We start from the raw sequence: 70,712 nt of genomic DNA on the forward strand, positions 1-70,712 counted from the left end.
CTTTTTGCTCAAGATTGCTTTGGCTACTCATGGTCTTCTGTGGTTTCATATGAATTTTAGGATTTAAAAGAAGTATTTCTGTGAAAAAAGCCACTGGAATTCTGAAAGGGGTTGCAGTGAATCTATAGCTGCTTCGGGGCGTGTGGACAGTGCCACCACATTCACTCTTCAGTCCACAGCGAGGGGTCGTGCTCCATCGCCTGAGCCTTCCTTGCGCTCATCGCTGTTCCGCAGTCTTCAGTCTGCAGATCTGTCCCCTTTGGTTAAACGTGTCCCTAAGGTTCCTCTGTTAACGCCTTGGTGAGTGTAAGTGGGGTTTTCCTTAATTGCTTGTCCGTGTGGTCCATCGCTAGTGCGTAAACACAGATCTTCTGTGTTCATCTCGGGTCCTGCGGACTAGTTCTGTCGGTTCTGGTGGTCAGGTCGGGGTCAGGGCGCAGGTGACCCGGTGCCGGCGGGACCGCAGGTGGCAGCCGGGGGCCGGCTCCCGCTCCACGCGCCCCGCCCCGCCCCGCCCCGCCCCGCCCCGCCCCGCCCCGCCCCGCGAGCACTCGCGCGAGGATGCGGGTCCCTCCTCCCCCTCCCCCTCCCCCTCCCCCGCCCCCCTCCCCCGCCGCCGGGAGCGCGCAGAGCGCGGGGCGCAGAGCGGAGCGGGCGGAGAGCCGCAGCCCAGGGGCCCGCCCGCCGCCCGCGATGAGCGCCGCCCCGGCCGCCGGCCATGGCGAGGCTCCGGCGCGCGCCCTGCGCGCTGCTCCTGGGCCTGGCGCTGCTGCTGCTGCGGGCGCGCCCGGTCCCCGCCGCCCAGCCCGGCCGCTCGGACCTCAGCCTCATCCAGCAGCGCCCGCGGCCGCGGGACCGGGCCGCGCAGGACCCGCCCGAGGGGCCCGGGGCCTCCGCCTCCCCGGCGCCAGGTAGGTCCCTCCATCCCGGCTCCCCGCCCTCCCCGCGCGCGGCTCCGCGGCCTCTCCCTCCCCAGCCGGACCCTCTGGGCACCCGGCCTCCCTGCCCAGCCCAGACCCCCTGCCCACCGGGCCTCCCTGGGCACCCGGACCCCTGGGCATCTGGCCTCCCTGGGCACCCGGACCCCCTGGGCACCTGGCCTCCCTGGACACCCTGGGCTCCCTGTTCGGCCTCCTTGCCCCTGGGCACCCTGGTCCCCTGCCCAGCCGGACCCCCTGGGCTCCCAGCCTCCCTGCCCAGCCCAGGCCCCCTGCCCACCGGGCCTCCCTGGTCCCCTGCCCACCGGGCCTCCCTGGGCACCCGGACCCCTGGGCACCTGGCCTCCCTGGGCACCCGGACCCCCTGGGCACCTGGCCTCCCTGGGCTCCCGGCCTCCCTGCCCAGCCCAGACCCCCTGCCCACCGGCCTCCCTGCCAGGACTGGGCTGCGTGGGTGGGAGTCAGCCTGGGGGCAGGAGCTTTCTGGGAAGCCCGGGCTCTGCAGTGGGTGCGGAGGGGGCGGAGGGGGCGGGAGGGGGAGCCGGAGCTGCCTCCATGGATCTTTCCTCCCTCCCTCCCTGTTCCTGAAGGATCCCCTGCGGGGCTGTGCACACACCACACACACACACATACATGCGCGCACACTCACACTCACACACGCGCGCGCACACACACTCACACACACTCATACACACTCACAGACACACACACTCACACACGGTGCTCACACACATACGCACACACTCTTACACACTCACACTCCAACAGACACACACACACTCACACACAGTGCTCAAACACATACACACACACTCTTACACACTCACACTCCAACAGACACACACACTCGCACACACATTCACAGACACACACTCACATACACACACAGACACACACACAGACACACACTCACACACACACAGACACACACACAGACACACACTCACACACACACAGACACACACACTCTCACACACAGACACACACACACAGACACACACACACACAGACACACACTCACACACACACAGACACACACACACAGACACACACACACACAGACACACACACTCTCACACACAGACACACGCACACACACAGACACACACGCACAGACACACACTCACACACACACAGGCACACACACACACAGGCACACACTCACACACAGACACACACTCACACACACACAGGCACACACACACACAGACACACACTCACACACCCAAATTCACACACACACACACACACACTCACACCCCCCACACTCACACTCCAACAGACACCCACACTCAACACAGGCTCTCACATCCCTTCAGCACCCTGTTCTGTATCCGTTTCTGTCCTGCTCCCATCTCCCCGCCCGCCCGCCCGCTGTATTTAAATGCAGACATTGGAGGAAAAAGTCTTGATTGATTTTCATGTATTTCTCTCTCTTATTCCGGGAAGGAAGGGTGTAAGGTAGTTTGCAAGAATCCCTTCAGGATGTCACACACCTGAGGGGAGTTTGTGATGGAGGGGGGAGGAGGGGGAGAGGATGGAGCCCTGGTGACCCCACACAGCAAGGCCCCCCCGCCCCCCCCCAGGGAACTCCTGACCTGTGGGTGGAACTCCCAGGCAGGTGCCCAGCGCCCTCCAGCCAGGGACTGTGGCCCTCAGTCCCTGCTCCTTCCCCCCCACGAGCCCGCTCGGAGGGAGCTGGACTCCATTTCACTGCCTCTCCCCACCCCCACCCCATATGCCTGCCCTCCTGCTCTTTGGAAAGAAAAAAAAAGCCATCGATTTGTTGGCGAATGGGCTGAGGTTTTTGTGAAACCAGAGCGAATGACAGCATTTGTTTGTGTTTGAATGCTGCCCAGTAATGCTCCCCGAGAGCCGGGAAGGAGACTTTTACGAATGGAGCCAGCGTCGCACTTGGTGCTCGAGCCTCGTCCACGAGAGCGACTCCCGGGCACCCGGCGGACTGGGCCACCCCGGTGCTCTCCCTGTCGGTGCCCTGAGCGAGCAGGGGCTGGCCTCTCAGCAGGCAGGGTGCTCCCACGTGGTCCCACCCTGGACGCGGCTTCCCCAGGGGTTTCTGCACGGGGAGCTGAGGCTGAGCTTACGGAAGTGACAGGCAGGAGTGCGGGGGCTTCAGCTCCTGCAGGAGACGAGGGGTGGCCGGTTCAGGCTCGCCGTGCATCTCATTCGGTCTATCGTGGGGAATAGTGAGCGGTGTGACCGGGCGGTGCAGTGCGTGAGGAGGTGTGCGGGGCGCACGCTGTGACATCCTCGCACACGGACATCGCACTGACACTTCCTGTGTCCGAGGGGCGTAGTTTAGAGGAGGGTGGATGGCGGGAAGCTCGCAGGCTCTTCCTTTCTCCGCGTGCGATGAGTGAGATGAAGGAGCCACGGCCCAGCCCGTGGATGAGCCCGAGCCCTTGGCTTTCCCTCGGGAACTCGGGCTCCCAGCCGGCGCCCAGCAGGATAGCAGCAGCTGGAGGCGGCTTTCCTTGTTGGGGTGTCAGCGTGCGGGAGACAGGGCTACGCAGTGAAGGTCCAGTATCCCCGGGGACCGAGTGAAGGTCCAGTATCCCCGGGGACCGAGGTTTCTGGGGTGACCTGGCGGCCGGCTCTGGCCCGTGTTCCTCTCCTCACACCACCAGTGGCCTTTAAAAACATTCAATAGGATCCTTTCTGCCCACAGTCCTCCAGGGGCTGCCCACCGCCCTCAGACTGGACGCCGGGCCCTGGGAATGGCCTGCAGAGCCTCCACCCCGGCCCGAGCCTCCCCCACCCCCCACCTCCCACAGCCCTGACCCTCGCTCCCTCCGCAGCAGCCACCCTGCCTCTCTTCCTCCCTTTGGAAGTGGCTGGGGCATGGGGGCCTTTGCATTTGCCTTTTTTGCCTGGAATCCTGGAACTTCGGATCCCTTGGGTTTGCTCAGGTGTCACTATAACAGGGAAGCCCTTTTTATTTATTTTATTTTTTAATATTTTGGGAGAGAGAGAGAAAGAGAGATAGATAGATAGGCTTTCTCTGTGTGTCTCCCACTGGGGGCCCAGCCTGCAGCTGAGCCTGTGCCCTGACCAGAGCCGACCCAGCAGCCTTTCGGTGCTTGGATGACACCCAGCAACCGAGCCATGCGCCAGGGCGGGGAGCTTTCCCGACCAGTGTAGGAAACCACCATCTGTAGTGATTCTCCACGGCAGGCAGTGTCCTCGGCTCCTAAAGCCCATCTCCCTTCCTGGATCGTAAGCTCTGTGGCAGCATCGCCTTTGTTCCGTTCACTGTGGTATTAAACCAGAGGCCGGTGCACGACATTCGTGCTCAGGTGGGGTCCCTAGGTCTGGCCGGCGATCAGGGCGATTGGGGCCTGCTGGTTGCCGGCTGCCGGCTGGGGCCTTCCTTCCTTCGTTCTGTGCCACCCCCTGGTGGTCAGCGCACGTCATAGCGAGCAATCGAAGTCCCGAGGGGACACTGCATAGTAGCCTTTTATATATATACTAGAGGCCTGGTGCACGAATTCGTGCACTAGTGGATTCCTTGGCCTGGTCTGTGGGATCGGGCTGAAACCAGCTCTCCAACATCCCCCGAGGGGTCCCAGATTGCAAGAGGGGCAGGGGAGAGACTGTGGGAGCGCTCCAGGGTGTGTCTGGCCCATCTCGCTGAGTCCCAATTGGCTGGACCCCAGCAGTAACCTAAGCTATCAGTCGGAGCATCTGCCCTCTGGTGGTCAGTGCACGTCATAGTGAGTGGTTGAGCGGCCTTAACATATCATTAGCATATTATGCTTTGATTGGTTGAATGGACGACTGACACATAGCATATTAGGCTTTTATTATATAGACTAGAGGCCCGGTGCACAAAAATTTGTGCACTCGGGAGGGGAGGGTCCCCCGGGAGGGTCCCCTAGCCCGGCCTGTGCCCTCTCACAGTCTGGGACCCCTCGGGAGATAACGACTTGCTGGCTTAGGCCTGCTCCAGGGTGGCAGAGGGCAGGCCCAATCCCTAAGTGCAGCCCCTGGTCAGGCTCAGAGCAGGGCCGATTGGGGAGTTGGGGCGCCGCCCCATCATGCACAGAGCAGGGCGGATCGGGAGGTTGCAATGCCACCCTCAGTCACTTTCAGGGTAGACTGTTTGGGGGGTTGGGGCACCGCCCCCTGTTACACTCAAGGCAGGGTCGATGGGGAGGTTGCGGCGCCACCCTGTCACGCACAGAGCAGGGCCGATCAGGGGGTTGGTGCGCTGCACCCTGTCACACACAGAGCCACAGGGCGATCAGGGGATTGGGGAGCTCCCCCCTATCAGGCACAGAGCAGGGTGGATAGGGAGGTTGTGGCCCCACCCCCTGTCACACACAGAGCCGCAGGGCGATCAGGGGGTTTGGGCGCTGCCCCCTGTCACGCTGACCCCGGTGCCAGGAGGCATATTGCCCTTTTACTATATAGGATAGAGGCCTGGTGCACAGCTTGGGGCCGGCTGGGTTGCCCTGAAGGGTGTCCTGGATCAGGGTGGGGGTCCCCACTGGGGTGCCTGGCCAGGCTGGCTGAGGGGCTGAGGGCTGTTTTCCCGCTGGCAGTTGACTAAAAGCTCCCAATCGCTCCTTGCTTTTTTTTTTTTTTTTTTTTTATTCTGGGCCAGGTTTAGCTCTGAGGCCTCGCTGCTGAAAACATGGATACAATGTTGTGGTCCCGGGCTGACTGAAAGCCGGTTTTGTTTAGCTTCTTATTTGCAACATAGTAATAGTTGCTTAGAGTTGCAGTTGAGAGTCCGGCAGTGAGGCGGGGAACGTTGGAGTCTGCAGTTCCTGGAGGAAGCAAGCCTCCCTGCTTGCTTCAGTGCCTGGCTGCCGGCCGCCATCTTGGCTGACAGTTAATTTGCATAAGGATACGCTGATTAGCCAATGGGAAGGGTAGCGGTCGTACGCCAGTTACCATGTTTCTCTTTTATTAGTGTAGATAGGTTGTTCTGCATGTCTCTAATACCTAAAAGAGCACCTGCTGTGCCTAGGCCAGCATGGGTTTGTTGAATGAATGGATGGATGAGTAGATGAACAAAAATGCTGGCATCAGGCCCAACCAGCGTGGCTCAGTGGTTGAGCTTCGACCTATGAACCAGGAGGTCATGGTTCAATCCCCGGTCAGGGCACATGCCCGGGTTGCGGGTTTGATCGCCACTGTGGGGCGTGCAAGAGGAAGCCAATCAATGATTTTCTCTCATCACTGATGTTTCTCTCTCCCTCTCTCTCTCCCTTCCTCTCTGAAATCAATAAAAATATATTTTAAAAAATGCTGGCATCAGGATCCCTTTCGCTGATGTAACCTCTCGTGAAACTCTTCTTGGAATTCAGCAGGCGATATATGCAAGGTAAAGAAACGTTAGGTAGAAGTATTTGTGGTAGAGGTTATAAGTATATATAAATTTTGGATTTTTAATATTAGCTGATTTCAGTGTTTGTCTTATGCTGACCATAGCCGACTGATTGATGCCAGAGTCCAGTTACTGGGTTCTGTCCAGGAAATTCTGTCGCCGTGTGCACCGGCAATCCTCTTACGGCCTCGCAGGCATTAGCGTGTCTTTAAATAGCTGTGGCTGAGCAGCGGTTCTTCTTTGCCTCTGTATGGTGTTCTCATTCTCAGGACGTGGTCTGTGGAAAAGGAACGGACTTTTCTCAGGAAAAATCTAGAAAATGATGAAGACACATGCAGTGCGTGGTGTGTGCTGAGCAGATAGCAGAGAAACTAGCCATGGGCCTTGGTTCGTGCTCTCTGGGTTTTATGATTCAGAGACTGTACGTCTCTCTGTTTGCGAGAAAGGAGCATGAGGGTTAAAAAGGGGTGAGTGTGTCCCGGCCAGTGCGGCCCCTCGTTTGGCATTGTCCTCTGCGCCAAAAGGTCGCTGGTTCGGTTCCCAGTTGGGGCGCGTATGGGAGGCAGTGAATGGACGTTTCTCTCTCACATCGATATGTCTCCTTCCCTCCCTCCCACTCCCTTCCTCTCTCTCTGAAATCAATGCAATTGGGTGAGGATTAAAATAAAGTAAAAAAGTAAAAAGTAAAAGTTGAATATGAGGTTTAGAAAAATCAGGATTTAAAAACAGTAAATTTACATATTCTCATCTATACTAATAAAAGGGTAATATGCTAATTAGACCGGACGTCTTCCCGATGACCTTCTGGATGTCCTTCCTGACAAAGCCAGGCCCGAGATAAGCCTCCTGCCCTGCAGTCCCGGGCGCCAGTGGCTGCGGCTCGGGAAAGGGACAAGCCACCCGCCCACAGTCCCCTGTGGCTGCGGCCAGCCTGGGCGAAGCCAGCCCGAGTCCTGGGTGCCTGCAGCTGGCCAGAGGGAAGGAAGCCCGGGTCCTGGGTGCCTGTGGCCGGCCAGAGGAGGGAATCCTGGGTCCTGGGTGCAGGGACAAGGCAGAGGTGGTTAGGAGCGATCAGGCTGACAGGTGAGCGGTTAGGGGCGATCAGGCAGGCAGGCAGGCGAGTGGTTAGGAGCCAGCAGTCCCAGATTGCGAGAGGCATATCTGACTGCTGGTTGTGGGGTCAGGCCTAAACCAGCAGTCGGACATCCCCTGAGGGGCCCTGGATTGGAGAAGGTGCAGGCTGGGCTGAGGGACCCCCACCCCTGTGTACGAATTTTGTGCACCGGGCCTCTAGTTAACTTATCAAGTTGCCCTCCTTAGAGAGCAGTGAGAGGAAAGGCGGAGGCTGAGAACTGTCAGTCAGTGGTTTTCTCCAGAGGATGCAGCCGCTCCGGGTTCTCCAGATGAACCAGGGTCAGTTATTCATACATATTTGAGGGCCCGGGAAGGATGAACCCAGGAGCTGGTGGTGGCTGAGACAAGCGCATCATATTCACTCTGACGGACCGGCAGATGGATGGGGGCGGGGGAGCGGAGGAAATAATGAGCTCCATCTCAGATCCTCCCAGTGATCGGGTGGCGCAGGGATCTCCCGGGTGGTAATGAATGCCCTCGCATATGGGAAAGCGTATTTTTATGGTATAAACGTTTTGATTGTACATTTCACCGATATGTATTTTTAAAATTTTTATGTTGGAAAATGTCAAAAATACAGGAAGCAAATAAAATAGTATCTAAAAGGAGATTAACCAGAGAACTTGTATGCATATATGCATAACCATGGACACAGCCGATAGTGGGATGGAGGCCTGGGGAGGGGACGGGAGCGGGTGGAGGGGGCAATGGGTGGGGGGTAAAGGGGACATCTTTCAACAATGAAGATAAATAAATAAAAAACCCATACGCATCACAGCCTGGACGAAGGTCACCTTCAGTGGTGAATTCTGTGCCCACACCTCCCCCCGTTCCCCCATCGCCGGTTCTTCTTTCCCTTTGAGGTAAAATACACGGACATGCGCACCCCTCGGCGTGCTGTCTGACCGATGGGTGTCCGCCGTGGCCACCCCGTTGGAGACACAGAGCCTGCACATCCCCTCGCCGTCCCCGCGGGGCCCCTTCCCAGGCAGGGCCTCCTCGTTCCCGGGGCCCACCCCTCCGACGGTTTTCCCGATAGGTGAGCGTTGAATTTCCGCTCCTCCCGTGGAGTCTGTAGCACGGACTCTCTGTGTGTGTAGCTTCTCCCGCTCAGTCTGCTTTCCGTGGGTTCCCCCTGCTGTGGCTTGTTCAGTAGTTTTTCTTTTTCCTGCTGAATCGTATTTCATTATAGGAATGACCACGCTTGGTTGGTCACTGCTTCTGGGGATGGATATGTGGGCTGCTTCCCATTTTAGGTATTGCACATGGAGCTTCTACATTCCTGTACAGATCTTTGTGTTGACATATCTTCTTTAATATATATATATTATTGATTTCAGAGAGGAAGAGAGAGGGGGAGAGAGAGAGATAAACATCAATGATGAGAGAGAATCATTCATGGGCTGCCTCCTGCATGCCCCACACTGGGGGTTGAGTCTACAACCCAGGCATGTGGTCTGACTAGAATCGAACCCTGACCTCCTGGCTCATGGGTGGATGCTCAACCATTGAGCCACACAGGCCGGGCTGCACACATGTTCTCGAGTGCAATTGGAAGCGATTTTGGAGGAGCGGAATTGTTGGGCCAAGTGGTACACCTTTGAAGTTAAAAAATTTTTTTTTCATATTCTAAATACCTGAAACCGACCTCACCCAATTTAGTTTCAAATAATGATATTTGATATATATTATTACTGCCTACTTTTTATGGAATTCAAGTAATTTGATTTACACAAACCTGATTGAAATCTCCCATCCATGAAAGCGTTTATTTGCTTTCTTGCTGTTGTTGTTGAAGGAATTCGAGAATCAATAGGAGAAGTGGGGTTAGAGATCGATGGTCCTATCTGACATGCTCGTGTTGTAAAGGCCCTCTTCCCAGACGGGGTGGTTATGATTTCTTTCCGGGGTTTTCATAACCAGGGGGACCTGTTTCTTGGTGTTGCTCACAGGGTGACAGACACACACACACACACACACACACACCCCATTGTGAGGACTTCCGGTCCCGCGTGTTTGAGTGGCGGGTTCTCCGTGTGCTCAGTGTGACTGAACAGAAACTGACAGATGCTTTCCTGACACAAGCTCTTCCCCCACACTCGCCGCTGTCTGACTGGGTTCGCTGCAGGACTGTCGTCGTCCATCCTCTTGGCTGAGTGTAACGTGTCTTAACATTTCCTTTGTCCACACCGTCTGAGGGGGGAGATGGATATCAGCTTTTCCGTCTGCTGTTGGTAACAAGTGTGCTTTGGCCCAGCCGGCTGGCTCAGGGGTTGAGATTTGAACTACGAACCAGGAGGTCACGGTTCGATTCCCGGTCAGGGCACAGGCCCGGGTTGCGGCTCCATCTCCAGTGTGGGGCGTGCAGGAGGCGGCCGGTCCGCGATTCTCTCTCATCATGGATGTTTCTCTCTCCCTCTCCCTTCCTCTCTGACATCAATACAAACATGTGTTTAAAGTGGGCTTTGCCGTATGTGCCTGGGAAATGGTGGCTGGAAGGGCCAGGATGAGGTGCATCGTCCGCGTCAGGAAGGAGCTCCTGGCTGCTTGGGGGAGTCTGTTTGGAGGCGTCTAACGGCCGTTAGTGGAGGCGGAGCCTGTGGGTCCACGACAGCAGGTTCTGGGCCCACGGGTGGTGTCTCTGGTGACGGGGGTCCGGGGAGCAGGCAGTTCTTCAGTACCTGCCGACGGCGTCTGAGCCCAGGCCCGCTCGCCCGGGCCTGAGGGAGCGCGGGGCTCCGAGTGCGTGCGGGGCGGACGAGGCTGCGAGGGAACGGTGCCCTCCGGGACCTGCAGGGCTGCCTGGAGACTGGCTGCTGGCACCTGAGCGAGGGGGGGGGGGGGGGTGCTGCGGGGCCTCCTGTGGGTTCTGTGTCTTTCCCAGGAGCGAAGACTTCATGCTCATCTCATTTACACGCGATCGAGAGCGAAGGCCCCGCTCCCTGTGCTTTTTCCTCCAGGACGTTTCTAGAGCAGAGCAATTTGGGGAATAATTGAAGATTAAACGTGGGCCGGTGTTAGCAGTTCTCATACTTAGTTTTTTTTCAGTAAAGAAATATTATTCCTAAGCTGTATCGTTTCAGTTCACTTGTTAGCTTTGCTGGAAGTTAGAGCCTTTAGAAACGTGAGCCGATAGCAGTTTCTGTGTGTGGCCCTGCCCGCCTGCCGGCCTTCGCTGACAGCGGGAAGCTGGGAGAAACGCCCGGCCTCCACCCTGGGCTTCCGCTCTGAGCCCTGGCTTATCTCTGGGGTGAGTGCCCCAGGGATGTTTTATTGTATTTATTTAAAAATATGTATTTTTATTGATTTCAGAGAAAAAGGGAGAGGGAGAGAGAAACATCCATGATGAGAGAGAATCATGGATCGGCTGCCTCCTGCACGCCCCACACTGGGGATCGAGCCCACAACCCGGGCCTGTGCCCTGAGCGGAAATCGAACCTGGGACCCGTCATCCTCAGGCCACCACTCTATCCACTGAGCCACACCAGCCAGGGCTGTTTTTGTGTTTTCTTTGAGTGTGAGGCGTTCCTGCTACTGTGCCCGAGTGATGTGAAATCGGCAAGCGTGGCGTGAGCATGACCTCTCCTGCCAGGGCAGCCCCTGAACGGACTGGTGGCCTGACGGGCGCCTGGGTCAGTCCCTCCAGCCTTCGGCTCTTTCACGGCCTCTGCAGAATGGCCCTCGAGGCACAGCCAGTGTCTGGTGTCTGTTGATGCACCGAGGCCTTTGCCTGGGGTCATGTTCAGGTTTCCTGATGTCTGACCTGGAGGTACCTGACACCTGAAGGACCCTCTGTTCAGAGCTGTTGGCACCGAGCTGGGAACTCTGCACCTGGGCTCGCTGGTCCCTGAGAACAGGGCTGCGGACGGAGATGAAGCCAATAACTGTCATGAGCGCTCGTGACTGTGAGGCACGTGGACCCCAGCCAGGCCTGAGGACAAACCGCAGGCACCTCAGCAGGTGAGGCCTCCCTGGCGGTTCCTAACTTCCAAGGAGCCATGTGAACACCTGCGCCCCCCCCCCCCCCACCACCTGCTGAGTGAAGCCAGGCTGAACCTTTCCCTAAACGATTTTGGGGTCAAAAGAGAACTTTCAGACGACAGCAGCTGAAATCTGCCCTTTAACCCCTAGGGTGCCGGGGAGCACGATCACGCTCCTCCTGTCTTTCACCAAAAGTGCCGGGAGCGCTATCAAAGCTTCGAAATGGCGTCCAGTTCTAAGTCTGCTTTTATTAGTGATGACGGTATTGCTAAATATGTCAATGTAGTAAAGGTTTCCTTAAGTTTTTGGTTATGTAACTTCATTTACTTGCGATTCATAATTTTTTCCTAAACTGCTGTAAAATGAGCAAAAAAGCCTTGGCGACTTTAGCAGAGTTCCTAGGATATTGGTTGGCACTCAAAGGGTTAATTGTTACTTTCATCACCAGGACTGCGCCAGGCTTTCGGGATTAATGGTATCATCTCTCCACTCGGTGAAACCATATTTCCCGGCCTTTTTAAAAAATGTATTTTTATTGATTTCAGAGAGGAAGAGAGAGAGAGAGAAACATCAGTGATGAGAGAGAATCACGGATCGGCTGCCTCCTGCACACCCCACACTGGGGTTTGAGCCCACAACCTGGGCCTGTGCCCTGACCAGGAATCGAACCGGGACCTCCTGGTTCATAGGTTGATGCTCAACCACTGAGCCACACCAGCCGGGCCATTTATTTTTTTTAAAACAAAACTCGATCACCGATGGCAGAGAACACCCCGAGTGGACAAGGCAAGGAGACCACAGGTGGTAACGGTGTGTGTTCGAGGGGCGTGCGGGGTGCTGTGCGAACACAGCTGTGGAAGGAGCCATGATGTGAATATGCCCGCGTGCAGTTCTCACCCCTGAGCACCGTGAGCCTCGTTTTCTCTCCCTTTTCTGCTTCTTTCCCTGCCTGCCTCTATTTTTGTCTCCCATTAGCACTTGGCTCTCTCACTTCCTGGGCCAGGACCATGATCTCCTGCCTCTCACCCTCCCTCCCCCTCTCACCTCCTTTCCTGCCACTTCACAGTGAATTTAGAGTCCTTACCCCAAACAGGACCCTTTTTCTCCTCAAAGCACTGCCCCAAGGCCTCTGACTTTTAAAAACAAGTTTTAAATCTACAAGGCAAACAAGGGCACTTAATTAACCATCCTCAGTAATTACCAAGGAGCAGTTCTCTTTGCCCTAAAAAGGGGGCAGTCAGACACTTGTAGGCGCTTTGAAAGCTGGGTGACTCCTGAGCCGGCTGTGGCCTCCGCTCAAGGCAACAAAGTTTCAATTATAGAAGATAAACAAATGCCAGATACCTGCTTCCAGCCACCTCCACTGGGAGCTTGGGTGGTTGGGGGATTGTGGCCAGCCTGCAAACAGCCATCGGCCCCTCACCCAGGCTGGCCACACCCTCATGGGGTGAGGGTCCCCGCTGGGGGGCTTGGCCAGCCTGCAAACACACATCAGCCCCTCACCCAGACTGGCCAGGTACCCCAACAGGACCCCCCCCCCCCCCCCCGAAGGGGCTGTGGCCAGTCTGAAAACAGCCCTCAGCCCTTCACCCAGGCTGGCCAGGCACTCCTATATAATAAAAGGGTAATATGCAAATTGACCCTAACAGCAGAACGACTGGGAATGACTAGTCACTATGACACACACTGACCACCAAGGGGCAGACGCTCAATGCAGGAGCTGCCCCCTGGTGGTCAGTGCGCTCCCACAGGGGGAGCTCTGCTCAGCCACAAGCCAGGCTAATGGCTGCCAGCACAGCGGTGGTGGTGGGAGCCTCTCCTGCCTCCTCAGCAGCACTAAGGATGTCCGACTGCAGTTTAGGTCTGCTCCCTGTTGGCAAGTGGACATCCCCCGAGGGCTGCCAGGCTGCCAGAGGGATGTCTCACTGCCAGCTTGGGCCCGATCCCCCGGGGTGGTCATCCCTCGAGGGGTCCCAGACTGCGAGAGGGCACAAGCCGGGCTGAGGGACCCCCCCCAAGTGCACAAATTTTTGTGCACCGGGCCTCTAGTATGTGTATGTATGTGTGTGTACATGCATATATATATATATATATATATATATATATATATCAGAAAGGAAGGGAGAGAGAGAGAGCAACATCCATGATGAGAGGGAGTCATTGATCAGCTGCCTCCTGCACAGCCCCTACTGGGGACCGAGGTGCAACCCGGGCCTGTGCTCTGACCGGGAATTGCACTGTGGCCTCCTGGTTCAGAGACCAACACTCAGTCACTGAGCCAGGCGGCCGGGCCCCCGTCTCTTCCTATGTGAGCTGTGGGCGTGCCGATGAGACTTGCTCTGAGAGAGAGGAGACTCCGGCAAGTAATGGGGGTGATGTTTGTGTAACATCTAGAACTCACCAGCTCCATTGCTGTTACCGTCAGAGACCACATGTAGGAAGCTAAATATTTCAGAAGCTCAGCATTCTGTCTGGACGTATCGTCCGTACCAGGTTAGTCAGGGTTGAGTGTAGACAGAGGAGGTGACACCCAGTGTCACAGCTTTCTGGTCAAGGGGGCGGGGCTTGTGTTTCCTGTCATTGACGGTAAAAGTACACAGAAACTTCTGTAGTGAGACTATGAAGGCATCTTCTGGAGTGAAATTAGTTTTTCTTTTAGAACAACCTAGAGTCAGGGTTGTCCGTGGAACGTTATCTAAGCAAGGGGCAGGCCCCGTGGCAGGGGCTGCAGGTCTCTCACCGCATCAGCCCTTTTGTTTTGCTGAGAAGACAGACGGGCGCTTACGAGAGACTGAACTGAAACGGTTTTTCTTCTTGTTTTGTGTCCAGGAAACCTGAACACGGACCAGAACCTTCTCAGCATATGAATAAGCCGGCGAAGGCTGGCGGGCCCCGGGGGAGCTGTATTGGAAGGACAGGGTTTCTTCTCTCTGGAAAGGACAGGGCTGCTGGCAGCTCTCCCCTCTGCTGGCCGTGCGTCCTGCTGACGCGTGTTTGTCTGTTCAAATGGCATCTTCAGCAAGCACTCTTCTTAGGAATGAATTCTGCTGCAAAGCAGGTGAAATCCTGTTTATTTTTACATCCGAGAGGAGTGAATGGTTTCTCTCTAGTGCTGCGGTCACTCCACCCCTAATGGAGGCCAATGATTGATGGGCATATCGATCAGGTCTAGGGCATTGTGTTCCGTGGAAATGCAGGCCGTGGATTCCAGTTGGCCTGGCCTGTTGCCTCCAACCAGCTTCAGATTTTCTAATGTGACGGCATTTACAACTAAAGTAACACGTGACGGAGCTCTGATGGGAAGATGGGGTGAAAGAACGGAATGGAACAGAGGAGAGATTTTCACTTTGATCTCTCTAAGGAGGAGGCAGGAGAGATTGGGAGTTGTGGGCCACATGGACCCATCAGGAGCTGACGGAAACTTTCTCATGATGTAGTTTCCGTCCAAATTAAAGTTAAAGGACAGACAGACAGGAAGGTGTGGAGATGGGACAGAAACACGTCGCAGCACGTGGTGGGAATGCTCTCCGGGCCCTGGGACTGACCGTGACCGGGAGCCAAGGGCTCAGCCGGCTTCCCAGGCTTTTGGGTGGGGGGGGTGGCGGGGCGGAGGTAGCCTGGCCTGGACTTGTGCTGGGACCACTGATGACAGCTCCTGAGTGAGGTCCGGGGGCGGGTGTTCACCTCTGGATTGGTCAGTGGCCCTGATGGGCACGGGTGGCCGCGTGACTGTGACCTCTGACCTCTGTCACGAGCCGGTGCCTTCGGGCTCCGCAGCAGAGGAGGAGCCGGGGCTGCGCTGGGCCGAGGCGGCTTAGCCTGTGCGGCCACGACGTGCCCCGCAGCGTCCTGAGGGCGAGGCTGGGAGACGCTCCCTCATCAGCGAGGGGGTGCGTGCCGTGCACGCAAGACAAGGTGTCAGTCCTTCTGAGCCATAATAGACGTACGTACACGTTACACTGACCTTTCTGGGATTTGATGTTATTTTCTTGACTCAGCGTCATGCTGGGGAACTTTCCTTGTTGATACACTCACGTCTCAGTAACAGCCACGCCAGACGGGGCGCAGCCGGGGGTCTTCAGGGTTTGCTGTTATGCCGTGTGCAGTGACCCACCCGGCAGGGTCTCCTTCGACGCCTGGGCAACCCTTCAAAGCCTGTGTATACTCACCTGCTTTTAGTTCTCAACCTCAGCGGGAGGGCAGGGTGGGTGGGTGGGTGGGAAGTCAGACAAAGCACTTGTGTGCATCTGGGCATCTAAACCCAGGGACACAGACTGCAGGGTGAGGAAGGCCTGGGTGGGGGAGGCCTGGGTGGGGGAGGCCTGGGTGGGGGAGGCCTGGGTGGGGGAGGCCTGGGTGGGGAAGGCCTGGGTGGGGGAGGCCTGAGGGGGAAGGCCTGGGGGTAGACTAGAAGGGGTCAGTGGGGGGAAAGAGTTTGCAGCGTTCATGCAGGGACATGGGGTCTCTGAGTTCCATATGGCGTCTGCATTTTCAGTGTCCCCAGGCCTGTACAAACCTCCATCACAAGTGGCTGCACCATTTGAATTTCCTGGTTGTAGATAAGTGCGGAGGGGGAGCCGAGTGTGCCCCTCAAAGCCTGCCGCTTGGGGTGTGATTATGTTAAGGTGGCCACTCTGAGAAAGGGGAGCTCAGGAGCAACCTTTGACCTTCCCTGAAGGGCGCAAAAGAAGTTGGTTAGAGGCCCTGCTACAGGAAGGGCTATCGTCAGAGACAACTGGTTTCATGGAGCTGGGGTGATCTGGGGGGGGGCGGGGGAGCGGGGCCATGTGGTCCACGTCCTCCGTGGCCCCCCCCCCCCCCCCACTCCCCAGGTCAGGGTGGCCCAGCCAACAGCTGTTCACTCACCAGGGACGCTTCCTCTGCTTGTCCATTGCTTCTCATCAGAATGCGTACCCCTCGGCATGGCCTTTTGAATTTAATGCTGACAAAGCTTATATCTGAAATGTTTGATGTTATTGTGCATCAAGCTTTATTTATTTATTTGTTTATTTGTTTATTTAAGAAACAAGAAGCCGCCTTTGTGTTTCTTCGTTAGGTTAGCACTTGTGTATGTTTAACAAACGTATCTTATTGTGGAAAGGGTTACAGACGCCCCTTCTTCCCCAGGGAGCCCCCCCCCCCCCCCCCCCCCGCTCCCCAACGCCCCCGCCACCCCCAGGCCTTCACTAGGATGCGCTGAGCATCGTCTTTGTGGAGAGGAGCGTGTTGTGTGGGAAATGAGACGAGTGTAGGTGCTTGGAGTGCAGGGGGAGAGGAGGCTGGTTTCTGTAGAGAAATCGGAAGGAAGCCGGTTTCTCCGCGGGCGCCGTTGGCACCGCACAGCGTGGCTGCAGAGGAGAGGAGGCCGTGCCGGTGACAGGACGCGGGGTTGCGTGTGTCAGCCCCGAGGTCTCCGGGTGCACAGTCGGCCGTGCCTTTAACCCTCCGCACACGCGACCTGCCTGGACCCTACGGCACAGCTGGCGCCGTGTTGGTGCTGATGGGCTTCCCAAGGACCCTCGGCACCCCCCCCCACCCCCTCACCCCCCCGGAAGTTTTGATTATTGATGATAGGTTAACAGACTCATTAACTCCCGCCTCCTGCCCATTTAGATGAGTGATAACCATTAGCTTAGATTTGTCTGAAAAAGAGGAAACAGCCCCGAGGGCCTGCGAGGGTCTGAAGGAGGTGACTGATCCCTTCGGACCCTTTGGAATTCTGCTTTGGTGTCTCCCAGGCGAGGTCAGAATGGCAAGAGCTGGGGGGCCGACCTCCTCTGCCGGTCGGAACGGATCGGGATCGGGAAGTCCGGGGTCTCGGTGAACTCGCTGCTTCCGCGAGGGGCACTCCATTGGCACCCCTCCTTCCTGTGACCCTTTGAATCTTAGTGATTCTCGAGACTTGGGTTACGTGCTGAACACTCAGTCTCTCCCAGCAGCTCAGGCCGCGCTCGGGGGTGTGCATTTTATTTTTACTTTCTCCCCCCATGTAGGTGATCTGTTTTCAAAGGCTGCCGCTGAAATCGTTTGCTCTCGGGCACTTTTTAAACAACGGTGACATAGTGAGAAGAAGATTAGGTGGGCCGCCGTAATGATTATAATTAAGTGACAGAGAGTGCTACGTGCCTAGGAAGCTGGAAACTCAGTGGGGAGGAGGGGCCTATCCCCAGGGAGAAGGCGCCCTTCAGGTTGAAAATCACGTCTTTAACCCCAGACTCTGCAGCTCTGAGGGAGGAAGACCTGGAGGGGGAGCGGCTCTGAGGGAGGGAGACCTGGGGGGGGAGCGGCTCTGAGGGAGGGAGACCTGGAGGGGGAGTAGCTCTGAGGGAGGGAGACCTGGAGGGGGAGTAGCTCTGAGGGAGGGAGACCTGGACGGGGAGTGGCTCTGAGGGAGGGAGACCTGGACGGGGAGCGGCTCTGAGGGAGGGAGACCTGGAGGGGGAATAGGTCTGTGGGAGGAAGACCTGGAGGGGGAATAGCTCTGTGGGAGGGAGACCTGGAGGGGGAGCGGCTCTGTGGGAGGGAGACCTGGAGGGGGAGTAGCTCTGTGGGAGGGAGACCTGGAGGGGGAGCGGCTCTGAGGGAGGAAGACCTGGAGGGGGAGCGGCTCTGAGGGACTGAGACCTGGAGGGGGAGCGGCTCTGAGGGAGGGAGACCTGGGGGGGGAGCGGCTCTGAGGGAGGGAGACCTGGAGGGGGAGCGGCTCTGAGGGAGGGAGACCTGGAGGGGGAGTAGCTCTGAGGGAGGGAGACCTGGAGGGGGAGCGGCTCTGAGGGAGGGAGACCTGGAGGGGGAATAGCTCTGTGGGAGGGAGACCTGGAGGGGGAGCAGCTCTGAGGGAGGGAGACCTGGAGGGGGAGCAGCTCTGTGGGAGGGAGACCTGGAGGGGGAGCAGCTCTGAGGGAGGGAGACCTGGAGGGGGAGCAGCTCTGTGGGAGGGAGACCTGGAGGGGGAGTAGCTCTGAGGGAGGGAGACCTGGAGGGGGAGCAGCTCTGTGGGAGGGAGACCTGGAGGGGGAGTAGCTCTGAGGGAGGGAGACCTGGAGGGGGAGCGGCTCTGAGGGAGGGAGACCTGGAGGGGGAGCAGCTCTGAGGGAGGGAGACCTGGAGGGGGAGCAGCTCTGTGGGAGGGAGACCTGGACGGGGAGCGGCTCTGTGGGAGGGAAACCTGGAGGGGGAGCAGCTCTGAGGGAGGGAGACCTGGAGGGGGAGCGGCTCTGTGGGAGGGAGACCTGGACGGGGAGCGGCTCTGTGGGAGGGAGACCTGGATGGGGAGCGGCTCTGTGGGAGGGAGACCTGGAGGGGGAATAGCTCTGTGGGAGGGAGACCTGGACGGGGGTTGTGGCTGTGGGTGCTTCTGGGGGCCAGCGGGGGTGCCCTGGTCAAACTGGACACACAAAAGTCCAGAGCATCTCCTTTGAAGCACGGATAGGTCGTGCTTTGTCATGGCCCCTTTACTGGGGGGAGACGAGTTGTTTGTGCCCCTGGAATGGTTTTGAGTTTTTTGTTTTGGTTTTGATTTTAATGCTGTTTTTGCTGCTGCTCGTGCCGGGGCCACACAACCCAGGCGGAGGAAGGAGGGTGAGGGACAGGGTGAGGGACGGGAGGACCAACGAATGGGCATCCCCTTCTCAGCTCTGGGGCGCCCGGGGGAGGTGGTGAGCTGGTAAACAGTGATGAAACCAGACCCCGAGGCTTCTCCCAGGGGGGTGTGCGATAGGACACGTGGGACTGGGAGTCGGAGGATCCGCCTGCTCATGGACGGATCTTCCTTCTTCTCTGGGCGGTTCAGCTGCGAGGCCTTCGGGAGAGCAGGCGGGGAGGTGCCTGCGGGTGTGTGTCAGGGCGAAGCTGGGCAGTTTCACTGTTGAATTGTCGTCTGACATTTCTAGCTCTGGCCCTGGTGTGTGTGTGTGTGTGTGTGTGTGTGTGTGTGTCTGCGCACACGTGTGTATATCACACCAACATCAACATCGATCGTTTTTCCAGTTTGAGCTCCTGCCCCGGCCTCGTGTGCCCTGGGTCTGTAAGGTGACCGGGGCCAGGCGTGGGGTCCCCAGGGGAAGACAAGTGGGTGGCCGAGGGGTGACTTTGCCGATCACTTTTTCTGACGTTGGTGTTCGTGGTCTCAGCACATTTGTGACACGAATATTATTATCACGTGTGAAAAAATGAAACACCGTCCTGCAGTGGAAACGTTTTAGAAAGCACCCGTCTTCCAAACCCAGCCTCCGCCGCCAGCGCTTAGCGCCTCATGTTGGCAGCCGCGCTTCACAGGACGGAGCAGATGGGCAGCAGAGTTTTTAAGATGCGGAGTGAGCTGGGCTTACGGCCCATTGGATGTGTCCACACCCGGAGGCTCCGAGAACGTGTGACATGAGCCTTCCCAGCAGTGGATGCATGAAAATTCCCGCTGGAGTTCCCTCCTGCCTGTGCTGCGGGAGGCGCCATGGCGCGGACACGAGGCTCATCAGACCTGTCCTCAAACTTGACCTTTTACTGTTTTTAAAGGGGCAGCTTCACTGAGATTTAATGGGTGCAGTTTGACATACAAACCTTCAAATTCTCACCACCATCAAGATGGTGAACACACTCATCACCCCAGAGTTTCCTGGCCCCCCCCCCCTCCATCTCTCCATCCTCCTGAAGCGACCACTGACCTAATTATTGTTCCTATAAAATAGTTGGAATTTACTAGGATTTTGTAAACGGAACCATCCGACATGTCCTCTCTTTAGTTGGTGTTCCTTCACTAAGCGTCGTCATTCTGAGAGTCGTTCCCGCGATTGTGTGCTGATGGAACGTGCCTTCTCACCACCGAACACGTGACATTGTGTGGTCCCACCGCAGTTTGTTCGTCCGTCTGTTGGTGGCATTTTGGTTGTGTAAGTTCTTGCTATTAAAGATGAGCTGCTAGACATGTCCATACACAAGTCTGTATGGACATGTGCTTTCCTTTTTCCGGTCAATACTGAGGAGTGGAATGGGGGAACATCGCATTTTAATTGGGAAGAACCCCGATTCCCTCACCGTGAGCTGTGTGCCCTTCATCTCATAGGCGTCATAGTTTTGGTCGGTGACACTGTCCGTCTGCCTTTGCCCTCCGAGCAGAACAGCCCAGTGAACATCCTGTATTCAGGTTGTGCCCGGCATCATTCAAGTTCTTCCCTTCGAAGCCGGCAGCCGCATCTGAGGCTGACGACAAGGAACAGAGGGATTCGGGGAGGGACGATGATAAGGCTCACAGCTCAGCAGCTGCACCGCCAGCTTGTGGAAGGGGAGGGGCCAGGAAACACGGGAACCCGGTGGGTGGGGCTCCTAGAGTCTCTCAGAGGGTTCAACTCCAGCAACCTGAGCCTCTGTGTGTGTGTCTTTTAAAAAATATGTATATTTTTTTATTGATTTCAGAGAGGAAGGAAGAGGGAGAGATAGAAACATCAATGATGAGAGAGAATCATTGATCACCTGCCCCCTGCACGCCCGCCACTGGGGATCGAACCCACAACCTGGAATTGAACTGTGACCTCCTGGTTCATAGGTTGACGCTCAACCACTGAGCCATGCCGGCTGGGTTTTTGTTTTTTTTTTTGTCGTGTTTGATTTTTTCCATTTTCTGTTAGCCTCTGTGTGTCTCTATTCACATTGCGAGGTCCCGACAGAAATCTCTCAGGCCCCCACGAGTGAGATGCTTCACCGGTGGCCCAGCCCCTGTGTCCGGGGGTCGGGGCAGGCGGCCGGGGGACCAGTTTTGAATTGAGCAGCAGCTGCCTGTCCTCCACCCGTAACCGTTTTCTGCACTAAGTGGGCCTGTGCAGGTGCCGTTGGGTGAGAGATACTCCAGCTGTCAGTTTTCCAGGCGTTACACCTCCCGTTGGAGCTGGCAGCCATGGCTGGGCATGGGCGTGTGGGGACACTCCCGCTCCCTCCTGAAGCTGCTGTTACATAAGATTTAGGTTCGCAATGAGGGTCACACCGCACGTTCCGGGAATTAGACTGACCCCCAGGCTCACTGTAACCTGGTGTGGAGGTGGCTTGGAGCCCCGAATGTATGGGGTTTCAGGAAGAACTGACTCTGCCGGAAGGTTTTCCACCCCCTCCTGGGCACCCATCCACACACCCTGTGTCCTGAGTTGACCAGCAGCTTGCACCGCCGCTCCCAGGCCCGGGAGGCGTGTGGACGCCGGGACACGCGCTCCGGGTCTGACGGCCGCGCTCCCTGCTTCCCTCCAGGGTCCGTGTTCACGCTGAAGGTCCAGGTGAATGACATCATCAGCCGCCAGCCCCTGAGCCGGGCGGTGGTCGAGGTGTTTGTCAACCACACGAAGACGAATTCCGCCGCCACCGGGAGCCAGGGCTCCGTGCTGGTCCGCGTGCCCTTCGCGCTGGGCCTGGGCCTCACCATCCTGGCGCACAAGGTCGGCTACGTGCTGGCCCCGCTGGCCTGGAGGCCCGGCCAGATGCCAAGTAAGCGAGGGGCGGGGTGCCCGTCCCAGCCGCGCCCTCCGCCCTCCGGGGGCCTCGGTTCTGCTAAGTGCACAGGAATGTCTGCGGGATCATACAACTTGGGTCAGAAAGGAGTGCCCGTTCCCTTCCCTCTCAAATATATTTTATTGATCTCAGCCAGGAAGGGAGAGGGAGAGGGAGATGGAAACATCCATGATGAGAGTCATGGACCGGCTGCCTCCTGCATGCCCCACTCTGGGGATGGAGCCGCCACCCGGGCCTGTGCCCCGACCAGGAATCGAACCCTGACCTCCTGGTTCATAGGTGGACACCCAACCCCACCGGCCTGGCTCACAGTTTGTTTGTTTTTTTACCACTTTTTAGGGTCTTGCTGGAGCAGATCTATGCATGTCTGCCTCCCCCCTCTCCCCGGCTTAGTAACGTCTCTCCATTGTGCTGTATTTCACAGTATATTCATCAGTGACGCTTTCACTGTTCCCGCAAAGCCAAGCAAATATATGGCTGTTTGAAGACACCGTTTTAATTACTGGAAAGTTAGCCGGTAAGTGTAACGCTTTCTCCTCGGCTAACAAGTCCAGTTGAGGTGGTTACTCGGACAACTGCACGTCCGCAGGGACGAGCCACTGCGGGTCCTAAGGTGGGAAAATCTAAATGGATCAGGTTGTTTTTCCTTCCAGATGCCAAATCTCAACCAAGCGCCCAGTTTTCAAAAGCCTTCATCCAGCTCCCAGACAGCCACCACCTGGGCAACGTGACCGGCTACCTCACCGTCCTGCAGCAGTTTCTGAAAATGGACAGTTTCCTGTATACGACCGGAGTCACGCTGAACAAATCAGGTGCTGTCTCCTTTCTCGCAGGAGGGTCATCTGTAGGAGACAGTACCCAAGCCTCTCGTCAAAGCCGCCGCAGCGATTTAGGGCGGACGCTCGCTGAGGCTCGGGGCGGGGGGGGTGGGGGGGTGGGGGGGGCGGTGCGGGGAGGGGGGTGGCACTTCGGAAACACAGGCCAGTGGTTAGATACCTCGTAAATTAAAAAATACATTTAAAAATGGAAATTTGACGTAGAGCAGTGGTTCTCAACCTCCTGGCCCTTTAAATACAGCTCCTCATGTTGTGACCCAACCATAAAATTATTTTCGTGGCTACTTCATACCTGTCATGTTGCTACTGTGATGAACCGTCATGTAAATATCTGACATGCAGGATGGTCTTGGGGGACCCCTGTGAAAGGGTCGTTCGACCGCCAAAGGGGTCGCGACCCACAGGTTGAGAACCGCTGAGTTAGAGCAATGTGCACATGTCTTTTTATAATTTTATGCACCGTCTGTGCGTCCGTATCACATGGGTGAGAAGTGTCCGTCACGGGCCGCCCTGGCTGGACGAGAGGAGCCAGGTGTTGGGCCCGTACGCATGCTGCCGGCAGGGAGCCACACCCGTGTTCACGTCGACGTCAATAAACGGCCTCTTTCAGGTTTTGAGAGCATCGAGCTGACGCCGCTGGCCGCGGTGTGCGTGAAGATGTACTCGGGCGGCAGGGAGCTCCAGGTGGCCGGCTCCGTGCAGCTTTCGCTCCCGATTCTCCACCCCCAGGGCGTGAGGCCGGGGGACCCCCTCCCCGCCTGGACCTTTGACATGAACACAGGTGTGTGACGAGAGAGGCGTTCTGGATGCTTTTCTTGTGAATGCTGGATCGTAGAAGTAGGTTTCCGCACTTTTGTTTCAGCTTTAGTGAAGGGTAACCAACAAGTGAAATGTCTATTTAATGGAGAATAAAGTAACTCAAAAGGCCTCATGGTTGAAAACAGCCCTCTCACCAGGGTTGTTTGTAAGCACATCCCTTACTGGGCCTCAGCTTCCTACACGTTGAGTGAGAGGTTGTTTGAAATCACTTTGAAGATCTTGTTTGAGTGCTGATTTCAGGTTATTCCTCCTGGCAAAGGCCGTTGCCTCTACTGTACCTTCCAGCGAAAAGAATTTTTGGGTTGATTTATCACATATGCAAACACTGCATACACTATACCTGCCTAAAGGGAATCCCAGAACAGGTGGCAGATAACCAACCACCTGTCGGATTTCACTACTCACATCCTTACGATAATCGCAATAGGCACAATTTAAATATGTTTTTATTGACTTCAGAGAGGAAGGCAGAGGGAGAGAGAGATAAAACATCGATGATGAGAAAGAATCATTGATTGGCTGCCTCCTGCACACCCCACACTGGGGATCGAGCCCACAACACAGACATGACCTCCTGACCGGGAATCAAACCATGACCTCCTGGTTCATGGGTCAACACTCAACCATCGAGCCACACCGGTTGGGCTCAATAGGCACAATTTAAACATTATTTGGAGAGTTTTGATTTCCTAAAACATCCTGTACTTATTTGTAATGATTTTATTTTGTGTAGTCATAGCAAATCATTCAAATCATTTTATGTAATATCTTATTATCATAGGTACTATAGTACCATGTGACATATAATGCATATATTATCCCATGGTAATATATTGCTACAGTTTTCATAATTTTTGAAAAAAGTCCTGCAAGGTGCTCTCTACATGACTCTCAGCAAACTCCTCCAGCTCTAAAGGGACAGGTACCGACTATAACTGCTTGGCATCTTCTCTGACCTTTCTTGTAGGTACTTGGATCAGTCACGGCCGGGGAGTGGTCAAGGACTACAATAATCACTTAATCTGGACGTACGAAGCGCCGCATTTGGGCTACTGGATAGCAGCTCCGCTTCCAGGAACTAGAGGTGCGTAAAAATGAAACAAAAAGTAATTAAAAACGCGACCCCCAAGCAGCCACGCTGGCACTGATGGCAGCCGACCTCGTTATAAGCATTGCACTCGCTGAGGTGCAGCGTGCACACGGCTTCCGGGCTCTGGGTGTCCACTTCGTCTGCTCCGTGGTCATAAGAAAAGTTAGGCTCTGTGAGCTCTAAGGTCTCTTGGAGCTACGATAGCTGGTGAATATGAAGTATGTTCGATCAAGTCTTCTCTCTCTCTCTCTCTCTCTCTCTCTTTCTTTTTTTTAAGTGAGCCAGGTCTTTATAGTGGATATAGCAGGAGTTAAATTTTCTCAGGGAGCACCATCAGAGATCACAGAACATCTATATGTAAAAAGCCTAAGCGACCGTCTGAATGTTTGACCATCTGACCAGTAGCTATGACGCACAATGACCACCAGGGGGCAGACGTTCAACGTAGGAGCTGCCGAGCTGTGGTGACTTGGCAGCTGCGGTTCTCGGGTGACGCACCCAGAACCAGAGAGGAGAGAGCTTGATTCCGGGGTGCATCATCCGAGAACCGCCCTCTGGCAATCCGGGACCCCTCAGGGGGTGTCAGAGAGCCGGTTTTGGCTCAATCCTCGCAGGCCAGGCCGAGGGACCCTGCCGTGCACCGGGCCTCAGGGTTCCATATAAAACATGAACTTCGCAGTTACAGCTTTCTTTCATACATTTCAGCGAGTAGCTGAGCGTTCTTGTTGTCTTGATATGATAACTCAGCTAAATAGTTGCTAAGGAGATATGCACTCAAAACAGTGGGTACAAACAGGGGAGCTGAATAAAGGCAGAGAAAAAAGTCATTCCCTGTCATCTAGTACAGCGGTCGCCAACTGGTGGTCCGCGAGTTCCGAAAGGTTGGTGACTGCTGGTCTGGGAGTAAAGAAAAGATAAAACCCGTCAGCAGATCAGCAAGGAACAGAGTTACAGTGCCAGAGCCCGCATCGGAGCCAGGGCATCTGGTGGGAGTCGTGCCCGGTGTTGCTGGATGGCTCCAGGCAGCCCTTCTGGGCCACCGTTCCTCCTCCTGCAGCGACAGTGTCAGACCCACAGTACGAACGGGCTTGGTTTCCTCCTGCAGCCAGGTTTCTGAAGGCCGAGAGGACACTGTCTTTTCTGAGTTCACTTTTTGTGAATAATTTCTGCCCAGACCAGTGAGGGCACCTGGTTGCCGGGAGGGGGACAGGCTCTGGGTGATTGAGACGCAGCAAGGGCGAGGGGGGCCCACGGGGCGCTGGGGAGGCCGAGGAAGCAGGTGCCAGGAGGCAGGGTCCCCACGCCGGCTCAGGCCCACCCGACGCCGTCACTGGCTCTGCCTCGCGATGGCGGACTCACCCTCTGCCGTCCTGTCCTCACACGCTCCTGCCTCCCAGGGAGGGAGACTGTGGGGGCCCGGGCCTGGGCCCTGAGCACAGCCCTGGGGGGAGGAAGGGCTGCGGATAAGCGTGTCCCAGGCTGCTCCCCAGGTAAGGCAGGCGACACCCGGGGAAGATGGGCCTGCCGTGTGGGCGGGCAGAGGTGGACGAGACCCGAGGACGGCCCAGGAGGCGTGCTCTGTCAGATCCGGGAGGAAGGAGCCTCTCAGGTTTCTAGATGTAACAAGGCGCCCAGTGACACCACGTGCACCTGAGGACATCCGGCGGGTGCCTGTGCCTTGTGCAGCTCTCAGAAGACGCAAGCACTGCATGTTTTAGCCATCGAGTCTTCTTTTTTAAAAACATTTTATTTATTTATTTAAAAAATATTTTTATTAATCTCAGAGAGGAAGGGGGAGGGAAAGAGAGAGGGAAACATCAATGATGAGAGAGAATCATGGATCGGCGCCTCCTGCAGGCCCCCCACTGGGGGGTCGAGCTCACAACCCCGGGCCTGTGCCCTGAACGCGGAATCGAACCGTGACCTCCTGGTTCACAGGCCGACGTTCAACCACTGAGCCAGCCGGCCGGGCTAAGTCTTCTTAAATAAAGAGAAGTCCTCTAGCCGGCTGCAGGTGCCCTGGCTGCACCAGGCCCCTGGCCCCTGGGCCTTGGGGTGGGGACTGGCATAAATCGAGTTGCCTCCGGGCTTCCCTGCAGCCAGTGTTGCCAAGGCAACTTCCCGGCCTTCAGCCTCTGCTCTTGTCCCCCACCTCCTCCTCCTGTAGCTTGTGGGTTTGCGATCTCCAAAAACAAAGCAAAACAAAACCTCAGTGCGCTTCCGGGAAGTTTGGGGGGAGTGAAAGCTGAGTGCCCAGGCCGTCCCTCCATCTAATCGTGGGTCAGAGAGTTAATCCTGGGAGTGCCTGGCTCCGGGCCGGGAGGCGGCTGTCCCAGGCCCCAGGCCGGCAGGACCCTCCCAGCGCACACGCCCACCGGGACCATGACGCGGTGACGCTCACACACCTTTCTCCGCGGCTCCTGTCCTCACATGCATCACGGTGTCTGTTCATGTGAAGACTCTCAGTTTTTCTGAAATTAAAAAAAAGGTTTTAACGTTCATTGTTTTACTGACAGTCTTCGCATTTTAAACTGTGCAAGGAACAAGACATTTTTAAAAATTGAATTTATTGGGGTGACATTAGTTAATAAAACCAAGCAAGACTTGTTCTTAAGTGAAGCTGAATTTGGTGTTCGCGTAGGAGAACTGTGAGCCCTGAACCATGTCGGTCCACGGGCGGTTCTCTCCGTGTGGGTTCTGACCTCAGTGCTGACGACATTATTATTCAGAAATTAGAGGGGGTTGCCTTTGTCCTCACGATGCAAAATACCACGCGGCCTTGCCAGCTGTCCAGCCTCATCCCATCCCGGTTTGCAACTAGAATGAAATATTGATGAGAAAGAACAGTTAATATTTAATGTAACCCTTCAACTCAGCGAACACCACACCATTTCTTGTCTAACAGAGATCGCCTGAGGAGCACTTGGGCTTTGTAGGGAGGAAGTACAACGTTTTTGGGGGGGTATTTTTATTTTATTTTTTTTATTTTATGTTATTATTTTTTAAAATATATATGTAATTTTTATTGATTTCAGAGAGGAATGGAGAGGGAGAGAGGGATAGAAACATCAATGATGAGAGAGAATCATGGATCGGCTCCTCCTGCACGCCCCCTACTGGGGATCAAGCCTGCAACCTGGGCATGTGCCCTTGACCCAAACTGAACCCAGGACCCTTCAGTCCACAGGCTGACGCTCTATCCACTGAGCCAAACCGGCCAGGGCTATTTATTTATATTTTAAATAATTCTTTATTGTTGAAAGTATTACATATGTCCCCTTTTTTCTACCATTGACCCCCCTAGCCCGCCCCTGCCCCCCACCCCAGGCCTTCAGCACCCCACTGTCTGTGGCCATGGCCCATGCATATGTGCACACAAGGTCTTTGGTTGATCCCCTCCCACCCACCACCCTCCCCGCCTTCCCTCCGAGATTCCCCCCTCTGTTCCATGCTTCCATGTCTCCGGATCCACTTGGTTCATCCGTTTGTTACTGAGAGAGAAGTGTACCTTCCCCTAAACATACACCTGAAACAACCAATTTACACCGTGACCTTATGAACTGTACAAGCTGGATACCTTTCCGAACGAGGTTAGAGTTTGGTCTGAGCTTTTGTCTTGGAAAAACTGGATCAGGTGCTGAAGGAGAGGGAGGTTCCCCCTGAGACCGACTTCCATCCCTTCTGCTGCGGCTCCTGCTGCAGGCAGGTCTCCGGCCTGGGGAGCGCTGTGCTCTGCCGGACACTCGGGGCAGCCTGAGTGTCGCTGCCTTTGCCGGCGCTGACCGGGGTCTGAAACAGGCGCTGACCCCTGGAGTCTTAGTCTGCAGGTTTCTGAACAGCGGGGGGTGGATGTGGTGACCCCTTCCAGGAGCTGAGTGTCGCTGTCCAGTCCAGGGTGGCCCTTCACGGGCTGGGTACCTGCTGGGGCTGTGAGGGAGCGTGGTCGATACAGAAATCTGTTTTCATGTGAATCTCAAGTAGAATTCTCTCTGAGAGTCAATGAGAAAACAGCCCCAGGGGAAGGTGACAAAGTACTAATACGTGTGACTTCCTTTTCGTGTCATTTGCTTGTTTCTGCGGAACCGCTCAGGCCAGGGCGGCGGCGGAGAGTCCCCGGACATCGCCGCCTACCACACGGTGTTCCTGACGGCCATCCTGGGGGGCACGGTCGTCATCGTCGTCGGCTTCTTCGCGGTGCTGCTGTGCTATTGCAGGTGCGCGGGCCCCACACCCTCCGTCACAGGATGGGCCGGCGTGAGCTGCGGGTTACACAGTGTAGTCTTAGGACTGGGTGGGCTCTTCACAGCAGGGGGTTAACCAGGAGGGGGGGGCGTCCACCAGCATCGCCCGGGGTGCCGTGTGGTGGGCTGGCTGCCGAAGGGGCTTCCAGGTTGTGAGCTGTGAACACTGTGCCCCTTCTCCTCCCCCACCCACCCCTGCAGGGACAGGTGCGGTCCTCCCCAGAAGAGGGACAGGACGGTCACCAAGCTGGAGGCCCTCAGGAGAGACCAGACCACGTCCACCACGCACATCCAGCACATCGGCTCGGCCAAGGCCGCCCTGAGAGCCGAGGACAGGGGGAGCCCGTCCCGCAGCCCGCAGAGACCCGGCCCGGCCAGGCCCGACGCGGAGGAGCGCGCGGCCCTGGTGAAGACGCGGGAGCACTTCCAGCTCTACGGGGAGGACGCGGCCTTCCTGCCCGCCCACCAGAGGACGCCCGCGCCCGCCTCGGAGCCCCGGCCGCCGGCACGCGCCCCGGGCAGCCTGGCCCCCCGGGGGGAGGCCGAGGAGGAGACGCGGCACCTGGCGGGGCCCCCGCTCCCCGAGCAGCTGCTGCACCTGTACGGCCAGCCCCTCGCCGTCCTGCAGGGCGCGGACCTCTTCGCCCCCGAGCAGCTCCAGCTCCCGGCCGCCCGGCCGGCCACGCTGCCCCGCAAGGGGCCGCTGCTCTACGGGCCGCTGCGGGCGCCGGGCCCGGGGGAGCCCTCGGCGCAGACGCTGCCCCCGGCGCCCGGGCTCGCCCCCGCCCCGCCGGCCCGGGAGGAGGGTCCCCCGCCGGGCCCCCCGTGGGGCCGCTACCCCAGCAGCCTCCTGGAGTCGGTGTCGGTGCCGGGCGCGCTCAACGAGGAGCTGCAGGGCCGGTCGGAGCGCGCGCGCCGGGCGCTGTCCCCGCCGCCGCCCCGCCCGCACCCGCGCGCCTGGTTCGTGTCGCTGGACGGGCAGCCGGTGGCCCCGGTGCGCCACTCGTTCATCGACCTGCAGCGCGGCCGCCGCGGCCACGGCCACGGCCACAGCCACAGCCACGACGCCAGCCTGGACTCGGGCGTGGACATGCACGAGCCCCACGCGGGCCCGGGCCGGCGGCTGGAGCGCGAGCGGACCTTCCTGCGCGGCGCCGCCACCCGCGCGCTCGACCTGGAGGACGCGGACCTGAGCGGCAGCGAGAGCGGCACCGCCGGCTGCTCCCCCGAGGACCCCGCGCCGGACGGAGGGGGGCCCCTCCCCGAGCGCCCCGGGGAGGAGGAGGCCCCCGGGAGCCGGGGCGCCGGGGACGGGGACGAGGCGGCAGCCGGCACCTCCCCCGCCAGGAAGAGGGGGCGCCCGCCGCTCCCCAAGAGGGACAGCAAGGCGAGCATCTGGAGGAAGCGGGAGGGGCGCCCCCTGCTCCCCACCAACTAGCCCCACCCCGCCCGGCTGGAGGGCCCCCTCGCCCTGCTGTTCATGCTCCATTCGGTGTAAATCGCAGGAGGAACTTCTTTTTAAATATGTTTTTATTGATTTCAGAGAGAGAGAGAGAAACGTCAGTGATGAGAGAGCATCGTGGACCCGCTGCCTCCTGCGCGCCCCCCACTGCGGCTGGAGCCGCAACCGGGCCTGTGCCCATGACCGGAATTGAACCCGGGCCTTTCGTCCACAGGCTGACGCTCTATCCACTGAGCCACACTGGCCAGGGCTAATGTATTGTTTATTGATGTCAGAGAGGAAGGAAGAGGGAGAGAGAAACATCAGTGATGAGAGAGAATCATGGACAGGCTGCCTCCTGCACGCCCCCCACTGGGGCTGGAGCCGCAACCCAGGCCTGTGCCCTGACCGGGAATCCAACCCTGACCTCCTGGTTCCTAGGTCCACGCTCAACCCTGAGCCAGCCGGCCGGTCCAATATGAGCCTGAGGAGTGAGGCCGACCGGTCCAGAGGCCCTGAGCGGAGTGAACAGTGAAATGGGAGCTCGGCCGCGAGGGAGGGAGGCACCCCGGACGGCTTCTGGCCCACTCTCCGCACCCAAGTGCTCACAGCCTAGAACAGCTCCCCGGGTTCGTGGTCTGGGAGTGTGGCCCCGGCAGCCCCTCTCCCCGACTCCCTTAAGGCCGCTGTGGGATGTGCACCCCAAAGCTGCCTCCATGAGAAAGGGTTGCTCCGCTCTGAGGACACCCCGTGAAGCCGTGGGGATGAAACCGCTCTTCAGGTGACACATGGCCGCTCTGTTTCCACCGCCTGCCCTGGACACACCGGACCAGTTCTGGGCTGACGTCTTTCTAGAGTTTGAAGCCACTCAACCTTACAATACAGCATGTGTATTGTATCGACCCCAAAGGGAACCCCATATTCACACAAGATGGGCAAGAAGCGACTTGGTTGCTAGAGAGGGCAACTCCAGAGCAGACGGTAAGGTGATATTTGTTATTTAGAAATCTGAGAGATGGATGCTCTGATACTAAATTTTTATTTTAAAACTTCTTTTTCCTTCCCTCAAAAGTGAAATGAGCTTAGCTGTCCAGGAAAACTTTACACCCATCTAGAGAGAGAGAGAGAGAGAAACTCATCAAGCGTACCTTTAGTTTCAACTCTGATACATGGAAGCGAAAATCAATTCTAAGATACGTCTCTTATTAACAAAAATTCTGTCACTAAAATGCTATTAAACTTGATTTTTTTTAAAAGATCAATAAATCAAAAATGTTTCTTATGAACGTTAGAACATTAACAGAGTGTGTGGAACTAAAGGAAATAGCATTGCATCTTTTTTCTTAAATGTTGATGAGCTAAAAAATGTCATTTCCCTGAGACTCAAAAATACCTTTGGGATATTAGGTGTGTGTATAGATTTTTTTCTGTTAATATTCATAAGAGATGTTTGAAAAAAACAGTTTCAATTTCATGGGAAAAGTTTTTTTCATAAAACGCTTGGAGCCTTAGCAGCACCCCCATCCCCCCCCCCCCCCCCCCCCCCAGTTTTGGAAGTCATATGTCCCTGTCCACTTCATTTCATCATAGCGAAGAATTCCGTGTGAACACATGCAGCTGTTTATAGTTATGTTTCCCGCTCCAAGTTATTCCTAGATCCTAAAATAAATCCCTTCTTAATTAAAATCAACACATCCCATTTTTCTTAAAATTTCCACAAAGGCCAGTGCCTGAAGCAGATCCCCCTTTTCCTTGGGGGAAAAATGGGGAAGCAATGGCTTCATTTCTCATCCTGCTGATCAACATGAGAGCAACAGAGAGACCCAAGGCACACAGATGGAAAGAACCAAAAGGAGCCACCTTCGCTTAGAGGAGAAGTAGGTGCGCCATGAAAGGGATCACTTTCCAAGAGGGGACTTCAGCCAGTGCCTGTACCCCCTGCTGAGGCCTCTAGCTGCCCCCCCCCCCGCCCCATACCCCCTGCTGAGGCCTCTAGCTGCCCCCCCCCCCCGCCCCATACCCCCTGCTGAGGCCTCTAGCTGCCCCCCCCCCCCCGCCCCATACCCCCTGCTGAGGCCTCTAGCTGCCCCCCCCCCCCCGCCCCATACCCCCTGCTGAGGCCTCTAGCTGCCCCCCCCGCCCCATACCCCCTGCTGAGGCATCTAGCTGCCCCCCCCACCCCCTGCTGAGGCATCTAGCCCAGGGGCACAGTGACCCTGTCTCCCAGCCCCTAGTGGAGAAGTGTTTGGGGATCCCAGGCTGACACTGAGTTGTGTGTGAGGTAGTGGGGAGGCCCCCATCAGAGGAGGCTTCTCACGGGTCTTACACTGAGACACGGTAGGAGCCGCTCCGAGGAACTGGGGGCACGGCCGGGACTCAGGCTGTGGAAGTGCCTTGAGGAGACGGGCTGTGTCAGGGGGACCCCATTTTCCCTCAAGGTGCATCCTCGCTCTCTCGGCCAGCCCAGCCCAGCCCAGCCCCAGCAGACGTGTTTTCACTAAGAACAGGGACCTGTTCCTTCACGTGGGGATGGTGCCATCGGCGTGCACGTAGCGTTTCTCTTTCTTTTGTGGATTCCTGTTTGAATGCAGTTCGTATCAGTAGTTTATCTTGGAGTGAGAAACCATCGAGTGGAAAGTTTCACTTCATCCACATCTTAAACGTATGTCTCTCCCTCGTCTAAGTAGAGATGTGTCCTCTCGGCTCAGGGAGGGGCTGTCCGTGGCTAGAGGGGCGTACTGTTCGCATGTGCCCTCACTCTCGTGTGAAGGAACGAGAAGAGGTGACCCCAAGGGCTTTTCCAGAAATGCATTGTTTGGTTTCAGAATAAAACCCTATTTTTTTATGTGCCGCACGTTCTGTCCTCCCCTGGGCAGCACAGGCCTTTCCCTTTCCCAACGGTTAACGGTTAACCATGTGCACCTTCCCCTTGGCGAGTGGCTCACGCATTTCCTGTGCAGAAGACGAAGCCACCGACTTCTCCTTCCCCCGTGATGATGAGCCTGCACCGCGTACCCCTTTCTTACGATGCTAGAGGGAAACCAACCCGGGCTTTTGCAAACGTAAACCTGGAGAATTTTGGTCACAAATGGTTCGCATTTGTGGATCCTTTGTACATACTTTGCATATATCTGAAAAGCGAACGTCTCCCTGGATTCCCCGATGGGTCCGTGTACGAAAGCACAGCGACATGTATTTTTGAACGCATCGTAGGACCTTGAGACTTATAAAGCCCGTTTTTACGACGCTGAGGCAGTTGTGTCGGGATCACCCCCTTTTGTCATTCACAGCACACCGCACAGGCACGCGTGTGGAGGAGTCGGAGCGCCTCTCCGCCCTGGCAGTCATCTTCGGGTCACTTCCCGGGTCCGAGTCCCCTGGGATCGACGCACCTGACTGTTTCAGGGACCCGTGGCCAACCAGTACCCCTCAAAACCCCCCCGAGGGTGACGCCCAGAGTCACGCCTGCCTTTTTAGGGGACGAGTCACACGCTGGCCCGTGCACTTGCTGTCTCTGTAGAGAACCTGACTGTGCATGTCCGGCGCAGACCGAGCGCTGACAGCTCGCCCTCTGACTCCAAGTGTTTTTAGCTTTTGTATTCTCTCGTCAGAGGAGGCCCCATCCCTGTGTGTACTTACGGCCGTTACTACTGTATTCACTGCTGAAAACTGGAACCACCTGAAGATTTGTAAAATGTCACACATAGTTCATTAAAGATAATGAGATAAACCTGAAAATGTACTCGATGCGTTGTTTACTTTGGGCAAACGACGACATATTCCTCTCTAAGTTGTCATTTAATCCAGGAAGAACGCAAGTATTAATTTTTAATTTATTCTGCTCCCTACAGTAAAAGCAGCATCATACCTCTGATCACCCCTTGTTGATAGGATGAACTTGCTCTCTCTCTTTGCTTGTTGTGTTCTCCAAAGTTCACATGAGATAGACGTATTAGCTTTCCTCCAATGAGAAGACTTCTTAAGATAATGGATAGAATGTGAAATAAATTGCGGTCCCCGAAATACCCAAGCGAGACGAGGATACACCACCTCCTTCCCACCTTCAGGAAGTTCTCTGGGCTTTACACCGAAGACGGCGTTTCACCCACGGCTGTTCGCACTTAGAGCGCCAGCTCTCCCTCGAGGGCCGTGCACTCACTCACTCAGACGCACTTGTGTTCCGGCCCTTTGCACCTGGGGCTTCAGAATCTCTTTAGAACCCTTACCCGGTGCCACCTTTCGGACAGTTTGTGTAACAGATGAACGTGGGACTGGAAATACCATGTTAGTTGGTCAGTTCAGACAGGAATTGGGCTCTGAATCCACTCAGTCACACGGTGGCCATTATGACCGCCCAACCCTGGCACTGACATGGGTACTTCCATCTGGATCCCTGCCCCGTACAAGCCAGGCTGAGCTGCCCTGGCTCAGGGCCTGGCTTCCATGGAGGGGAATCTGGAGTCTTTAAAAAAAAAAAATAAAATGAAATATATATATATATCTCCCATATAATAAAAGCCTAGGTGGCGTAGCACAATGCCCTCGAACAATGTTGTCACAAGATGGCTGCCACAAGATGGCCAGCAGAGGAGGGGAGTTGGGGGCGACCAGGCCAGCAGGGGAGGGCAGTTGGGGGTGACCAGGCCGGCAGGGGAGGGCAGTGCGGGATCGGGCCTAAACTGGCAGTTGGACATCCCCCGAGTGGTCCCAGATTGGAGAGGGTGCTGGCCGGTTGAGGGACACCCCCTCCTCCTGTGCACGAATTTCATGCACAGGAGGGCCTCTAGTATATATATATATATATATAGATAGATAGATAGATAGATAGATAGATATCTCAGAGAGGAAGGGAAAGGGAGGGAGAGAAACATCCATGATGAGAGAGAACCATGGATCGGCTGCCTCCTGCACGCCCCCTACTGGGGATGGAGCCTGCACCGGGGCTTGTGCCCTGCCTAGGAATTGAACCCTGACCTCCTGGTTCATAGGTCAACACTCAACCACTGAGCCACGCCGGCAGCTGGCCGGGCGGAGTCCTGCAGGAGCCAACCCACAGGGAACGGGCGGGGAGAGGGCATCTCACTCATCACAATCGGAGCCTCAGCCGCCAGGCAGGTGGCTTCAGCTGCTGGTCCTCACGTTCTTGCCTCCAAAGCAGCCCGGAGGAGACTGACTGGTAAGAGCCACGGGAAAGGGAGTTGGGCGGAGCTGGGTGTTTGAGTGAGTTTATCAGAAGTGACTCGCCCACCAGCACTGGGTCGGGTGGCAGCCAGCAGGGCCCCTTCCTGGGAGCGCTGAGCTGGAACACTGTTCCCTGAACCGCCGTGCTGCTTTATCTGGGCTCAGTAAGCCACCTCCGGGGCTTTAACGAGAAACAGGTGCGCGGTGCCGGAGGCATTGACTTACGGATGGTTTTAGCTCCATGTCTAACGTGTTAAGTATTTTTTTCGTTACAAAAACGTTCAGCGCGCCACTGGAGAAAAGTCGTCTAGAAATCGATCACAATTGTAATTTTAAAAACCAAAAAGTTAATAAACTCCCTTACAAACGGTGAGAAAACCCTTTCATCAAATGTGCGTGTAACAGCCGAGCGTCAGGCCACCTGTGCTGGTTGTTGAGCCGGTGCAGTAACACGTTTCTCTGCTTCGCTTGCTCTGGTGGACAAGCGTCTTCCTATTTCTGTGGGGAAAGCTCAAGTGTTGAAAAGTAGACACTTTTTCTTGCCTTTGTTGACCAAACCTTTCCTGGTTGAACCTCTATGTCCTGGTTTTAAACCCACGCTCGCTGTGGTTGTGAATAACATCCCACAGCCCCGCGGGACACTCCAGTCCCCCAGTGGTTTCCTGGAAGTTTCCCGTTCGCGTGCTGCTGGCTCCCAGCCTTGGGGACCTCATTAAAACACCAGGCTGACGGCAGCGTCTGCCTCAGGCAGCCCCGTGGGTGAGCACGCTCCCGGGAGTCGCGGGCTTGTGACCCTTGGACGCGGAGAAGACAGTCACGCACGTTTACGTTTTTCCGTGGGCCTCTGTCAGCTCCCCTGCTATCTGGACCGTCCGAACGTCTACAGAAAGGTACACAGATTCACTACTCGGAGCAGGCTGTGGGCGGAGTGTTCTGTGTGCAGTTACTACTGTAGTAAGAAAACTCAGTGATGGCAGAGTTATCATTGATAAGTCTGACTAGTACAGGGATATTGTCTATATCTTTCTTTTAACGGAAAGTAAATTTTACAGGATTGTTGTTTTTCTCTACTAGCGTCCCACACATATGTGGGAAGAATCCCATTCTATGCTATCAAGTGCAATGTTTGAAAATAGTGATTCGACACAAGAAAAATCTCCTTCCTTCATTTAAGTAATAATAATTATTTTAATCAGCATAAAGTCAGATATAAAAGTTCAAAAAATACTCATAATTCATAACATCCTGAACATACTCATCAAAACACCTAACACTTTAAGTCTTCTAAAGAGTGAACGAATTTCCTTTATGTGTAGTTGGTTCTTCATGGGCAAGTAGGCAAAATGACAACAGAGAGTTTTATACCCATTTGTCAAAGTATTGTTTTATGTTCTACAAAGAAAACATTTTATGTTCAATATCCAAATGTTAGAAAATTCTGATGTTAGTCAAACGTGTATTTTCATAACTGAACTCCTTCCAATGTTTGATATAAAGGGTGAGACACAGGCCTTCCGGACCGATGTTGGCATTGGTTTCTAAGTTTCCCTATACAGTTATCACACCTCATAGACAAACCGATTTCAGTTGTACCCCAACTGACAGTAAGATCGGAATCTTCTGGAGGTGTTTGGTCTCCTGTTTTCCTCTCTGACGTTGGCACCAAGAATCTTCTTCAGATTGTGGTTGATACGTTTAGAGCCTTTGGTCAGCTTCTGGCTTTGACCGGCGTCGCTGACCCGGGGGCCTCCTGTTCCAGGGGGACAGAAGTTATTCTCGCGAGCGATAGAAGGAAGAAATGTTTGAGACGGTATTTTCCCAAAGGGTCCCGTGGGTAAATCTCGAAAATACCGGGGGAAATGTTGCCTGATTTTATACTCGTAGATTAATCTCCTTGAATTTGCATCGTCTACGTTGATAGAGGACAGGTCACCTGTGGTCATTTCCTGGTGGGTGTCTGTGGGACGCTGAGGCGTCTTCGACGTTTCCGAGTTATGTTGGTGGATGCTGGGCAAAGTCCCTGCTCCGTTTGGTTTTATGACTAACCCGGTACCCGGAACGAAGAGCCCTGGCTCCTCCTGCTTCGACAGGTGGGCGGCCTCTGTGTTTGGGACGGAGCGATGTCCACGTCCGTTCACGGCTGTGTCCTTCCAGAGCAGAGGGTTGTATATGACTTGTCTGTCAATGGGGCAGGCGTTGCACTCGTGGAGTAACCAGCTGTCAATGCATTTCCTGTGAAACTTAAAGAAAGGGTATGAGTTAACTGGGTATAAATCTCTGGCTTGTAATGTACACTGGAGGCCCGGTGCACGAATTCGTGCACATTGCAAGGAAATTAATTAGAAGAAATAGTTTAGAGGCTGGGGAGGGGCTGTGGGAGGTTGGCTCCACGGTGTGTCTGGCCTGTCTCGCCCAGTTCGGATTGGCTGGACCCCAGCAGCAAGCTAAACTACCGGTCGGAGCATCTTCCCCCTGGTGGTCAGTGTGTGTCATAGCGACTTATCGAGCAGTGGACTGACTGGTCCGACACTTAGAATATTAGGCATATATATATATATATATGTATATATGCACATATATTATCTATGCAAATTTTCCTGTTTCATTACTGAGTTACTATTAAAACTAGCAAAAATGAAAGGTAATCATAACTTATCAAGTTTTATGAAAATATGTTGAAGAGGTTCTTGTTAAAAATGTAATTGGTTATGGGTTATGCATTTCTTGAAAACAAAAGAGAAAACCACGATAAATGTGGCATAGCTTATAGTATTATTATAGGTCTATTTTATTTTCATAAAATGTAATATACTTATATTATTATGTCCATTTTCAACATTGAAATGGAAAGCCTACTATGGGTACTATTTATGTAATTTTGTTTAAGACTACTTATCCAAGCCACTAATTTTACTCTTTCTAATGAATGAAAATGATTAAATAACAAAAAAAGTCATGACCAACAAGAGTTGACTATTGGTCTGATGATGGTGAGATAAAATAAATCACATTGTTGGGACGAAAAACAGTCAGACATCTTAAGTAAGGGTGACTCTACGGCTACCCATGTCTGTTTATTGGGACAATTTCATTCCACCAGTTGGTACTCTTACTGCCTTTGCCTTTCTCCACCCCCTCCTCTCGGCAGCATCCGTCTGTCCTCTGTGTCTGTGTGTGTTTCTGTATCGGCAGCTGCAGAATGGCCCTGGGGATTAGAGTCCCGCACAGAGGACAGAGCCGACAGTGATGTCATCACCATGGTGGTGCCAGGCGGGCCCTGGAAATGCTGGGAGACACTGGTCAAGGCGATGGCTGCCAAACCTCCATGCTGCACCCGGAACTAATGCGAGATAATACCGAAGGCAAACTGAAAACTAAAACTAAAACAACTGAAAACTAAACTAAAATAAATACGTTTATTTCAGGAAAAACCTGGTTACCAGCTGCACGGTGACCAAGCAACATGACACTCCAATTCTAGTGCGTTCATTTGAAATAATAACCAACTCTGTCAAGTTAAGCATCTCTGTTTCCCCCAAAGAATCATAAAAATACATTAAAAATTTGGTATTCTGACCCGGCCGGGCGTGGCTCAGGGGTTGAGCATCGACCCAGGAACCAGGAGGTCATGGTTTGATTCCCAATCAGGGCACAAGTCAAGGCGGGGGAGGGGGGGTCAGGGGCGGCGGTGTGCAGGAGGCAGCCGATCCATGATTTTCTCTCATCATTGATGTTTCTCTCTCTCCCTCTCCCTTCCTCTCTGAAATCAATACAATATACACGTAAAATCTAGTATTCTGTAAGCCTTTCCTCTTGACAGATAACTACAGTAGATGCCAGACTCTAACTTAAAGGGCCGGTCTCTCTTTCCTGGACGGTATGCACAGAAATGAGCCCTAATCAAGAGGAATCCCTCTCAGGGGCAAGGCTGCCGTTTCGATGGTCTCTCTGCTCCTCTACAGACACCGCTCAGTTTGAACATCTGCTCGTACAACCACGGAGAGGAAGGGGCGGCTTCTGTGGCCCCTCCGTCTGGGAGAGCCGGCCGCAGGGAGAGCGGGGGTGGCGGGGACCCACCTTGTGGGAGCAGGGGAGCAGCCTGGCGTACTGGCCGGGGCAGAAGGCCTGCAGGCAGAGGCGGCACTGGAAGCCGGGCGCCAGCAGCTTGCTGTTCTTCGTGATCATCAGCAGGGGCAGCGACCGCACCACGGGCCTCGGCGTGCGCACCTGGCTGGGAGGGTGAGCGGGACGTGAGTGCTCGTCCGGGACTCCCCATCAGGAGGCTTGTTCATGAGGGAGCCACCTCGCAGTGGTAATGAGCAAACACCTGCTCTCCTGGACGGAGAGAGTCAGTCTCGGACGGCATACAGTTCTACAAAGTCTATTGTCTTGATCCTGAACAAGAAGGAACCAACTTTCACATCAACGTCATCAGGAATCGAGCGTAGGCCCAGCCCGTGTGGCATCGACCTAGGAACCAGGAGGTCAGGGTTCGATTCCAGTCAGGGCACAGGCCCGGGTTGTAGGCTCGATCCCCAGTCGGGGGCGTGCAGGAGGCAGCCGATCCATGGTTCTCATCATGGATGTTTCTATTTCTCTATCCCTCTCCCTGCCTCTCTCTCTCTAAAATAAATCAATAAAAACATTAAAAAAAAAAAAGAATGAAATTTAGTCATTTCAATTTAAAATAGTAACCTGAAAACCAGAGCAGAATTTTGATGAGAATCATACCAATTATTTCAGTCTGAGCCAACAGACTCAGACTGTGAAATATTTATATATATTTTAAGAGAATACAACTTAATTGGCTCTTCTGTCTGGTGGGAAGGAAGGCGCTCACCGGCCGCGTTCGATGTTCCCGCCGCTGTGATAAGCCCGCAGGTCCCAGTGCCTGAGGACCTCACTTCCCGGGGGACGCTGACCCGTCGGTGTTGGGGACCGGGTGGCTGAGGCTCTGAAGGGACCAGGCCCATTTTGCACCCAGAGTCACAACCAGCAGAGCTGAGGGTGAAGGCCTCCCTGTACTCAAAAGCCGCTGGGCACGCACGTCCAGGGCGTTCGTGGGAACAGCCGGGCCTCCTGCTCCGCCGCAGATGCAGCGGCGGCTGCACAGCCCGCTTTCACCGAAGCCACCGAGTCCCAGAGAAGATGCGCCTGCCGTTTCTATCGGCTCAGCGTCTCCTGACCCCCGAGTCTCCCCGCTGTGTGGCACGCTCTCTGTCTCCAATGTCCTTCTGCCGCCAATGCTCACTGGCCTCCCCGCACATTGCCCGCACCCGGAGCTGAACGGCTCCTCATCCCCTCGGGGGGAGTGGACACTGCACCAGGGCCCCGGGGAAGGAGACAGAGCCTCTGTCTGGGCTCATGAAGGGCCGTGGTCCCCAGAGTGCCCACAGGGCATGGGCTAAATATCCCCTGGGATATGTGTATCTATAATAATAAAAGTGTACTATGCTAATTAGACCGGATGTCCTTCCAGACGTCCTTCCGGACGACCTTCCGGGTGAAGTCAGGGCTGCAAGGGAAGCCCGGGTCCCAGGTGCCTGCCAGTGGCCGGAGGGAAGAACAGGTCCCAGGTGCCAGAGGGAAGCTGGTGCAGGCAGATGGGGGGAAGGAAGGCCGACTCCTGCATGAATTTCATGCATCTGGCCTCTAGTGTACACTGAGTGGCCAGATTATTATGACCACCCCATCAGTACAATGAAGTGAATTAGTTATGCAAATAATAATAATAATAATAATACAACCTTGAGAGTATTTGCTTAGGAAGTTTTCAATATTCAGTATTTTTGGAAGTGTCAATGAAGTACTGATGAGGTGGTCATAATAATCTGGCCACTCAATATATATATACATTTTGTTTGATTAATTCACTGAAATTATTTTTTTAAAGTATTCAGTTTTATTCCACCCTTTAAAAATGACCTTTTGCATATATTTTACAATGTAGTTAGTAGGTTAATAAAAGCAGCAACTTTGATTTTTCTAGTAGTTAAGGGGCATGACACAAGGTCTGGGGGCCTGCCCACTGGAGAACAGTCCCGCCTGTGTTCTGATCACAGCCAGTCGCTCGGCACTCTCCCTGCAAGAGGAGTGGTTCGGGGAGAGGCCCAGGGACCGCCTTCCCGCAGGGCTAACCATGGCAGAGCAGATCTCAAACCCCCTGCAGGGGTCCTTTTCTTCTTCCTCTTTAAGCCACTGTACGATTTATTATCTCAAACTTCACTGTTGACAGTCTTACATGTGTCCCCCTTTTCCCCATGGACCCCTTCTAGCCCACACCCCCCTCCCCCCCGGCCTCCCCACCCGATTGTCTGTGTCCATGGGCTGTGCATACATGCATACAAGGTCTTTGGTTGATCTCTTCCCACCCCCCCCTACCCCCCGCCCTCTGAAATTCATCAGTCTGTTCCATGCTTCCATGTCTCTGGATCTACTCTGTTCATCAGTTTATTTTGTTCATTAGATTCCACATCTGAGTGAGGTCATGTGATACTTGTCTTTCTCTGACTGGCTTATTTCATTTAGCGTAATACTCCCCAGGGCCCTCCATGCTGTCTCAAAGGGTGAGAGAGCCTTCTTTTTACAGCTGCATAGTGTTCCGTGGTGTAAGTGTACCCACAGCCTTCTTATCCACTCACCTGCTGACGGGCACTTGGGCTGTTTCCCGATCTTGGCTATTGTAAATGGTGCTGCTGTGAACGTAGGGGTGCATACATAATGTGTCAGTTTTAATTTTACAATTATTAAGAGGATCATTTAATTACTGTGCTATTTCCCTAGGACCTAGTACAACCTCTGGTAGAATTAATACTAATGACAGACGACGTGATTGGAATATTTGCTGTGTGTGTTAACTCCCTTCAGACTCACAGAAGTCCCGCGCGGCTGGTTTTAGAATCACCCCCATTGCCAAGCGGATGTCACTGCCCGAAGGCAGGCAGCCCACCTGGCTGCCCTGGGCCTGGGTTTACGCCCTCTGAGCCCCGGCCTCGCTCCCCACCTGCTCACGGCAATGTCCCCCGGCCTGTAATGAGGACTCAGCATGTTTTTACCGAATAAAGGACTGAATGAAACTTGTCCAGCTCACTCATTGTATAAGTGCCCCACGTCCTCCACGGAATTGCACTGAGGAGCTCACCCTGGCTTTTCTTGAAAACGTGGTGTCTGCTCTTCTATGTCATTGCTGATATCTCTGTATTTTTCAGTCTCATCTGATCTCTTTTCTAGCAATTTCCATCTTTGATTTCTCTTCTGTAAGAGAGAAAACGTCCATGTTTCTGTGCTGATCACACATACTTTTATTTTGCGAATTAAAGTTCATAGGCTGCACGTCAGTCACATGATATGAAACTCAGTCTGTCATGGTCCGATCTCTCTAAGAATGCGTCCTCAGGCTCGATGGCTGTCCTGACGACTGTACAACGCTGTCACGTCTGTCACTGTGCTGGGCCTGACAGATCACGAACGTACGTACCGACGGCCCGGCACGTCCCTGTGGGAAAGAGCTCTCGGAAAATTACGGTCCTGGGTGTCTGTTCAGTCTCACCTCCCTCTTCTCCAGAGCGCCATCGAGTCCTGTTGTTCTCAGATGCACTTCATCCCGTTTCCCAGGGGGCCCACCCGGGGTCCCTCGGGGACACTCACCTCCCGGAAGGTGAACGCGTGGGGGCCGTGGCCGCAGCTGTGGAAGCAGTCCTGGCACAGGTGGTACTCCTCGCACTGGGTGCACCTGGACGCGCGCAGGGAAAACCCGGTTATTGGGATGGTTGGGGTGAAGAATTCTGGCCAGAATTTCCTGGGAGCCAGCAGATGCGCCGAGGCCCGTCTAAACGGCCCACCTTGTGTTATCCTGTTGCTATGGTAACAAGCATCAACACAGGCAGCAGCCTGAGCAATGCCCGCTTATTAGTTACTGTTTTGTCAGACAGAAGCCTGATGGTCTCCGTGGCTGAAATCCAGGGGCCCAGGAGCTTGCATTTCCTCTTGGATGAGAGGCTCTCCTGTCCGTCCACCTTCCCGGCCGCCCACCTGCCTTCCTGCTCCTCCTGTGACCCCCCTTCACCTCAGGGAAAGCGGGGCAGCACCTCTGAGCCTGCCCTCCCGCTCACAGCGGCCCCCTCTTCTGTGTCCCCTCGTCCTGTCCCCTCCGAGAGCCCCGGGCTGACGCTGGCCCGGGGGACGCAGGAGAACGAAGGGCTTGGAGCGAGGGGGAGAGGCTCCGAGCAGGGCTCTGAGCGTGGGAATTCGTCCAGGACCATCAGCAAAGCCGGGCCCAGGACCCCAAGGTGGTACCACTCAGCATCTCGCTGGTCTGGGGGGAGGGGGGTGGCGTGCAGAGCAGGGGACAGTGAAGTTCTGGGGTCCTGGCTCCCGTACCTCCCAGTCTGGAAACCCTCCCACAGGCCCATCGCCCATCGGGCAAGGAAAAGGCTCCGTTAGGAGGGGAGGAGGGAGGCGGCCAGATGCCTGGGCCCCAGGCTGCGGCCCCCGCGGCCCTGCGGACACTCACTTATAACATGTCCCCTCAATGGGGCACCGCTTGCAGCTGTCGCAGGGGATCCCCAGCTGCTTGTCCAGCCGCTCCTTCTCCGCCACGGTCACCAGTTTGCTCGAGTTTTTGAATTCCTCCAAGATCAGGCTTAACGGTGCGAAGTCTTCCCGGCACAGCGGACATTTCAGCATAGACGTGCTGGACACGGCGTCCTGGTAGTTGGCCAGGATCTTCATGCATTTGATGTGCACGTTATTGCCACAGCCAAACCTGTGAGGAACGAAGTGAGGTTGCCATCTGTGTGCACAGGTTCTGTAAATGTGTGTAAAGACCGTGTTCTCTGCTGCCATCTTCACTTCCCATAAAAACAGACCCCGAGCTTCCAGCTGTAACTCGTTTGCTGACGTCAGTGCTCACTCTATCTTCTCTCGTCTGTCTAATCCGTCATCTTTAATTTACTGCATCAGAATTCCAAGCTAATTACCCCCATTCAATGGAATGGTGGTAAAAAATTTGGCAGCATGAAAATACTTTCCATTTGTAAAGTGAGAATGCACATAGTATTAACAAAAGGGAACATTATAACAATGATTATTACTTTAAAAAATATATATATTTTTATTGATGTCAGAGAGGAAGGGAGAGTGAGAGAGAGAGAAAAACATCAATGATGAGAGAGAACCAGTGATCTGCTGCCTCCTGCACGCCCCTCACTGGGGACCGAGCCTGCAACCCGGGAATGGAGCCCTGAGCTCCTGGCTCCTAGGCTGATGCTCCCCCCGGAGCCACACCGCCAGGGCCTGCTGCCTTTTTAAATAAAAAGCACGCTGGGAGCAGGTTGCCACCTTCTCTTTCTGGAAACCCCGAGGTATGCGGCAGCGCCCAGTGAACGTCTCCTGAGAGACACAGTGTTTGGGGAGGTGGTGAAAACTACGTGTGGACACAATTTTGGAAAATGATCGGGAGGGAAAACAAAGAATGAAAAAATGCTCAGTAGCAAACGGCTTCCACATTTTCCAAACCCAGCTGCCTTCGAGAGTAGCTGACGGTGACACTTAATGAACCGTTGTGTGACACTCTGAATTATCAGGTTTACAAACAGAGCTCTGAAAAACAGAATTTTTTTTTTTTATCATTTAAAGTAAAATAATCTTTACTTTTGGAAAACTCTCTGTGACTATTCTAAACCATGGCATTTAAGTGTGTTAAAAGAGAAATGCCAAGAATATTCGACTTTAATAAACTTAAAGTGAAAAGAGTAGAGTTAGGTTTCCATTTTCACCCTTTAAAATGTAGCCCAGAAATATTCAGAGTAAGAACAGGACCTCCCACAACATATACATTGGGAGACAAGAGAAGGCCAAGGAGCCCTGACCAGTTTGGCTCAGTGGCTAGCGCGTCGGCCTGCGGACTGAAAGGTCCCAGGTTCGATTCCGGTTAAGGGCATGTACCTTGGTTGTGGGCACATCCCCAGTAGGGAGTGTGCAGGAGGCAGCTCATCGATGTTTCTAACTCTCTATCCCTCTCCCTTCCTCTCTGTGAAAAATCAATAAAATATATTTTTTTTAAAAAAGAGAAGGCCAAGGAAACACAGCGTTTAAATGTATAATGTTTGCCTACAGCGTGTCATCCCGGCGTGAGTTACGAACACGTGGCATTAGGATGTTCTCACGAGGCGGAGGTGGGAACAGCACCTGCAGAAGGTGACAGGAAGCCTCCTCTCCAGCAGCAGCTCCTGGCAGATGGGGCAGATGTCCTCCGGGCCGACCTCCTTCTGCTTCGCGCCCCCGTCGCCTTCCGTGTGCGCACGCGGGTCATTGGCTGGTTTGGGGGCGGACGGCAGGCAGCCCACCCCCCGAAGCAGGTCGTCGATCTCTCCTTCCACCAGGCCCAGCTGCAAAGCGTCTAGCGGACCCCCCCCCCCAACCCCCCGTGTTAAAGTCCAGCAGCAGCGTGAGAGCGTCACAGACGTAACGGCTGGTGCTGCAAGTCAGCCTTTTCTTCCCAGTGTCAGGAAGACAGTGGGGGAGTGATTGCATCACCTTTACCACTGCTTTGTATTCCTTTCAGAGCCAAACGGTCCGAAAAGACTGATTTATAAAAAGAGTGGACAGTACTTCGCTTTCCTTACTACCAGAGCCTGTGCAAAGAGTACATTTGAAGGGTTTTGGGTTAATTGTAGGATTATAATTTGTGAACCTCAAAATAGTTTGTATAAGAGCACATACAACTTACATTCATGATTCCTTGGAAGCTTGAATTTTTTCAACAAGATCCTAAGATTCACAAGCAGAAAAACAAAGCAACACATTTATTTCTGATAGGCCCTCAAAAATGACCTCATTTTAACTTTAGAGTAGGAACGGCATTATAGAATTCATACTCCTGAATGCAGAGGATAAGCTGAAAGCCCTCACCAGCTTTCTGTTATGAAAGCAGTCTCATTTATGCTTTAAAATAAGCACGTGTGAAAAAAGTGTGATAAATGGAAACGAGAGACAGTTACAGGAAAGGAATTTGCCGGACGGGGTCCAGGCATTTCTTCATGACATCAGGTCCTTTGCAGAGAGGCTAGTGGGGGACTCGGGGATCCACAGGACTCCCTTTAACTTTCCCAAACGCCTCCTCCCCCCAGAAATGGAGTGATTTTCTGGAGAGAGCACCAAATGGCTATTTTCCGACATGAGCCATTGTACTGTGTGACAGGAAAAATATTTTCAAAATTACCAATGAAAATGGAATATGACTATTTTTTAAAAGTGGGTAATATATATATTAAATTTGTACTGAATATATTAAGTCTATTTCAGCATATTAAATACTTGTATTATATTTCTATCCGGTTTATAGTTAAAATATAGTAAAAATGTGAGTTACATGACATAAGTAACAGGAAAGACTGCCCTTGCCCCGAGGAAGCTGGCAGAAAATAAAAACGGGAAAAAAGATATTTTAATGATAATAATAATACAAGCAAACAGCAAGTTTTGAAAGGACCATATTTGATAGCCTTACGCTAACTAGAGCAAATAATTTGTTAGTAGATGCTCAGTAAAAACTGATCATAACAAAAAATTTGGTAAATAAAAGCATTAGGAATAACGGATGTTACACTGTTTTTTTTAACCTATAAACAAAAAGCATTAGAAATATGAGATACACAGTATTTTCTTACAATCTTGTTGATTTTTTTCTCTCTCAGATATCTATCACAAATTTTCTATAATAATATAATGAATGACTTTTTGATATTAGTATAGTAGATGAACAAAATGAATTGAGTTAAACAAAATGCACATTTATTACTTTAGTTCTGGAATTCCCTGACAAGTAGATTCTGACATTAGAGGACAAATTTCAGATTTGATAGAAGAATCTCCAGTTAAGTCCTACTTCTGTCTTGAAAGACAGTGTCAAATGCTTATTGAAAAGGAAAACAATAAACTAAAGAATATACACGCTAACCAAACACATAGTTATCAATGACGTGAATGATCAGGGAGTCTGTCCCTGTCTTATCGAGTTCATATTTGTACGTAATGAGAGCATGCACATTGATTTTTATTAAAAATATTAACCTTCAAAACATGTAGAGGTGGTAGTATTTTTTAAGTTAAACCGCGCTTAAGAGTGAAATAAACCACCCTGGAGTATACTGATGAGCCATGACCGTTCTGCCTGTATCCGTCCCCAACACCGACCTCCTTCCACCCTGCACGGCTCACCCCCGGGAAGGGCACCCGCGTGGGAGGCCCCCGCTGTCCCTGCGGGAGGCGGTGTGTCTGCCACTTACCAGCAGATGTGCCTGCACAGCTCCCGTCTTTTCTGAAACGTGGGGCAGTTACAGATGTGCGGGTTTCCGAGGAAAACCTTGAAGGCAAAAACGCACACTTTCTAAAGCTTCAGGCAGTTTGTGGGGTTAGGGCAGTAGTCGGCAAACTCATTAGTCAACAGAGCCAAATATCAACGGTACGATTGAAATTGCTTTTGAGAGCCAAATTTTTTAAACTTAAACTATACAGGTAGGTACATTGTTATTAACTTCATTAGGGTCCTCCTAAGCTGGCCTTTGCTAAAAACGTCCTCAATCTGATGGAGGTACCTTCGCTGAAGTCGGTATTTTGTGGAAGAGCCACAGTCAAGGGGCCAAAGAGCCGCATGTGGCTCCCGAGCCGAAGTTTGCCGACCACTGGGTTAAGGCTAAATGAACACATGATTAGACTAAATGAGATTTCAAGGGGTAATCCAGTTCCGTGACTCCTCAGTGTTGCGTCTAGGCTATGGGGCACCTTAGTTCTTGAGGCCAGTCTGGTGCCTCACTCCCGTCATCCTTGGCCTTCGCCTCCGTCAACAACGTGTGTGGTCAATCAAGACTGTTTTTAAATGGCCTATACTCAGGCAAGGGGGAAGAAGGCTCATTTTAAAAATCTCTCCTCTCTCTCTCTCTCTTTCTCCTGCCTTGCAGTGAAGCTAAAGACCTTTATAAGATTTCGGGTTTTTGTTTGTTGGGTGCATTTGAACGGGTGAGTTTATTTTATTTAATTTGCTCCAAGGAGACTAATTGTGTGCCCCACGTCTATCCTGGCCGAGCACGGTAAATGCGGCGGTGTAAGCAGAGGGGTGAAAGGATGACTGATTGAAGGAGCCGGTGAGGAACCTGCAGCCACTCCCTCAAGTGCATAAACCACTGTTTCCAAGCCAACCGGCTGCTGGGAGCGGCGTGGGGGCTGGCGGCTGAGTGGGGAGGGCAGGAGGTGCGGATATTCCGAATATCCGCGGGCTTTTTTTTAAGGGTCTTATTAGCTTGAGAGAGACTAATGGGTCGGGGAAACCGATTTCGGATATTTAGCAAATACAGCCGGTCTGCGGACAGAGGGGAGACTTTCCGTCTCCTGTCGTGCGGGGCTGGTGCGGGGCAGGTGGGGGGCAGGTGGGGGCAGGTGGGGGCTGGTGCGGGGCAGGTGGGGGGCAGGTGGGGGCTGGTGCGGGGCTGGTGCGGGGCTGGTGCGGGGCAGGTGGGGGCAGGTGGGGGGCAGGTGGGGGCAGGTGGGGGCAGGTGCGGGGCTTGTGGGGGGCTGGTGGGGGGCTGGTGGGGGCAGGTGGGGGGCAGGTGGGGGCAGGTGGGGGCTGGTGGGGGGCAGGGGCGGGCTGGTGGGGGCAGGTGGGGGCTGGTGGGGGGCAGGGGCGGGCTGGTGGGGGGCAGGGGCGGGCTGGACGATCTCGGATCGCTTCGCCCGCAAACCTCGCGCTCAGACCACAGGCTCCGCTCTCCACCCGCAGGTCGGGGCGCCCTCCCCAGGCGGGTGCCACCCGGGTCCCAGCCCCACCGGGACCTTCTCTGAGCAACAGGTCCCTGCGCCTGCGCCTCCCTGGAGCCTGCAGCTCCCGTGGCCTCAGAGAAGGGGGGAGGGGGGACAGGGGGGAGGGGCAGGGGCGGGGCAGGTGGGGGATGGGGGGGCCGGGGGCGGGCGGGGGCCGTTACTCGGAAGTCCCGGAAGGCGGGCTCCTCCTCGCGCAGCAGGAAGCCGGTCGGGCCGGTCTCCCGCAGGAGGTAGATGCTGCCGCGCAGCGCCCGGTCCTGCTGGCGGCTCAGCCGGCGGCTCGGGTGCCGGCGCCGCGGGGCCTGGGAGGGGCCTCCGCGCAGCATCCCCGCCGCCGCCTGTCGTCCGGGCGACGCGCCGCCGGTTGCCGGGGTGACGGGGCGGGACCGCGGGGTCCCGGCGTGCCTTGCGCCGCGCGGGGGCGGGGCGGGCGGGCGGAGTGGACGCTGCTTCCCGGGCCGGGCGGGGACCGGGACCGGGACCGGGACCGGGACCGGGACCAGGACCGGGAGGGTCTGTAAGAGCCGCCGCGGGCGCAGGAGGAGCCCTGGCCGGGGCGCGGCTGTCGGTCTCCGGTCCTCCCGGTCCTCCCGCGGGTCCCGGGTTGGGCCCGGGGTGCCGCAGCGATGCTGTGAGTCCCTGTCTGGGTCGGAACCGAGCCATCGCGGCGCCGACAGAGCCGCCGGCCTTCCCCGCGCCCCGAGGAGCCTGCGGGTCTGATCGGGTCCTAGGGCCCCCCCCCCCCCCCCCGGGGCTCCCGAGGACCCAGTGAATGTGCAACGGGAACCCCTTCTGGGCCTGCTCCTCCTCGGGGGTCCAACACAGGCATCCGACCCAGGAAGCAAGAGCCTTCCATGTGCGGGTGCGGGGGGGGGGTCCCCTAAATTGCCCGATCGGGCCAGGGTGTTTGGGGAACGAGGTGTGTGGAATCGATGGACTCTCTGCCTTTTATTATTTTTTGTTAAAATATATTTGATTGATTTTTTACAAAGAGGAAGGGAGAGGGATAGAGAGTTAGAAACATCGATCAGCGGCCTCCTGCACACCCCCCACTGGGGATGTGCCCACAACCCAGGTCCATGCCCTTGACCGGAATCGAACCTGGGACCCTTCAGTCCGCAGGCCGACGCTCTATCCACTGAGCCAAACCGGTCAGGGCAACCTCTCTGCCCTTTAAAAGGACCAACCCCTATTTAGGGAATAAGGTTTTCAAGGAATCAGCATTGTCCCTGAACTTGAAGCTGCCTCCACTCTGTCCCCGTGTCCCAGGGGGAGCCTGTAAGGAGGGGGGTCAGGAAAAGAAGCCCCATCAGGGACCCCCCACACGGGAAGAGCGCCCCAGGTAAACACCGGGCGACCCCAGGTCAGACTCAGAGCAGCTCACACACGTGGGACCAGACGCCCAACTTCACCACCGATTGAACGGCGCTGGATGGTCAAGCAGGACATGATGCACGAGGAAAAAACTCACCCTGAAGCCAAAAGAAAGTATACATCGAAGTCCTTTAGTTTATTAAGACATAACTTTAAACATTCCAAGTAAATGAGTGACAACCCACACTTTCTAAATGACAAGATGAATGAGGGTTTAGAATGAAGACACTTTATTCAACAGCCATCCACTCTCTCTCCATATATGTGTGTGTATCTATCCAGCCATGTGTACAACATACTGTATGTGTACATATATACACTTATATGTAAGTATATCCTATAGAGTAAAAGGCTAATATGCAAATTGTCACCCGACCAGGAGTTTGACAGGGAGTGCAGCCTGGAGTTCCACCAGGGGGCCCTCCAACCACCTGCGGCCCCTCCCCCAGCCGGCCCAGGCGATCAGGGTGGGCTGGCAGGACCCAGCTGTGCACGAGTGTGTGCACCGGGCCTCTAGTATATACATATATATTTCCATATGTATTTTATCTCCATATATATTGTATATAATATGTAGTTACTTAAGAATGACCTAGAAAACAGCTTTAAGAAACAATAATAAATGGGAGAAAAAAAAGGGACATATGTACTACTTTCAACAATAAAGATTAAGAAAAACAGTAGTAAATAATTGGTAAAACAGTTGTTTTACTTGATGTAATTAGGTAATGACACACCGTGTGTAAGTGATAAACAGCATTTTCAGGAAGGTTATATGTTTAAGACACAATAGTCATTGTGTAAACTGAGTATAGGTTCATAAGTTCCATTTGGGGGGGGGGGTGATGAAAGTAGCAATGTTCACGCTTCCCCATAAATTAGCAAGAGAGAGCACAGATGGCTAGACAGAACTCCCGTCTCGCTGCAAGACGTTTGTTTTGGCAGCTGTCAGTTAAGACCTGAAAAACAACATTTTTTAAGCCAGGTGACTGTCCCACATGCTTGCTTCACTTCTTAAGAATGTGTTACAGGGGTAACATTTTGCAAATATTAAATTGGGGAATTAAATTCTCCTTTGAATCCACTGTGTTCCCCTCCAGATTACATTTTGAAACATATTGCCCTGGGAAAGAGGATAGGGGTTAGTGGTAGAAGCAAGTCATCTGTAAACTTTAAACATATAAGATATGTGTTAGCCCCTTTAGCCATACAATTTGGTCACGAAAGACAGGAAGTAATGAACTACTATGGCTCCAGATGGAGATAGAAAAGACGGGCGGAGTGTTAGACGTTGGAATTGTGTGGAAGTGAACGCCCTGAGGCGGTGGGAGGAGGAGTGACTGATGGGAGTCAGAGGAAGCAGCCAGCTGCCAATCAACATGGGAGTGTGCGTTGGGGTGCTGGTGGATGTATGTGGAGGGATGGACTGCAGCATGAGATGGGTTTGGGGAGTCTGAGAACACCTGGGCGAGAACATAATACTTCTTGCTGAGAGAGAATGTTGCTGGTATTTTTTCTGTAGTCTTGAATAACCTAAATTGTCTTAAAATTGGTTTCACAGGTAAATGACAATTTGGTTGGGTATAAAATACTTGGGTTAAAATCTTTCACCTGCAACTCTAAAGATAATGCTATATATTCTCAGGTGGTCCACGATACAGAGGGTGTAAGTCTGAGACTAGCCCAATTTTTTTTATCTTTTAAGTAATGGCAACACTTCTATTCCCAAAGCTTAAAAATTCTCAGTATATCACACTCCAATGAGGATCATTTCAAGAGCTGTTTTTCATTAAATTTTCCTGGCACTTGGTCGACCCAGTGTCTTCGCCTATGATATTAATGATATTGCTTCTGCTGTATTGCTTCAGATTCTTTTTAAGGAACATACATTAGCTGTATTTTGTACCTGATTTTATTTGCTTGTTTTTGGTCATTCTTACCTATTATTTACTCTTTCATAATTTCTTCCTCAATATTTTCTTTGAACTGGGATTTTCTGTCACCCACCCCTGTATGATCTAGTAACCAAAGGTTAGAAACCTAAAAGAGATCAAGTAACTAAAAGCAACAAAAATTTAAGGAAGAAACAGAGATTCAGCAGAGAGAAGCAACGATGAAAAATTTTGCATAATCTTTTCAGAGGTATGTGCACTGAAACCATTAAAAGGAAAAGGAACAGAATGGTACAATTTAGAAATATTAAGAGAGCAAAGAAGAGCTTTTTAGCAGCTTAAGTTATAACACACACACACACACACACACACACACACACAACAGGATTATAAGGCTAAGGAAATCTTCCTCACAAATAAAACAACCCTAACGAAACAAGATCCAGCTAACTACCACTACCACCAACAAAATCAAAGATGTAGAATTTCAGTGAGAAAGTAATATTGTAAGATAGTACAAGAGTTCCAATCCCTCATTAATAGAAATTATAGAAAAAACAAAGAAAAGGAAGAAGTAAACATTAAAGAAATAATTTAAAATATTCAAGGTGACTCATTGGAAAGGGCTCACCAAGTGTGACATAAAGGGCGAGAGGGGAGTGTGGGTGAGTTGGGCACTGACCAACTCCAGGGGCACCAGGCGAGGTGGGGGTCCTCTCCCCCCTGGGTGCTGGGGGTGACTTCTTACAAAATCCTGAGAAAAGGATCTCCTGAGACTCACAGGGGAGAGTGATTCCTATTTGCACTGAGTCACACCCCTGGGTTTCCAGAGTCCCGTTTCCCCAGCCCTTCCAGTCACAGAAGGAGTATAGCTGGGTTTCCGTGGAGCTAAGATCAGAGCCAGTGGCCAGAGGTTCCCTTCCATGTTGGAGCCGCGTCCAGCCCAGCGTCAGGCCAGCTGCAGCCCATTAGTCCACTGTGTGGGGTCTGCATGGCCGTGGGCCACGCGGGAGGAGGCCAGGGAGCAGGAGCCAGAGGGCCCGTAGGCCAGGAGCCCAGGGCAGCAGGCCGAGAGAGTCCAAGAGAGGGGCTTCCTCGTTCAGGGGATTCAGCACCAAATCTTCATGCCCTTGCAGTGGCCACGCCCATTCTGGCCACTGACCCGTGCCCAGGTGTGACTGACAGGCAAGTACCTTCTCTCTGTCACCAGCTCTACTGGGCATGTGTCTGTCTTCCCTCTGTCCAGTCCCTCCCCCCAGTGTTCTGCAGGGAACATGCCTATAATGTCTGCCCCCACTTTGCTCTTTTCCTGTTATTAATAACTAGTTAGTTACAAGGGTATCATATTTTTGCATGTATTTTCCCAACACCGTTTATTGAAGGGACTCTCTTGACTCCATTGTATGCTCTTGCCTCCTTTGTCAAATAGAAAGTGAGCATAATGACTTGGGTCGGTTTCTGGGTTCTCTGTTCTGCTCCATTGGTCTATGGGCCAGCACCAGGCTGTTTTGATGATGGCTTTGTGGTATAGCTTGAAGTCTGGTTTCTCTTTCTCAAAATTGCTGCAGCTATTCGGGTTTTTGTGGGTTTTTTTTTGATTCCATAGAAAGTTTTGGAGTATTTGTTCTAGCTCTGGGAAATATGCCTTGGTATTTTAATAGGGATTGCATTGAATCTGTAGATTGCCTTGGGTAGTATGAACATTTTAATGATGTTGATTCTACTAATCCATGAACACGGCGTATTCTTCCACTTGTTTACATCTTCTTCTATCTCTTCCATAGCCACTTTTAATCTAATTTTATAGAACTTGGTGAGGGGTTATTATTCGAGACCCAATGTAGCATCTGCTTTCAAGTAATTTCTTACTAAGTTGGCCACAATGCCATATTGTCTTTTGGCATATATTTATGATATCTGCACCATGTGTGTGTGTGTGTGTGTGTGATTTAGTCTACAGGTTAAGTGGGAAAAACTTAAAAAAGTGAATTCCTCGGCAGCCCTGGGAACTTTTATTCCACTAGGTGTCAGCGTAGCACTGTGAGTAGCTGGGTGAACATTAAATCATAGCTTGTTCCTGAACATGTTTCTGATGATCTTTCCAAGGATGGTGATGGGAAATGCGGATTTAATAATGCAATCATCTCATGTATCATAGTAATCACCGCCTGCCCAAATGCTCATCTTTATGTGACCTACTCACGTCAGTGCCAGCTGCTTGCTCCAGGGAAGCTAATCCACATCCAGGGACAGACAAGGCAAAGCGGCCCGCAGGCATGCCAGCGAGGAGGCGCTTCCTGTCTCTGCGTCTGGGTTTCGGTCAGTGGCTTTTGTCTTCAATGGCTTCTGAAAGAAATCTGGACGTCGGAGAAGATGAAAGCGTAGCATTTCCCCTTTCTGTTATCTACTCTGGAAATGTGCTTGAGAGGATGTGAGCAATAACTGACCAGCTCGTGTCCTGCTCAGTGTAAGTGACAGACTCCTTGCTGAGGGACATGGGGGTAATTCCTGAGTTACATAGTTTGGGTTTTCTCTGGCCTCTGAACATCAGCTTCATCTTACAGGAAATAGCACCACATCATCTCACTCATGTGGAATCTAATAATAAAACGAGCAGCAAGCAACGTAGAGGCAGCTGTGGGAGGGAGTGCCGGTGGGGGGAGGACCGAGAAAAAAAAACTCATGGACTTGAACAACAGTGTGGGGTTACTCAGGGGGTGGGGGTGGGCGGAGGGGGGTGGGGGAGGAGGGTATGGGGGAAAGACATGACTTGGGGTGGTGCACACACAATACAGTGTACAGATCATGTGTTGTGGAATCGAGCACCTGAAACCTGTGTAATTTTGTTAACCTGTGTCACCCCAATAGTCAATATAAAGGAAAACAACTACAAAAGCAACAGCGTGCGTCCTGTGGGCAGCAGATGAGAAACCAGCAGTGAGCAGGCGGGGGTGCCTGCACCATCCCTCTGCCTCGTAACGAAGCCGACATCACTACATCCCGGAGCGAGCACTAGGCCGCAGGGTAGTACGATGCTCTGTTTAGTCGGGGGCATGACTTCTTTCCCCGTAGACCAGTGATGGCGAACCTGTGACACGCATGTCAGAGGTGACATGCGGACTCATTGTTTTGGTTGATTTTTCTTTGTTAAATGGCATTTAAATATATAAAATAAATATCAAAAATAGAAGTCTTTGTTTTACTATGGTTGCAAATATCAAAAAATTTCTATATGTGACATGGCACCAGAGTTAAGTTAGGGTTCTTCAAAATGCTGACACGCCGAGCTCAAAAGGTTCGCCATCACTGCCTTAGATTGTCAGATTAAAAAATGACGACAGCCAATGCAACAATAGCCATCTGGTGTGAATGAATAAAGACGACACCTATTTTTTTGGGGGTCAGACTAGCAAAACATACGTTTTTGGCGTGCTGCAGAATTTTCGTAATTAGTTTCTGTGCCAGGAGATGAGAAAGGTTGAAAATTGCTGCTCTAGAACAAGGAGATAATGCCAGCATCCCTGCTTGTTAGAGTTAAATAGTGAACCTTAGTCAGTGTCACATGGAAATTCTCTAGGGATTTTATAAGTTCACTAGAGGCCTGGTGCACGGATTTGTGCACCAGTGGGGTCCCTCGGCCTGGCCTGTGCCCTCTTGCAATCCAAGACCTCTTGGGGGATGTCGCACTGCTGGTTTCGGCCCAATCTCCGCAGGCCAGGCCGAGGGACCCCACAGGTGCACAAATTGGCTGCAGGCCAGGCTGAGGGACTGCACCGGTGCACAGATTCATGCACCGGACCTCTAGTATGCATATAAGATCTTTGGTTAATCTCTTCTTGCCCTCTCCCCTCCCCACTTCCCTCTGAGATTCATCAGTCTTTTCCATGTTTCCATGCCTGTGCGTTGAGCGTCTGCCCCCTGGTGGTTAGTGTGTGTCATAACTACCAGTCAAACGGTCGAACGGTTAAACAGTTGCTTAGGCTTCTATATATATAGATTTACTTCTAGATTAGTTTGTCACTTCCAGGTGCATTTTTTCCCTCCATCAGACTTTTGAGACACAATTTACATAGAAAAAATGCATGGATTTTATACGTGCAGCTGAATGAGTTTTGACAAATGTATACACTCATGTAAGCCCTCCAGTCAAAATATTAAAAATTTTCACTCTTGCCCCTGCCTCACAAAAGAAAAAGAAGAAGAAAATGTGCCTCAGATCTTCATGGGCCAGAAATAGCTAAATGTTTGTGTTATTTCATATCGAGTTCTGCTTTCCTTAGTACACCAAATTTTAGTCATTTTGCTGAATACTACTGCTACTACACTTTAAAGGGAAAAACAGCATGAGTACTTTTCATCTATTAAAGTTCATTAAAATGTGCCCCTTTGGTCACTTTTAAAAAATGTGTTTAATATTCTAATAAATTTCCTTCTATGGGTGGTTGGGCGGGGTAGGGGATACTCAGGGGCAATGTAGTGTCATTTTAATGAAGTATTACGAATCACTCATTAATTAGTTAATTTGTGGTTATAACCTTGTAATTTTTCTTGGAAAAATTTCCTCAGAATTCACAGGAAAGTCCACTCCTTCATGCTATTTCTTCATAGTAAAAGAATTATTTTCAGATTTGGTTTACACTCAATATCAATCAAATACATATGAAAAAGCCAATATCAAACAATCTAAACTATAGACATTGGGGATGTTAAAATATCCCACGCTGTAGGGAAAGAATACAGAGAACGTTAGGTAAATGGATATCTCTAAAGGCCCTATTTTTGGCAAAACTGTCTTTTAGAAATTTAGATTGAAGAGCTATTATATGTACAACTCTACGATGAGGCTCTGTATGTACACACGTGCGTACATGTATACCTACACGTGTATATCTCTGTAAATGCACACACAGGTCTAAGACGACAAGATACATGGCTCCTGTGCGTGCCTGGAACAGTATCGGGCACATAAGTGTGCAGTGAAACTTGTTAAACGGCTAAATAGAGAGAGAAGCCAGGCGTGTCAGAGAGCGGCCGGTGAGGCTCGCCCGTGGGGAAGCAGAGGGATTGGGAAAGCCCCGGTGCTTTCTGACTCAGACGGCCGGCCGATGGCATTCACAGGTGCTGCCCGAGAGCGCCACAAGTCGGGAGGAAGGATGAGAGCAGGCGGTGCCGTCTGGGGGCGGGGTGGGCAGCAGCAGAGAAGCGTCAGGAGAAGCGGCTGACATTGGTGGCGAAGCAGCGAGGACAGAGGCGGCGACAGCGGGACCTGGCAGGACAGCAGCCTTGGCCCTGACCGTGAGGGAGCGTCTCGGGAAGGAGTGAGGTGGTGGCTCCGAGTGTGAACATCAGGAACCATGGAGCGGTGCCCAGGGTCAGAGGCTGCAGAGACGCGGAGCGAGGGGAATGGAAGGCCACGGGTTTGCAGATTAGGGCATTGCCAGGCCTCCCGCAGGAGCCGGTCCCGAGGGTCGGAGGACGAACCAGTGTTGCCAGCATCAGGGAGGAGGAGGCAGGAGGCGAGGAGGGAAGAGCGTGTGTGGACGGTGGGCTGCGTGGGGGGGAAGACGGATGTTCACAGGAAGGGAGCAGAGGGCCTGGCTCAGGTTGGGGAGGCCAGATGGCCTGCGCTGGGAGTCGTGAGGCTGCGATCGGCAGCTTCGAGCTGAGGTCTGTGCAGCTCTCGACGTCCACACAGACTCTCCCGAGAACACGGACTTGGGACGATGCGAAGAGAGTCCATGGCCACATCCTCGGCTCTGACATTCCCTCCTTTCCGGTCCTGATCGGCCTGAGAACTTTGGCTAGAACACCAGGCCTGTCTTGTCCTACTTTCCTTTTGCAACCATATTCCTCTCCCTCTGGACAGCAGAGTCATTGCTGTCCAGACGTCCACCACCTGAGTGTGAAAGTCACAGGACCCCAGCAAAAGGCAGTTTCGCCGTAAAGATAAGAGAATGCACGTCTAATCTAACGATTACAGATGTCCCCCCCCTTTCCCTTTGACCCCCTCTCGGCCCTGCACCCACTCCTCCCAGGTGTTTGAGGAACAAAGTCATTTGAGAATTAGAAATTCCTTGATGTTTCCAATTCTTTGCTTTCTATTTTTTTGAAAGATATTTTTATTGATTTCAAAGAGGAAGGGAGAGGGAGAGAGAGATAGAAACGTCCATGATGAGAGAGAATCATGGATCGGCTGCCTCCTGCACGCCCCCCACTGGGGATCGAGCCCACAACCCTGGCATGTGCCCTTGACCGGACTCGAACCTGGGCTCCTTCAGTCTGCAGGCTGACGCTCTATCCATTGAGCCAAACCAGCTAGGGCAAATTCTTTGCTTTCTAAATGATCAAAGGAGCTGACAGATCATTCAAATACACTCTTTGATAATAGATCAATATGTGATTTGGGGGCATATAACTTGGAAGGGGTTCAAATAGTAGAATTACATTTGCAAACACCAAAACTCCCCTTCCCATCGGTCGCACCCCACAGCATGTGAACGGTTTTCTCAGGATTTATAAAAACAGCAACCAAGGAGGAATTAAATCCCTGCCTAATCCTGTCTTCTACCACAAGTAATATTTACTGATTGCCGCATAAACTAATTTAAAAACAAAACCATGAGAAAGAGCCCCAGCTGGTGCCGAGGGGAGACTGGGGAAGAGGCGCGCGCTGGCCCTGCGAGGTGAGGAGGTGTTGAGCCCTGTGGGATGACAGCATCTGAAAGGAAGGCTCAGTGAGGGCGCGACCTTTCTGCTGAACCAGATAAACAGCAACAGACCAGGATCACTGCCTGCAGGTTGGGAGGTTCTAACGAGATGCAGACGGGGCCTCCGGGACGCTAGCTGTTCAGGGAGGCCCGCTGCTGTGGCTCTGATTTCCTCAGCATCATGACCCTAGAAAGGCACTGGGGACGGGGACAGTGAGGGCCTGTGACTTCTGTAGACGCTAGTCCTGAGCGCCCGCCCATCAGGTGGTGGGGAGGCAGTCCCCGCACCTGAGAAAACCCATCTCGGATGGAGCGGAAGCTTGGCTCCTTGTTTCAGTGCAGTTGTTTCTTTTTAAAAAAATATATTTTTATTGATTTCAGAGAGGAAGGGAGAGGGAGAGAGAAACATCAATGATGAGAGAGAGTCATGGATCGGCTGCCTCCTGCACGGCCCTCACTGGGAATCGAGCCCACAACCTGGGCATGTGCCCTGACCGGGAATTGAACTGTGACCTCCTGGTTCATAGGTTGACGCTCAACCCCGGAGCCGCGCCAGTCAGGCCAGTGCAGTGTTTCAAATGCTTGGAACCTTGTCCGGCGTAGGAAGCTCAAGCATTTCCCCTTGGATGAGTTGACAGCGAGTAGAGGTGGCCAAGACTCCAAGCCCTCAGTCAGCAGAAGTAACTTGAGTCGCAAGTTTTAATAAAGCATGTTTAAGTTTATGCTTATCAGGGCTCCTCAAGCTTTTTAAACGGGGCCAGTTCACTGTCCCGCAGACCGTGGGAGGGCCGGACTATAGTTTAAAAAAAACTATGAACAAATTCCTATGCACACTGCACATATCTTATTTTGAAGTAAAAAAACAAAACGGGAACAAATGCAATATTTGTATTTGCATGTGGCCCGCGGGCCGTAGTTTGAGGATCCCTGTGCTATATTATTTGTTCACTCTCTATATACTATTTACATAATTTAGTTTTTAAATCTCACATCTCTTTTTTAGCTAAAAGAAGGGATAGAGGTGCTACATATCACCAAAAAAGTATGACTCAAATGATAACGTTATTACATGACGTTCTATGTACAATAACACAGTTATTTGCGTATGCTGAATGTAGGAGAGTGAAGAGCATTTGTGTGTCTGGGTGGCAGCCGTGGTGTCACGGAGCTGAGAATGTCACAGACTCCGCTGGGCGCAGCGGAAGGACCGTGTAAAACGAGAAGACGGGCAGCACCGCCCGCGGACGTTCCTGGGAACTCGGCGATGGCTCTGAGGTTAGAACTATGTTTAGCTGCAAAGTCTTAATGATGTTGCTGTCAGTGGAAATGACTCTCATTAGCAGCTGATTCAGTCAAGATTTATTTAATTGCAAATTATAAAAATCCAACTTTAATGACTTTTAGCCCAAAGTGGGAATTTACTGGCCCACAAAAGTGGGGAACCCCAGCTACAGGCAGCTTCAGCCAGCTGGATGTGGGAGCGGAAATACCATCATCAAGATCCCTCTTTCCTCCTCTCTGGGGTTGTTTTCTTTTAAAAAAAATATTTTTATTGGTTTCAGAGAGGAAGGGAGAGGGAGAGAAAAACATCAATGATGAGAGAGAATCATGGATCGGCTGCCTCCTGCACGCCCCCCACAGGGGATGGAGCTGCAACCCAGGCACATGCCCCGACCACCAGGAATTGAACCGTGACCTCCTGGTTCACTGAGCCAGGCCTGCCTGGCTGGTTTGCTTTCTTTTGTTGCATTTACTTCTCGGCAGATTCCCCCGCTGGGTAGCCAGGAGCTTCAAGAAGTCAAGCGTCGTGGGCACTTCGTGCCATTCAGCTCCGACGGCGAAGAGGGGTCTTTAGCTGACAGTTTTAACAAGACTGTTGGGAGGGTTTGTATGGTCCCGGCATGGGCTTGGGGTCCAGCCATGAGCAGTCATGATGGTCAGGGTCAGGCAGCGCTCGAGTGACCGAGGCGGGGTCCGTGTGCCCGAGGGAGAGCCGGCCCTCCCCCAGCCGCATGGGTGCAGAGCCCTCTCTACAGACAGCAGACAGAGCAGCCTGACCTCTAACCCAGTGGGTCTCAACCTTCTGGCCCTTTCAATACAGCTCCTCATGTGGTGACCCCCAACCATAACATTATTTTCGTTGCTACTTCATAACTGTCATGTTGCTACTGTGATGAATCATCATGTAAATATCTGATATGCAGGATGGTCTGAGGCGACGCCTGTGAAAGGGCTCGCGACCCACAGGTTGAGAACCGCTGCTAAACCATTTCCAGGTTCTCTTTGCACCGATCCACCACATTATAAACATGAACGGATGAAATAGGCTGAACACAAGAAAAGTGAAGACACTGTGGCTCGGACAAGACTCTAAGAAACAGCCCAGAGGAGGGGAGCGGTCCCGGGGGTGCAGGGCTCTCCTTAGTCCAGTGATGGCGAACCTTTTGAGCTCGGCGTGTCAGCATTTTGAAAAACCCTAACTTAACTCTGGTGCCGTGTCACATATAGAAATTTTTTGATATTTGCAACCATAGTAAAACAAAGATGTATATTTTTGATATTTATTTTATATGTTTAAATTTCATTTAACAAAGAAAAATCAACCAAAAAAATGAGTTCATAGGTTCGCCATCACTGGCTTAGTCCATCAGAAGCCAGGTTCCTCCTGTTCCGTTGTTTCTTGTTTCTTGTGGCTGCAGCGGGCCCCGCGGAGGCAGGAGGGGGCGGAGAGGAGGGGGCAGGAGGCAGCGATGGCCGCTGAAGGGGAGGGTCCGGACCGGCACACGCCACGCCTGTTCCCGGCCCCGGGGCTGGCGCACAGTGGCATAGCCATCATGCCGGCCAGGGAGGCTGGGTGACTGGGTATCCGCTGGGCAACCCTGCGTTGCGCTAAAATTCAGGGGGATTCTATCCGTAAAAGGAAGAAGGTGAGACTATGATGGGGCAGCTGTGGTCAGTGCGATGCTGCTTTTCAGGCAAACAGATGTCTTCCTGGGTGACATCCAAGCCAGGCATCTTTGTTTTCTTCTTGGCACGCGGGCTGTGTGCTGAGTTATACATTTTCCAGCTCAGTGAGCTATTAGCATTAGAAAGAGATGCAATCTTGCAATTCCTTGACTGTTTAATCTACTCTTTTGCAGTGGGTGTTACAACAACTTACTTCTCTACAAAACTATATAGTAAGTTCCATGTTTCCTAAAAATGTACATGCACTGGCCAATGTTAGATATACTAACTTAGAGTAAATTTAAAAAATTACTTTCGCCTGGCTGGCATGGCTCAGTGGTCAACCTATGAAACAGGAAGTCACGGTTGGATTCCAGGTCAGGGGCGAGCAGGGGGCAGCCAATCAGTGGTTCTCTCTCATCATGGATGTTTCTATCTCTCTCTCCCTCTCCCTTCCTCTATGAAATCAATAAAACTATTTTAAAAATTTACTTTCACTATGAAAAACATTCTTAAAATGTTATTTACATGGGAAGATGGGGAAAGAGGATTTCTGCTGCTACATTAGAAGAAAAAGTTGCAATATGTGTGTTTAGTCCATTTCAAAGCCCTTCACAAAGGTGGCAGTGTTGAGGGCAGCTTTAATCTTTGACATGACTATGCGCATTTTGGAAATATTAACCCAGTTTTCATTTTTAAATGAAATTTAAAATTGATGTTCTCAAAAGGATTATAAATGCTGTGATTTTGAACTTTCTATGTCATTGGCCAGCACATGTACATTTTTAGGAAACATGGAACTTACTATATAGTTTTGTAGAGAAGTAAGTTGTTGTAACACCCACTGCAAAAGAGTAGATTAAACAGTCAAGGAATTGCAAGATTGCATCTCTTTCTAATGCTAATAACTCACTGAACTGGAAAATGTATAATTTAGCACACAGCCCGCGTGCCAAGAAGAAAACAAAGATGCCTGGTTTGGATGTCAACCAGGAAGACATCTGTTTGCCTTGAACTAATAATAGCGCAACCCTAATGATGTGCCAAGCAAGTTATTTTAATAGAAATGCTTTGTCTGAGGGTTAAACCTGGTTACTCAGCAGAACTGCGCTGTGGGTGAGGGCGTCCTGTCTGCGTCTTCAGCTGGAAGCACATATCCCCCTGAAGGCAACCCTGGGATCCTGGGTGGGAGCTGCTGCACGTGTGGAGCCACACTAACGAGGTGCTCCCCACTAGCAGAGTGCTCCCCACTAGAGGAGTGCTCCCCAATAATGGGGTGCTCCCCACTAACGGAGAGCTCCCCACTAGCAGAGTGCTCCCCACTAGAGGAGCGCTCCCCACTAACGGAGAGCTCCCCACTAACGGAGAGCTCCCCACTAGCAGAGTGCTCCCCACTAGAGGAGTGCTCCCCACTAATGGAGAGCTCCCCACTAGCAGAGTGCTCCCCACTAGAGGAGTGCTCCCCAATAATGGGGTGCTCCCCACTAACAGAGAGCTCCCCACTAGCAGAGTGCTCCCCACTAGAGGAGTGCTCCCCACTAATGGAGAGCTCCCCACTAGCAGAGTGCTCCCCACTAGAGGAGTGCTCCCCAATAATGGGGTGCTCCCCACTAACAGAGAGCTCCCCACTAGCAGAGTGCTCCCCACTAGAGGAGTGCTCCCCACTAATGGGGTGCTCCCCACTAACGGAGAGCCCCCCACTAGCAGAGTGCTCCCCACTAGAGGAGAGCTCCCCACTAATGGGGTGCTCCCCACTAACAGAGTGCTCTGATTGCCAAATGTCCTCTCATGATTACTCTCGTCCAAGTAGCAAATCTAGCAAATCACGACTCAAATTTTCAAGTAGATGCTGGAGGTTGTCCATTGTTCAAAAAGCACACATATGCATTCGACATGCCTGTCAGCTGTTTCTCAAAATGTAATCAAAATAAAAATTCTATTTGGTTCGTTTTGGACCCACTGTTTCCTCACTCCGAGTTTTGTTTCTAAAACGTCAGAGCATGTAGAGAAAATGAGGAAGAAATATTCGAATATTTGAATACTTGGTCTATCTGACTTTAAACATCTGGATTTTTAAAATCATAGAAATGATGGAATTTATCATATTTTATTCAAACTATCTGTTGTGTGCGCTTACCATGTCGGTAAAACCACTGCCATGTGAGCTGAATCAGAAGGAACAATGAAGGGAAAGGCATTTGTGTCTTCCAGGCCTGTGGCCTGAGTTTAGTGCTTGCTCTGTTTAGTTCTCATTGTGCCAACTCTGGTGTTTTTATTTTAACCCTCATCCTGAGGACACACTTAGAGAGAGGAAGGGAGATGAGAGAGAGAGAGAGAAACGTCAGTGTGAGAGAGAAACATGGATTGGTTGCCTTCCATCCGCACCTAGATGGGGGTTGGATGGGGGTCAAACCCTCACCCCAGTGGGCAGCCTTTCTGTGCACAGGGCGATGCTCAACCAGCTGAGCCACTCTGGCCAGGTCGGCCACTGTTTTGACTTAAGCATCAGAGCAATGGCTAATACTCGCTTAGAAATATGTCTAGAGTTTTATCCAGCATGACTTTGGTTGTTAATTCGGAAGCATCATCTACACCAAAAAATGAGATGCTAAAGTATCTCTTTAACAAGATTAAGTTCTGGAGCTCAACTAGTGCAAGAAAATATTTAATATTTTGCATTTCACTTTCTTGAACTAGAATGTTAATGATATAATCCGAGAAGTATAAAGAGGCCAACACCTTAAAATTAAAGTTTTCCATGGAAGAAATTTCTCTATACAATTTTGTAAGATTAATATTTTCTAAAAGATTTTACACTGAGATGTGACTGCTATTATGTGTCATTAATCATCACATTTGTATGTTCATTAGTCATCTTTGCTTCTGAGTGCTGGGCACAGAGTGCAGCTACACGAGTATTTTCTGGCCAAGTCTGACGCCCCGTGTCGCTCGCCATGGCAAATAGACTTTGGCTAAAACAGTGCTAGGATTACTCCAGGTCTCTCTGGTGCACGTGGGTTATGTCTCCCGTAGTTAACCTGTCTCTACTGAGTGATCTTCCGAGCCCAGGCGACGCTGGGGTAGGCTCTGAAAATGTTTGTCCCAGTTCTGGATGTCCGTGTGGAGTTGAGTTTTGTGTGTGGTGTTTTGTATGTGGAAATCCAGTTCTTCCAAATCCCTCTGTTGAGACTCTGTGCATTCGTGACACCCTTATTAATGATCAGTTGACGGTGCATGCGTGGGTTTACTTCTAGGCTTTCTAGACGGTTCCATTTACCTTTTTTCTGTCTTTCGGCCAGTACCATGCTCTTTTAATCACTTTAGCTTTGTAATATATTTTGAAATCAGCAAGTGTGAGGTCTTCAGCCTTGTTCTTCCTCAGGGTCATTTTGGTTATCTGGGGTCCTTTGTGGCTCCACGTGACTTTTCGGTTGTTTTTTTTTTTTTCTTTTCTTTCTATTCTGTAAAAATGCCATTGGGATTCTGGCTGGGATTGCATTGATTCTGTAGGTGGCTCTAAGTAGTAGGGACATCTTAACAATATGGTGCCTCCCGATCCATGAACATTGGATGTCTTTCTATTTATTTGCGTTTCCTTTAATTTCTTTCTGCAATGATTTGTAGTTTTCTCTGTACAAGTCTTTTGTCTTCCTGTGTAAGTTTATTTCTAAGTATTTATCTTTTTGATACTGTGGTAAAGAAGATTGTTTTCTTAATTTCCTTTCAGATTGCTTGCTGCCAATATATGGAAAGAAATATTTTTATATGTTAATTTTGTATCCTTTTACTAAATTTGGTCACTTTTCTAAATTTGTTTGTTAGGTTTAACAGTTTCCTTGTGTATGTGAAGGTGGAGATCAATGGGGAGCAAGGAGATTTGAAGGTGTGACCATCACTCTTCTGCCGAATGTGATCTGAGAGGCCGAATACACTTAGGAATGAACCTGTTGCAACTTAAATGTAAGTAAAATCTGTTTGTATTATGTACACAGGTTAAATAAATGCACATTAGTTCTTACCCTTTAAATACTTACTGGACTTTAGACTCAGTTTCCTGTTACCATGGCGAGTCAGTGTTTTTGGCAAAGAGCCTTTGACATGCAATGGCAAGAGGGTAATTTATTGCCAGTTACGCTTTTCTTGTGACTTTTTTCCATTTGTCTTGGTTTGGCTTCATTGTCTGAAAGGGCCCAACTTCGCAGAAGCGTGTTCTAGTGCCGTGACCAGAGGGCGAGCACTGACAGGTTCCTATAATATATGCTTCCTACCAAAGGCGGCCTCTTCGGCCGCTTCCTCTCATGGTGTCTGGGGAGAATCTGATAAGCCCTGCCTGCTTCCCGCAGGTCACAGGGCACTGCCTGCCCGCACGCCAGCAGCAGCAACAAAGCCGGGCGTGTTATCCCGTCGCGAGGAAGCTGGGCCGCCTGGCAGGACAGAGCACACAGGCAGGGAGAGTGCCAGGCAGGTTAGGTGGGCTGTGCCGAGGGCAGCCAGGCTGGGGCTGTGCTGGGAGCATCCAGGCTGGGGCTGTGCTGGGAGCATCCAGGCTGGGGCTGTGCCGAGGGCAACCAGGCTGGGGCTGTGCCGGGAGCATCCAGGCTCAAGCACTGCAGGCGGATCTAGGGACAGGGCTCCATCTCCGCAGGAGGCACTCGGGATCCTCACAGGCCTAGAAGGTGCGCAAGAAGCAGCGTCTTCCCTTCCTCTCTGGGATGGTGGCTCTCTTTCAAAAACAGGGAAATAACAGTTAAAACAGGCGTGTTAGGAAATAACACAATTTATTGAAAGAGAAACATTTTCTTAATAATTTAAAAGGTGTTCCCCTTTGTTTTTTAGAATTAAAAAAATTCGTTCTCTTATTTCAGAAAAGAGGATTTCCATTTTGTGGCAGAGGTTCTGTCTTAAATAAAGAATTTGTGCCTTTTGGAGGCTATAAAAATGTCCTTCAAGGATTTTATTTTGTACGTTTTAATCAGGGTATGCATCTGGCTTTAAAGAGTTATCTGTGTCCTGGTGGACGTACTCTAGAGATGTATAGCAACATAGTGGTAAGTGTCAGAGTGGATTTAAAGGAATGATCTGAAGAGGACATTCAGAAGACCAAGAGACATATAAAAAGATGCTTAGCGTCCCTGATCATCAGAGAGATGCAAATCCAAGTCCCAATGCGAGAACTCATTGGCATCGTCCCAGACCAGCGCCCGTGGCTCTGACACCCGAGGAGGAGCGCGCTGTGGGTCCCGCTCTCTCTCTTTCCTCCTGTGGCTGCTTGTTCGCGTCTCCTCCCTCCCCAGCTCCTGCCTGCGGACGGGGCTGGACGCCAGGTTAAAACAATCAAATAGGTGGAAGCGACTGGACATCTTCCCCTTTTTCCACAGAGAGTAGGCCATGGGCTGACGGGCCATTTCTTATCTCCACGAGCATAAAGAGGCTTTAAAATTCTCACTTAGATCTCTGACGCTCTGTTGACCTTATCCGGTTTTTACTGATAAGAAAGAATTCCATTTTTCTTGCTTATGGCCAGGCTTTCAAATAGTGCACTATTTTTTACATCGACTGGAGAGAGAGAGGAAGGGAGGAGGGGCTTGTCGTTCCCCTTATTCCTACATTCCCTGGTTACTTCCTGCGTCTCAGGACGCTGTTCTCACGGAGCGACGGGCCAGGCCACGAGAGTGTACATTGAATAAGTGTACTCAATGCTTTTTCTATAGGAAATTTTTTTTCTTGAAAAACCACAATAGCGACAAAAGAGAAGCCTCCTAGCCCGGCTGGATTAAAAAGCGAACGCTGTCCTTTTGCATTTAGCAACATCGCACGGAAATATCAGAAGAAAGAGCATCTTCCTGAGCTCGGCGACGTGTGTGCCGGCGGCTGGCACAGCATCAAGGAGAAGGTCTCTGCTGCGTCCAGATGTTCCCAGGCTGTTGAACTAGGTCATCTGACCCGGGAGGCCCCGCTGGCTGCGAGCAGGGCTGCGTCTGGCTCCTGGAGTCCCAGGAAAGCCCTCCGAGCACGTCTTGGGCTGGGCTGGGCCCTGGCTGGGGTCGGGGCTGGGGCCGGGGCCGGGGCCGGGGCGGTGCGAGGAGCTGGGAGCACTTGGCCACGCTCCTGGGTTGTGCAACCTCTGACTGTTTATTCCCAACTTTCCCCCTCAGGATCACAGGCTCCAGTGGGGCCACACAGCTGTGTGTGGGTGGGGTGCGCTCCCCAGAGCTCGGGTCTGAGGGGGTGGGTCAGCGGGACCCTCTTCCTCCCTCCCCCACCCTGTGACACTTCAGACAGGATCTGCTCACCCTAATTATTAAACGAGGGCTTACCCTTTATCTTCTTGGTCTTCCCTTGGTAAATGGCATGGAAAGGACAGCTGTCAGGTAGTTTGAAATACGTTTCCCTTGCCTTTTTAAAAAAATTATATTTATTGCGGAAAGTATTACGGATGTCCCCCTTTTTTTCTCACTTGCTTTTAAAAACGTAATGAGAAATGTGATATAGTTACATTTAGATCAAAGAAGAATCTTAAACTTAGTTGTCAGTTTAGAGAAGTCTACATTTCTGTAAATCACTTTAAAAATATTTTTATTGATTTCTGAGAGGCAGGGAGAGGGAGAGAGAGATGGAAATATCTATGATGGGAGAGAATCATGGATCGGCTGCTTCCTGCACGACCCCCACTGGGGATGGAGCCCACAACCCAGGCCTGTGCCCTTGCCCGGGAATCAAACCGTGACCTCTTGGTTCATAGGTCGATACTCATCCATTGAGTCATGCCAGGTGGGCTGTAAATTAATTTTTAAATTTAAAGTTTTGCAGATACGTTTTTAGAACACCGATTATTGTAGTTGTAAAAAAACAACCCACTCATGCTCTATTCTTTGATTAAAAACTACATTTCGAAACACTCCTAATTATTCTTGCCGCTGACTTTCTTTTGATTATGGGGGATGTACTTCAATAAGGACTTGGACTTTGGGACAAAGTGAATCTTGCAAATTCTAAGAACCAATTGCTAGAGGAGTTTCATGGTCCCCAGGAACATTATTCTATGCCCTCTTGGAGCCAAAGACTTTATATTTCATTATGGCTGAGGCCACTACCCTCCTTGCCACTTTCCTCTTCCTCATGCTCTTCCCCTTCCTCTTCTCCCCTCCCCTCCTCTCTCATCCTCCACTCAGTTAAGGAAGAAGTTGTCAGTCAGATGAAAACTCACAAGTAATGATGCTATTGAGTTTTCAAGGTCTTTCATCAGAAAGAATAGAATATAGCAATAAGAATAATAAGGAATCATTGCCCGACTGGCGTAGCTAAGTGGTTGAGGTTACAGTTCGATTCATGGTCAGGGCAGATGCCTGGGTTTCAGGCTCAATCCCCAGCAGGGGGCATGCAGGAGGCAGCCAATTGATGATTCTGTCATCATTATGTTTCTCTCTCTCCCTCTCCCTTCCACTTTGAAATCAATAAACATATATTTTAAAAAAGAATAATAAAAAACTCAATAGGAGTATCAATGACATTTATGAAACTGTTCTAGGGAATATGACTTAATCTAACAGAATTCTAATTGTATAACTATGAGCCAGGTTTTATTTACTCCAGCAATTCATGTTCTATTAACAGGTTTTGCCATGATAAATGGGAAAAGTCGTTGCTTCAGTTGTGTTTTCAGAGTGGCACGTAAAAGCTTACTTCATTCGTGGTCAGATCTTCTCATTGGAAATTATGTGAGTAACGTAACGTAACTTTTCATTTTTAAAATTAATTTATTCAGGTCAAACCAGAGGGGAGACAACTGAGAGGAAAAGGTTCATCCAAACTGATTTGCTTCTTAACTTTTAAAAATAGAACGACCATCTGTGCATATTGTTTGTGTGATACAGTTTGTCAAGCCCGTTAACTCTATTTGCTCCTTAAGATTCTGGTGAGCATTCATTAAACAAACATTTATTGCCCACTTAGTAGACACCAGGCAGAGAGGTGCTTTAAAGAAATAATCATATTTGGAGGCACTCTCCTCATTCTCCTAGCCCTTGAGATACACAACCCTGCTCCGCAATGAAGTTCTAAGTGAAAGAAAACTGCTGGATATCAGCAAAAATTGTGCCTTTACCTTGTTTGGGTTTTCCTTAAATTGGTCGCATTCTTTATATTTGAAAAGTGGCTGTGAAATAGGGAAGGAAGTTATCATTCTTATCGAAAAGAAAGGAAAGGAAAAAGGAAAGAAGTCAAGCCTGGCTTAAAATAGGCAATTCCACAAATGCTGGGTAGCTCTAGCGTTTTAGTCAGTTCTCCCCACAGCGGAGGGCGAGAGCTCATCTGCATTCTACAGGTGAGAGATTGAAACCAAGGTTTATTTAACTTGCCCAAAGTCACAAAGTTGAAATTTATTGGAACCAGAAAGTGAATCTCACATTTTATGATTATAAATCCTGTGACCGTTTTCCCCCCACCCCACAGACTTCCTTTTTTTCTTTTGGGA

At 52.3% G+C, this 70,712-nt stretch overlaps 2 protein-coding genes across 2 annotated transcripts; one reads left to right on the forward strand and one right to left on the reverse strand.

The window, feature by feature from the left end:
• Positions 1-718: 718 nt before the first annotated feature.
• On the forward strand, positions 719-30,411 carry FAM171B (family with sequence similarity 171 member B). Its single transcript, XM_070421657.1, has 8 exons — positions 719-911; positions 21,640-21,873; positions 22,322-22,414; positions 22,551-22,709; positions 23,344-23,514; positions 24,520-24,636; positions 28,733-28,856; positions 29,085-30,411. The coding sequence occupies exons 1-8, from the start codon at positions 719-721 to the stop codon at positions 30,319-30,321; spliced, it is 2,328 nt and encodes a 775-aa protein (XP_070277758.1). The 3' UTR covers positions 30,322-30,411.
• A 6,265-nt stretch (positions 30,412-36,676) lies between these two features.
• On the reverse strand, positions 36,677-49,646 carry ZSWIM2 (zinc finger SWIM-type containing 2). Its single transcript, XM_070423261.1, is given in 10 exon segments — positions 36,677-37,127; positions 37,129-37,745; positions 39,583-39,736; positions 42,647-42,759; positions 43,153-43,237; positions 44,018-44,269; positions 45,694-45,904; positions 46,235-46,275; positions 47,793-47,869; positions 49,482-49,646. Coding segments are annotated over 10 exon segments (1,875 nt in total). The 3' UTR covers positions 36,677-36,967.
• Positions 49,647-70,712: the final 21,066 nt, after the last annotated feature.

The sequence above is a fragment of the Myotis yumanensis genome, unplaced genomic scaffold (genome assembly GCF_028538775.1).
Source record: "Myotis yumanensis isolate MYYU_CA2020_CCGP unplaced genomic scaffold, mMyoYum1.0.hap1 SCAF_8, whole genome shotgun sequence".
In the NCBI taxonomy this organism is placed as follows: domain Eukaryota; kingdom Metazoa; phylum Chordata; class Mammalia; order Chiroptera; family Vespertilionidae; genus Myotis; species Myotis yumanensis.

What these genes read in the sequence shown, in the direction of transcription:
- FAM171B (XM_070421657.1), top strand. Translation starts at nt 719, where the DNA reads ATGGCGAGGCTCCGGCGCGCGCCCTGCGCGCTGCTCCTGGGCCTGGCG. An exon ending in AATTACTGGAAAGTTAGCCG is followed by an intron (nt 22,415 to 22,550) that starts GTAAGTGTAACG and finishes TTTTCCTTCCAG; the next exon opens with ATGCCAAATCTCAACCAAGC. An exon ending in TCCGCTTCCAGGAACTAGAG is followed by an intron (nt 24,637 to 28,732) that starts GTGCGTAAAAAT and finishes GGAACCGCTCAG; the next exon opens with GCCAGGGCGGCGGCGGAGAG.